The following is a 72089-nucleotide window of genomic DNA, read 5'->3' on the forward strand; positions in this document are numbered from 1 at the left end:
GTTAACAGTGTGCACATTGCTGTACAATGAATTTTGCAGGCATAATGAGTTCCTGCCCCATAGACCTTACAATTTAATTTTGGTGCCAAGCTAAGGGCACAGGGAGATAAAGTGACTCGACTTAGGTCAGAAGGAGTTGAATCCGGTATTTCAACCAGGCTCTCTTTCTTCAGAGAAAAAATGGATTCTTCAATTAATGTAATTGGTTTTGAATCAGTACCTATAGTTACTAAGTCACTGTCACAGTGAGATTATGGCAGGCTGTATAAGGTCACACATAAAAATATATAACAGATGATATATATTTATCACTGGGACGAGTCTTAGATATAATAAAGTATATTTATTCCTTTGGATAGGTGAACACACGAATAATACAGTTATGAACAAGAAGTACACTTACTTTGGGGTTGGAGAATGAGAAGTATGGAGCATAGCAATTCTCTCGCAATCAGGTAGCATTCAGATGATAAATTGAAGACCAAGGATACAGGGTGGACATCAGTTTATAAACCTTTTGTGCCCTATCCTTAACATTGAGTACCGTGGATTGGCTTTCAATTAACTCCAGCCAGTGGTTAACGTAGGAACACTTTTTGACCCATGCCCCCGGCTAGGTGGTATATGCGCAGTAGAGCTCGGGGGTCCCATTTCTATAACCCCTCCTCTGTATCAGGAATGCCAGCTAGTCTACCAAATGGAGTATTCTTTTCTTGGGGTTGAGGAGGAGCGCAGAATAAGCTCGTGATATGCAAAAAAATATAAATATAGTGCAGATGGTAATTCACTGCTACAAAAATTATAAAAAACGTAAGAAATGAACTCACAAAAATCGTGTTAAATCACTGCATGTCAGAGATCCTTCTCTCTCTGACTGGAGCCCTTTGTGTAACTGGAGTCTGTATACCTCTCAATGAAGTGGATGATATGCAAATAAAGAAAACCACAAATAGTGCATATAGTATAAACTATACATATGTATTAAACACAGATATTAAGGAAACTCACATTTTCCATAATTAAGATGGGTAGTGGACAGAACCGCTGATAGAAGGTTGGTAAAAAGTAAGCTGCTGCTCGGTGCTTCACTTTCCCCTCACAGTGTAGTTCCGTATCAGTCAGTGCCGTCGCGTCACTTCCGGTTTCGCGTCACGGGTGCGGGCGGGAGGCCAGAATGGGAGCAATCTCAGCAGTAGTTTGCCAGTCCTTCCAGGCGCAGGATCTCTCCAAACTCTAACTCTACGCGTTTCGCAACAGCTTCGTCAGGAGTACAATTGTATGGGTGTGCTCTAGTATAATATATAGGCCCATCAATTAATGTAGAAAAAATCGTGATTTCATTAAAAAATTAAAAATTAACCCCACATCCTGGGATTTGGAACGGTCCCACCAGAGGAAGTTGAGCTGCTGTTGTACACTGTATTTCATTTTATTTATCACTTTATGGTGTAAGGTTTATTGTGTGTACTTAAGGTGTGTCACTTATCACACTGATTGATATACTGTTTAGGAAGCGCCCAGTCCATCCACTTCCCCCACTCCCCCACCCACTATTACCAAATGGAGTACCTGGCAGGAAATCCTTTGTTGTGAGGTGCGAAATGGAACACTTGAAGACTGCTCTGGTTTGAGTAGTCTCCACCCTCATGCAAACAGTGGAGGTGACAAAATCCTTTGAAACATACTCAGGCCCTAGAAATTGGGTCGCCTTTCTGGCCATATGCTACCCTGGTATGCAAAGGAATTTCCTCTGAGTTTTACCCATATCTCGGAATACAGTATGTTGGATAAAACATGAACATATTAAAATATCCAGTTCCTTTGGTCCAGCAGGTCCAAAATTCCCAGTTCTCAATGCCGGAACTGGGACTCCCTATGGTCCAATTTGCGACCTGCTACAACCTGGGAAACCGGAGATACACAAATACACTTAAAACCGTTTTACATTTTAATACACAAATCTCCGCTGTAAATTAAATCACGGTTTTTCACTAAATCCCAATTGAAAACAACGGGCTTCGCCGCCATAGACTTTCAATGGCAAACCGCCGCTGTTGGCGGCTATGGGAATCCCCGCCATAGACTTTCAACGGGGCGATGCCACCGTTGAAGTCAATGGGAGTTTTCCGCCGTAGCCGGTCAATGGGGTTTGGCCGCCATTGGAGTCTATGGGAAAAATCCCGAACCTTCAAGGGGGCCCATACTCCGTCGGGTTGGTCCAAGAGGGTCAAGGGTGGTTCTGCAGCGATGCCGGAGCAGTGGCTACAGACACCCCAAACCCTGACTCTCTGGGCCCTCCGGAACCGGAGCTATGGAATACCAAAATTCAGCATTTGACACTTAGCCGTTTTCCTGAGCTGTTTCTGCCGCCTCCATTGGAACCTATGGCGCGGCCCGCTCTTCTCGGTTCGACCCTTATCGGGGGTCCAGGATACGGGGACCCGGTTGTGGTCGAGTGGGGGGAGGTCTAGGAACTAGGGACAGAATTTTTTTTATTCCTAGGGGCCCTAGAACTGTTTATTCCCACGCCACTTGTCGTTGAACTTGACTTGTAAGTGATCAAAGCTCTCCTATTGAAAATGTATCCGCTTTGCGGTTAAGCGGTTTGGACGGCAGCCAACTCGTTCCTGGAAAGCTCTCTCGAGGATTTCTCCATTGAAGTCAATGAGCCCATGTATTTATGCATTCATTCACCATAGGGGCTTTGGACCTCGCGCTATGTGTGAGCGCTGAGGGGGTTAATTTTTAATTTAATTTTAGCGCGAGGTCCAAAGCCCCTATGGTGAATGAATGCATAAATACATAACTAAGTAATCTTTATTAAACTATTAAAAAATAAGGTATTTTAATTCAGAACATATTTGTGTAAGTGAAAATGTTTACAAAATAATATATACACACTAAAATGTTCCTATATACTATTTCCTAAAAATACACTAGCTGTGTATAGAAGTAGAGAGGTATATGGAGGAAGGAGAAAGAGGATAGACATAATTAGTAATCATGGTACAAGGTTAAATAACTTGATATCATAAAAGGACCTGAATGTCATATACAATAAATTATGTGAAGGAAAAAAGGACACATCCTTAGTAAAATGTACCCATAGATTGCATAAGTTTCCATTTATTTTTAAAGGACAGTTTAGATCAGGGGGGCGCAAACTTTTTTCCCTGCGCCCCCCTGCCGGCTGTCCCCTCACTCCCGCGCCCCCCCCAACCCCAATTTACCCGCGCTCCGGCGTAATGACGTCACGTTGCCATAGCAACTCGACGTCACATGACCTCGCAGCGTCATTTTGACGCCGCGTTGCCATGGCGACGCAGGGAGGAAGCTGCCGGAGCCACGGTAAGTTAGGTTTACAGAGGCCCTGCAGCTCCCCCGGCACTTAATTTAAGTGCCTTCGGGAAGCGCGCGGGGCCTCTGTAAACCCCGCGCCCCCCGTCGGCAGTGTCGCGCCCCCCCTGGGGGTCGCGCCCCACAGTTTGCGCACCGCTGGTTTAGATGATTGATAAAAAATATTATAAAATATATTAGGTATATAATATAAAATATAAGATAAAATGTATACTATGTATTTAAAAACTAATAGTTTGCTGTATAGTATTTAGACTAGAAAAGCACCAATATCAATATCTACATTGAGACCTAGGGGGGACATGGTTTGCATTTTGTGAATCCAGTAGGTTTCTCTTCTGGCCAGACTGTTTAGCCTATTGCCCCCCCGCCAGTGTTTGGTGACTTGTTCGATACCCATGTAAGATAAGTGTTTCGGATTGGAATTATGAAAGTGCAAAAAGTGTTTGGATAGGTTATGGCTGATGAGACCTTTTTTGATGTTGCCCACATGTTCCAATATGCGGGTACGTATTGGTCTTGACGTACGACCGATATACTGTAACCCGCATGGGCATTGCAATAGGTATATTACATAATCTGATTTACAGTTTATATAGCTTTCAACAGTAAAGGTCTCCCCTGTTGTTTTCGAGGTGAATTTAAACTTGTCCTTTCCTTTGTATTTGCATGCCGTGCATGAATAACAGCCATAAAAACCTATTGGTTTATCCAACCAAGTCCTAGCACTATCTTCTTGTCTGGTTTTAAATGTGGTTGGTGCCAGTTTATTTTTGAGGTTTGGTGCTCTCTTAAAAAGGATTGTTGGTTTCTCAGGAATATGGCCCCTAAGGACAGGGTCATTTTTTAAAATATGCCAGTGCTTGCAGATCATTTTTTTTAATATCACTGGCATCTTTGTTGTAAGGTGTAAGGAATGACATACTGTAATTTATTTTATTGTTAGTGGTTGCATCTTTGGTTTTATCTAATAATAGTTCTTCTCTTGGGACAAGATTTACTCTTCCCAAATTTTTAGAACCCCCCCATGAACTCGGTGCAAATCTCGTCTCCTGGCACAGATTTATTGATGACGTGATACTAATCTGGAAAGGGAGTGAGGAAGAGTTATTGAATTTCTTCGGGGCCTTAGAAAATAATGACCGCAATATCTCTTTTACCCACAAATGGAGCAAATGTGAGGTAGAGTTTTTAGATTTAGTCATTTTTATAGAAAATAGCGAGTTGAAAACAAAGACCTTTTTCAAAAAGGTTGACAGCAACAACTTTATATTAGAAAATAGCTGTCACAATCCTCAATGGATAAAAAACATCCCCTACGGGCAACTACGAAGAATTAAAAGAAACTGTAGTGAAGAAGCAATGTACCAAGAACAGTCAAAGATCCTCCTCAACAGATTTAGAGATAGAAAATATGACGAGCACGTTTTAAAGAAAGCTGTTGATAGAGTAAATCTTGTCCCAAGAGAAGAACTATTATTAGATAAAACCAAAGATGCAACCACTAACAATAAAATAAATTACAGTATGTCATTCCTTACACCAGGGGAGCGCAAACTTTTTGTGCTGCGCCCCCCTGTCTCTCTGCCCCCGGCTCTCGCGCCCCCCTGCCTTCCTTCAGGCGCGTCAGATGACGCTGCGTGTGACGTCAGGTCACATGGTGCCGCGGCGTTGCCATGGCGACGCAACACAGACGGCTGAATCCCGGTAAGTAAACAGTTGCAGGGGCCTCACGCGATCCCCCGGCATTTAATTTAAATGCCTGGGGGAAGAGTGCGGGGCCTCTGCAACTGCCCGCGCCCCCCCAGCACAATCTCCCGCCCCCCCTGGGGGTCGCGCCCCCCACTTTGCGCACCGCTGCCTTACACCTTACAACAAAGATGCCAGTGATATTAAAAAAATGATCTGCAAGCACTGGCATATTTTAAAAAATGACCCTGTCCTTAGGGGCCATATTCCTGAGAAACCAACAATCCTTTTTAAGAGAGCACCAAACCTCAAAAATAAACTGGCACCAACCACATTTAAAACCAGACAAGAAGATAGTGCTAGGAACTTGGTTGGATAAACCAATAGGTTTTTATGGCTGTTATTCATGCACGGCATGCAAATACAAAGGAAAGGACAAGTTTAAATTCACCTCGAAAACAACAGGGGAGACCTTTACTGTTGAAAGCTATATAAACTGTAAATCAGATTATGTAATATACCTATTGCAATGCCCATGCGGGTTACAGTATATCGGTCGTACGTCAAGACCAATACGTACCCGCATATTGGAACATGTGGGTAACATCAAAAAAGGTCTCATCAGCCATAACCTATCCAAACACTTTTTGCACTTTCATAATTCCAATCCGAAACACTTATCTTACATGGGTATCGAACAAGTCACCAAACACTGGCGGGGGGGCAATAGGCTAAACAGTCTGGCCAGAAGAGAAACCTACTGGATTCACAAAATGACGCTGCGAGGTCATGTGACGTCACGTTGCTATGGCAACGTGACGTCATTACGCATGAGCGCGGGTAAGTTGGGGTTGGGGGGGGCGCGGGAGTGAGGGGACAGCCGGCAGGGGGGCGCAGGGAAAAAAGTTTGCGCCCCCCTGATCTAAACTGTCCTTTAAAAATAAATGGAAACTTATGCAATCTATGGGTACATTTTACTAAGGATGTGTCCTTTTTTCCTTCACATAATTTATTGTATATGACATTCAGGTCCTTTTATGATATCAAGTTATTTAACCTTGTACCATGATTACTAATTATGTCTATCCTCTTTCTCCTTCCTCCATATACCTCTCTACTTCTATACACAGCTAGTGTATTTTTAGGAAATAGTATATAGGAACATTTTAGTGTGTATATATTATTTTGTAAACATTTTCACTTACACAAATATGTTCTGAATTAAAATACCTTATTTTTTAATAGTTTAATAAAGATTACTTAGTCATGTATTTATGCATTCATTCACCATAGGGGCTTTGGACCTCGCGCTATGTGTGAGCGCTGAGGGGGTTAATTTTTAATTTTTTAATGAAATCACGATTTTTTCTACATTAATTGATGGGCCTATATATTATACTAGAGCACACCCATACAATTGTACTCCTGACGAAGCTGTTGCGAAACGCGTAGAGTTAGAGTTTGGAGAGATCCTGCGCCTGGAAGGACTGGCAAACTACTGCTGAGATTGCTCCCATTCTGGCCTCCCGCCCGCACCCGTGACGCGAAACCGGAAGTGACGCGACGGCACTGACTGATACGGAACTACACTGTGAGGGGAAAGTGAAGCACCGAGCAGCAGCTTACTTTTTACCAACCTTCTATCGGCGGTTCTCTCCACTACCCATCTTAATTATGGAAAATGTGAGTTTCCTTAATATCTGTGTTTAATACATATGTATAGTTTATACTATATGCACTATTTGTGGTTTTCTTTATTTGCATATCATCCACTTCATTGAGAGGTATACAGACTCCAGTTACACAAAGGGCTCCAATCAGAGAGAGAAGGATCTCTGACATGCAGTGATTTAACACGATTTTTGTGAGTTCATTTCTTACGTTTTTTATCATTTTTGTAGCAGTGAATTACCATCTGCACTATATATATTTATATTTTTTTGCATATCACGAGCTTATTCTGCGCTCCTCCTCAACCCCAAGAAAAGAATACTCCACATCCTGGGATTTGGAACGGTCCCACCAGAGGAAGTTGAGCTGCTGTTGTACACTGTATTTCATTTTATTTATCACTTTATGGTGTAAGGTTTATTGTGTGTACTTAAGGTGTGTCACTTATCACACTGATTGATATACTGTTTAGGAAGCGCCCAGTCCATCCACTTCCCCCACTCCCCCACCCACTATTACCAAATGGAGTACCTGGCAGGAAATCCTTTGTTGTGAGGTGCGAAATGGAACACTTGAAGACTGCTCTGGTTTGAGTAGTCTCCACCCTCATGCAAACAGTGGAGGTGACAAAATCCTTTGAAACATACTCAGGCCCTAGAAATTGGGTCGCCTTTCTGGCCATATGCTACCCTGGTATGCAAAGGAATTTCCTCTGAGTTTTACCCATATCTCGGAATACAGTATGTTGGATAAAACATGAACATATTAAAATATCCAGTTCCTTTGGTCCAGCAGGTCCAAAATTCCCAGTTCTCAATGCCGGAACTGGGACTCCCTATGGTCCAATTTGCGACCTGCTACGACCTGGGAAACCGGAGATACACAAATACACTTAAAACCGTTTTACATTTTAATACACAAATCTCCGCTGTAAATTAAATCACGGTTTTTCACTAAATCCCAATTGAAAACAACGGGCTTCGCCGCCATAGACTTTCAATGGCAAACCGCCGCCGTTGGCGGCTATGGGAATCCCCGCCATAGACTTTCAACGGGGCGATGCCACCGTTGAAGTCAATGGGAGTTTTCCGCCGTAGCCGGTCAATGGGGTTTGGCCGCCATTGGAGTCTATGGGAAAAATCCCGAACCTTCAAGGGGGCCCATACTCCGTCAGGTTGGTCCAAGAGGGTCAAGGATGGTTCTGCAGCGATGCCGGAGCAGTGGCTACAGACACCCCAAGCCCTGACTCTCTGGGCCCTCCGGAACCGGAGCTATGGAATACCAAAATTCAGCATTTGACACTTAGCCGTTTTCCTGAGCTGTTTCTGCCGCCGCCATTGGAACCTATGGCGCGGCCCGCTCTTCTCGGTTCGACCCTTATCGGGGGTCCAGGATACGAGGACCCGGTTGTGGTCGAGTGGGGGGAGGTCTAGGAACTAGGGACAGAATTTTTTTTATTCCTAGGGGCCCTAGAACTGTTTATTCCCACGCCACTTGTCGTTGAACTTGACTTGTAAGTGATCAAAGCTCTCCTATTGAAAATGTATCTGCTTTGCGGTTAAGCGGTTTGGACGGCAGCCAACTCGTTCCTGGAAAGCTCTCTCGAGGATTTCTCCATTGAAGTCAATGAGCCCATTGACGTTCAATGGGAAACCGCCGCTCTCCCTCTCGGACGCCATCTGCTGGTCTTCTCAGGAACAGGACTCCACAGCAAGATTCACCATTAGAAAGCATTGAGCCCTAATGGCGGCCTATGGGAACCTGCAAAATGGTGCCTGAAAAGGCGGGAAAATTACACAAAGGGCTATAATCACTATACAACTATTAACCCGTGTGCTCCCGGATGGATCCCAGTGTGTGTGGGCTGCAGACCAGATGTTACAATAAAACAGGGGAAACAGGGAAATACACATTTACAGGTTATAACGGGTTGAATCACAGTTCTGGGTCTCAGCCCAGTTAACCCCTTGTCTCCCTGGTGAGGTCAGGGGATGGCCAAATGGGGTGTAACCCCTTTAATCCCGGGCCACCCCCTTTCTCCCTCTACACCTCCCCTTCTTAATGGGTGACCTGTGGCCCACTGGCCCTAACGGGGAGTGGGGCACTGCTGGCACCATTAATGAACTCAGTCTCAGAGGGATAGTCCTGGCGTGAAAGTCCATCAGCATTGCTGTTTTCACTGCCCTTTTTGTGTTGAATGGTAAATTCAAATTCTTGCAAAGCCAAGCTCCATCTCAGCAACTTGGCATTCTCCCCTGATACCCTCTGTAGCCAACTCAGGGGATTGTGGTCTGTGATGACCGTGAAAGCCCTCCCATATACATAGGGCTGAAGCTTCTTGAGTGCCCACACAATGGCCAAGCACTCCTTCTCAATGGTGGCATATGCCACTTCCCTGGGAAACAGTTTGCGACTTAGATACACCACAGGGTGCTCTTTGCCGTCGTCCCCCACCTGGCTCAATACAGCCCCCACATCAAAGTCCGAGGCATCAGTTTGTATAAGAAAATGCTTGGTATAGTCTGGAGCAGCCAGTATAGGGGCTCCAGCAAGCGCAGTTTTCAGGGCCTGGAAAGCAGTTTCACAGGCAGGAGTCCAGGTAATAAGCACAGGCAGTTGCTCCTTGGTCAGATCAGTCAGGGGTTTGGCCAGGGCGCTGTACTGTGGGACAAATTTCCTATAGTACCCTGCGGTGCACAAAAATGCCATGACCTGTTTCTTGATTTTTGGAACAGGCCACTCAACTATGGCTTCTACCTTGGCTGGCTCTGGCTTGAGATGCCCTCCACCCACCCTGTGCCCTAAGTACAGGACTTCGGCCATCCCTACCATACACTTAGTGGGTTTTAAGGTAAGCCCAGCCTCCCTGATCCTACCCAGCACCGCAGACACATGTCCTAAGTGGGATTCCCAGGAATTACTAAAGACAGCAATGTCATCTAAGTAAGCCCTGGCATAGCTCTGCATCCCTTCCAATAACCTATTGACCAGGCGTTGGAAGGTAGCCGGGGCATTCTTCATCCCAAATGGCATCACTAAGAACTCATAGAGGCCACTTGGAGTGATGAATGCTGACTTCTCCCTAGCCTCCAGGGTCAGTGGGATTTGCCAATAGCCTTTGCTCAAATCCATGGTGGTCAGATACTTTGCCCCCCGCGAGTTCATCTAGTAACTCATCCATGTGGGGCATGGGGTAAGCATCTGACACCGTCCCAGCGTTGAGCAACCGGTAGTCCACACAAAACCTGGTGGTTTTGTCCTTCTTAGGCACTAGGACTACTGGACTTGCCCAAAGGCTCTGGGACGGAGTAATTACCCATAGGGTCAGCATCTCCTCAATCTCTCTCTCCATACTGGTCTTGACCTCTGCTGACACTCTATAAGCATGCTTATGCAGAGGCTGCAGGTCCCCTGTGTGTACTGGGTGTTTGGTGAGATGTGTGGTCCCTGGCATGTCAGTGAAGAGGGCGCTATACTGAGCTAGCATGTCCCTGGCTTCTCCCTTCTGCCTAGCACTCAACTGTGCCCCTATCTCTACCTGCTCTACAGTGTTTCCCTGCCTTGCCTCCCCTAGGAGATCAGGCAGAGCATTACTCGCCGGATCCTCCAGCAGTGGGCTACAAATGGCCAGAACTGCTCCCATACTCGGTGTTCTGTATTCTTTCAACATGTTGATGTGGTATGTCTTGTGCCTCTCAGGCGCTACCGGTACAACATAGTTGCACTCATTCACCTTTCGGATGACCGAGTACGGTCCCAACCAGGCAGCCATCAGCTTGTTCTCCCGAGTGGGTTTGAGAACAAGCACCTGCTGTCCTGGGATGAATTCTCTGCTATGGGCCTGCTGGTCATACCATCGCTTCTGCTTGGTCTGAGCAGCCCTGAGGTGGTCCTGGGCCACCCCCATGAGCATCTCTAACCGGTCTCTGAGATCTACTACATACTGGATCACTGAAGCATCAGTAGCAGTAGCCTCCCCTTCCCATCCCTCACAGAATAGGTCCAGAGGTCCACGTACCCTGCGGCCATATAGTAGCTCGAAGGGGGAGAAGCCTGTAGATTCTTGCGGTACCTCTCGGTAGGCAAACAGCAAGTGTTGCAGGTGAATCTCCCAGTCTTTCCCCTCCGCCGCTATAAAGGTCCGAAGCATCTGCTTCAGGGTCCCGTTAAACCTCTCACATAATCCGTTTGTCTGGGGATGGTAGGGGGTAGTGCGCCGGTGCTGTACACCGCAGGCATCCCAGAGACAATGTAACAGTTCACTCATGAACTGCGACCCCTGGTCGGTTAGGATCTCACTAGGGAAACCTACCCTAGCAAAAATGTTCAGCAAAGCTGCTGCCACTGTCTTGGCACTTATGGTGCCAAGCGCTACTGCCTCAGGGTACCGGGTGGCAAAGTCCACCACCGTGAGGATGTAGCGCTTCCCTGACCTGCTAGGAATCATGAGGGATCCTATCAGGTCCATCGCTACCTTCTGGAAGGGTTCCCCTATTATCGGTAGGGGTCTCAGGGGTGCCTTCACACGGTCGCCCGCCTTACCTACTCGCTGGCAGAAATTGCTCGCATCTCGGGATGCCCCCGGCCAGTAGTAACGCTGCAATAACCGGGCTCGCGTCCTGGTGACCCCCTGATGTCCCGCAAACGGAATAGAGTGAGCTACCCGTAACAGTTGCTGTCGGTACCCCTGGGGCACTACTAGCTGTCGCTTACCGGTCAATCCCTCCTCTATCCCCGGGTTCCCTTCTTCTCTGTATAGGAATCCCTTATGCCATAGGCAGCGCTCAGTGCCCTCCCCTGCCTGAGATTCGGACGCCCGAAGTCTCACGCCGGCCAATGTAGGGTCTGTCTTCACTGCCTCCCTAAACTGGGCTCCTAAGTCTGGCCACCCCCCAGTCATGTCATTGTCAGGGGAAGGGGACAAGGTAAGGGGGAACAGTAAGTCAGCCTGTGGTTGCAACTGATCCTGGCTTACCTCCCCGGGCTCCTCTGCGCCCTCCGCTAACATTGGTCCCAAAGGCTGGGGGACTGGAGCGGCCGCCGCCGGCATTGCCGCGGTCTGGCTCCGGGTAACCGCCGCTACTGCAGCGGGCTGGGGCACACGGTCGTAGGTGCAGGTCATCGGTCCCAGGTCGTTGCCCAAAAGAATTTTAGCATCCAAACCGGGTAAAACTCCCACCTCCCGCAAACCCTTGCCCACCCCCCAATCCAAAAAGATTCGGGCCACCTGCAGGAAACGTGGCTCTCCGTCGGCCACAGTGATCTGCATCCCAGGGCCTGGGATCAATTCCTCTGGCCGGACCATATCAGGTCGGACCAGGGTCACTGCGGCTCCTGAATCCAGCAAGCCGACTGCTTGCCGGTCACCGACTGTGACCGGGGTAAGATGTTGCTCCGGCCGTCCGTCTGCTGCAGGTCTGCGCCAAGATGTCCTCCGCTCCTGCCTGTAGGCACCGATGAAACATGGGACGTCTCGCTGGGAGTTGTTTCCATGACTGGTCCTGGTTCTTTGGTGGAAGCCACCCGCACGCGGGCTACCGGCTTCGCAGCTGGGGTGCATTGCCCTCGATAGGGTCCGTTGGAACGCAGGGGTTCCGGGCAATCTGGTCTGAGGTGACCAGTGCTGTTGCAATTGTAGCACCGGCGCTCATGCCGGAGCTCTCCCGCCTTCTTTGACCCGCTGCCCGCAGGCGGCTTTTGGGTCCACTGGGGGGTACTCACAGCTTTCTTGGCCGGCACCGGTGGGGTTACCGCTTTGGCTGGTACCTTGGCGGTCATCTGGGACCGGCTGACCACATAGTCATCGGCCATCCTCGCCGCCTCGGTGTAGGTCTTGGGCTTTTTATCATACACAAAAGCCCTCACCGCCGGCGGGCACTGCTGCATGAGCTGCTCCTGAAAGATGAGGTCCAGCAGGCATTGGTAAGTCCTGGCCTCAGAGCCCTCCACCCAGTGTAGCCCGTACAAAGCCATGCGGGTCACATAAGTGACATAGGTCTCCTGAGGGTGCCTCTCCTCCAGCCGGAACTTACCCCGGTAAGCTTCAGGGGTAAAACCGTGCTGAAACAGCAAAAGTTCTTTCAGGTGGTCATAGTCATCAGCAAACTCATCTGTAAGCGCCATCAAGGTCTGCTTAGCCAAGCCGGAGAGTAGCGGGTCCAGGCGTGCAACCCTATGCTGGGGAAGCACCCCGTACCGCCGGCACTGCGTTTCAAAGTTCCTTAGAAACATGTTGATCCGATCAGTGCCTTCCACGTACTTGGTGAGACTGTGCTTGTCCAGTTGGAGTTCATCTTTGCGGGGTTGGACCGGGGGGCAATAAGCGGGCCTGTTCACTGCCATTGAGAGAAACTTTAGCCGCTCCTCCGCTGTCCCTTGGTCTCCCCACGTGGTGATCAGTGCCAACATTTTGGGGGTAAACGGACTGGTGGCCGCAGCCATCAGTGCCCCTCTTGTCGCACTTGTCCTGGGAGGTGCACTTGTTCCCTCCCCGGGATCCTGCCGCTCCGGCACTGGGTTCAGTCCCTGATCTCCGGGCGGCTTTACAAGGGCGAGCTGAGTCGTATCCTGAGACTCTGCAAGCTCGGCTTCATGTGCTGTGATTGCGGCAATCATGTCCTCGACCTCCTGGTCCACATATTCCAGTCCATAGGCATGGCACTTGTCCTTTAGCTGATTTCTAGGTTTCAGGTAATAGGCGTTCTCCGCTTCACTCATGGTTCTGGGTCGCAGCAGGTGAGGTGGCGTGACAACTTCCGTTACTTGTTGCACTAACGTGTGTTCAATATCTTTAGACCCAGGAACTCGCAATTACCATGAAGTTCCTGCTAGATCACAGTACCCCGCAGAATACTGTAATCTAGGTCCAGTTCAATCCTGCCGCTGCCACCAGTTAATTTATACTAGCCTGTCACGGTGAGATTATGGCAGGCTGTATAAGGTCACACATAAATATATATAACAGATGATATATATTTATCACTGGGTCTGAACTGGGACGAGTCTTAGATATAATAAAGTATATTTATTCCTTTAGATAGGTGAACACACGAATAATACAGTAACAAACAAGAAGTACACTTACTTTGGGGTTGGGGAATGAGAAGTATGGAGCATAGCAATTCTCTCTCAATCAGGTAGCATTCAGATGATAAATTGAAGACCAAGGATACAGGGTGGACATCAGTTTATAAACATTTTGTGCCCTATCCTTAACATTGAGTACCGTGGATTGGCTTTCAATTAACTCCAGCCAGTGGTTAACGTGGGAACACTTTTTGACCCATGCCCCCGGCTAGGTGGTATATGCGCAGTAGAGCTCGGGGGTCCCATTTCTATAACCCCTCCTCTGTATCAGGAATGCCAGCTAGTCTACCAAATGGAGTACCTGGCAGGAAATCCTTTGTTGTGAGGTGTGAAATGGAACACTTGAAGACTGCTCTGGTTTGAGTAGTCTCCACCCTCATGCAAACAGTGGAGGTGACAAAATCCTTTGAAACATACTCAGGCCCTAGACATTGGGTCGCCTTTCTGGCCATATGCTACCCTGGTATGCAAAGGAATTTCCTCTGAGTTTTACCCATATCTCGGAATACAGTATGTTGGATAAAACATGAACATATTAAAATATCCGGTTCCTTTGGGTCCAGCAGGTCCAAACTTCCCAGTTCTCAATGCCGGAACTGGGACTCCCTATGGTCCAATTTGCGACCTGCTACGACCTGGGAAACCGGAGATACACAAATACACTTAAAACCGTTTTACATTTTAATACACAAATCTCCGCTGTAAATGAAATCACGGTTTTTCACTAAATCCCCATTGAAAACAACGGGCTTCGCCGCCATAGACTTTCAATGGCAAACCGCTGCCGTTGGCGGCTATGGGAATCCCCGCCATAGACTTTCAACGGGGCGATGCCGCCGTGGAAGTCATTGGGAGTTTTCCGCCGTAGCCGGTCAATGGGATTTGGCCGCCATTGGAGTCTATGGGAAAAATCCCGAACCTTCAAGGGGGTCCATACTCCGTCGGGTTGGTCCATGAGGGTCAAGGATGGTTCTGCAGCGATGCCGGAGCAGTGGCTACAGACACCCCAAACCCTGACTCTCTGGGCCCTCCGGAACCGGAGCTATGGAATACCAAAATTCAGCATTTGACACTTAGCCGTTTTCCTGAGCTGTTTCTGTCGCCGCCATTGGAACCTATGGCGCGGCCCGCTCTTCTCGGTTCGACCCTTATCGGGGGTCCAGGATACGAGGACCCGGTTGTGGTCGAGTGGGGGGAGGTCTAGGAACTAGGGACAGAAAGAATTTTATTCCTAGGGGCCCTAGAACTGTTTATTCCCACGCCACTTGTCGTTGAACTTGACTTGTAAGTGATCAAAGCTCTCCTATTAAAAATGTACCCGCTTTGCGGTTAAGCGGTTTGGACGGCAGCCAACTCGTTGCTGGAAAGCTCTCTCGAGGATTTCTCCATTGAAGTCAATGAACCCATTGACTTTCAATGGGAAACCGCCGCTCTCCCTCTCGGACGCCATCTGCTGGTCTTCTCAGGAACAGGACTCCACAGCAAGATTCACCATTAGAAAGCATTGAGCCCTAATGGCGGCCTATGGGAACCTGCAGGGAACCTGCAAAATGGTGCCTGAAAAGGCGGGAAAATTACACAAAGGGCTATAATCACTATACAACTATTAACCCTTGTGCTCCCGGATGGATCCCAGTGTGTGTGGGCTGCAGACCAGATGTTACAATAAAACAGGGGAAACAGGGAAATACACATTTACAGGTTATAACGGGTTGAATCACAGTTCTGGGTCTCAGCCCAGTTAACCCCTTGTCTCCCTGGTGAGGTCAGGGGATGGCCAAATGGGGTGTAACCCCTTTAATCCCGGGCCACCCCCTTTCTCCCTCTACAGTCACTCCTTCAGCCACTCATTGGAAGCTGACTCTACCTGTCTATCACCCTGTCTCCATACTGCGTCCAAACTACTTGAACGCCTTGTATTCTCTCGCTTTCTCCATTTTCTTGAGTCCTATTCTTTGCTAGACCCTGTACAATATGGTTTCCACACTGCTCACTCCACTGAAACAGCCCTCACCAAAAGAACTAATGACATTCATGCTGCCAAAGACCATCATCGTCATCCTTTATTTTTTAAGTAAATACCGTCCTCCACTTAAGGGGGCATCACAATACTTTACAGTCAGTTTGACAACAACTACAAATTAAATCCAATTATTTTGTTACGCAAGAGACAGACATTGCATTAAATGAAGAAAGTTAATACACATTCGGTTTGCATATATTTAAGTATTTAAGGGACAGTCAGAGATATGATTATGGGCATAAGTAACATTTACAGACAGGATTACAATTGTGTTAGAAGAGGTAGGACAGACATTCAATGTGTTAAAATAGGCCCTGCCACATGGATCTTCCAGTCAGGCAGGGTAAGTAGACACTGGATACAGGGGATGAGAGGGTTGGTGAGTTTCAGAGGCAATACAGCAGATGAAACATTACCGAACGGCAGCAAACGGTGGACACCCTTTGGTTGCTCTTCGGCTGCCACCAAATGCTGTCTGTCTTTGGGGTAATGCAGATGTAGACTGAAGTGGTTCTGAATTAATTTTGCTGGGCTTTAAAATTCCTCTGTCAAGTCATAAACACTACAGGAGGTGGGGTTGACGAAACACATTGCAGCACAAAATCTCAGGTGTTAACCCTTAGCACGCTGGTTCTGTGCAGTTGGGAATCCTTTCAGACGTTCGCCATTGGGGCGACGCAGGTTTATTACACCCTGCTTATATTACTCAACCACTCTACAACTTTTGGTACTTTGGACCACCTTCTTCTCCTTCACATTCTCCATACTCTTGGTAACCATAACAAAACTCTATCCTGGCCTTTGTCTTATTTCAACTTTTTTTCTAACACACTACTCACCAAGAAACTTAGTACTAGAGTGCGTGTAGGAACATAGGGAGGCCACCCATCCCAGACCTACAACCCGTAACCTACCGAAAGAAAACATATAGGGGAACGACGAGGAAGACCAACAAAGGACTGGAATCACGAAATGGTGTAGGAAAGCTGCCACGGTATTAGGGTCTGTTTGCTTTATTTAAAAATGAAGGTTTGCAATTACTTTCTGAATGGAAGCAAAGCATCCTGATTTCTTAAAGCAACAGAGAACTTATTCCACAGTCTTGGAGCGTTTCTTGAAAAAGCTCTCCCTAGAGCTACATTGACCTTAAACCGAGGCTCAATCAGTTGAGGGGCGACGGCAGATCTAAGGGCCCAATTGGTGGTGTTACTGATTAGGCAGTTCTTACCTCTCCCATCGTACTTTCAGTGTCTTCACTAACACCTGCTCCTCCTTTGTTGATTTCTCTGTGGTAGTACCCACAGGTCTGTCCTGGGACCTCTTCTCTTTTCTTTCTACACAACCTATTTATGTTCAAATATCACCTATATGCGGACGAATTTACTTTCAACCCCTGACCTTACACGTACTGTACAGACCAAAGTCTATGAATGTCTCTCCACTATATTATCCTGGATAACCCAACGCCGACTCAAACGTAACATGTTTAAGACGAAGCTCCTCAAACTTCCACCCAAGCCTGACCGTACTGCCTTTCTCCATTACTATTGGCAGCACTATCATACACCCAGTATCACAAGCATGCTGCCTAGATGTCACATTTGACTCCTCCCTCACATTCCATTCTCACATTCACAATGTAGCAAAAACATTTCTCATTAACTGCCCTTCCCCTCAATATCCAACAAGCACTCTCTCTCCCCACCTTTAAAGCCTATTACCAATACCAATTAATAAATCATATGGGTAGCTCCAAAGTACTACAGGCATACCTTGGTTTAAGGACACTCACTTTAAGTACACTCGCGAGTAAGGACATATTTTTAATAGCGACATACCTGTGTCCGTACGCTCGCTTCGCGAGTACGGACACTTATTCTGCCCTACAGACCGCCGTAATAGTGACGCGCTGATTCCCCTCGCCCAATACGAAAACGGCAGCTCGCGCATGCGCCTGTCAGCACATCCTGAACACCAATACCGGCTCCCTACCTGTACCGAAGCATCGTTGAGTGGGAAAAGGGTAGTGCTTCACTTTAAGTACATTTTCGCTTTACATACATGCTCTGGACCCATTGCGTACGTTAATGCGGGGTATACCTGTAGTCACTTGACAAGTACTATACATCTCATATGCACTTACAATGACCTATTGCATACCCATTAAACATAACACCCTCCTACTGTCTCTGTACGTTCTCCCTACTTACCACTTCGATTGTAAGCTCTTCGGGACAGGGACTCCTTTTCGTAATGTTTACTTTTATGTTTACATTGCTTATTCCCATTATGTCTCATATTACTTTGTCACTCATCATCACCATCATCATCATCTATTTTTGAGTAAAAACACGCCTCCACTTAAAGGGGGCATTACAATACTTTACAGTTAAACACATTAAAATGCAATTGTTTCGTTAGACACTCACGTGTATTACTGCTGTGACGCGCTATGCACTTTGATGGGGCTATACAAATAAAGATATACATACAGGGAGCACACTTTACAGGCACCCCGCTTCAGCTTAATGATATGGTAGGTGTTGGTGCTTGCTGGGGCAAAATGTATAGACAACCAGAGAGAAAAGAACCCCAGTGTAAGCACTCTATCACCTTGTGAGATGATTGCTATGTTTTAACATCTCACAAGGTGATAGAGTGCTTTCACTGGGTTCTTTTCTCTCTGGTTGTATAAAGATATAAATACATGCATTAGCTTGAAGAGGCCAAAATATGACATGTTTTTGTATACACAAACAATAGCACAATTACATTTTTTTTAAATGCCCTCCATTAATGGCACAGGAACAAATCAAGATTTGTATTTAGATCAGTGTCAATTGCTTTCAGTCTGTCTGTCTATCTATCTATCCATCCAACCAACCATCCACCCATTTCAATGTCTTGTATAGCGCATACACACAGCGAACCCTGCTCCGATGTGCTTTGATGGTCCCACAATGTTCCCACAATGGTGGGAAGAAGACAACTGCAGGGTTAATGTTGCTACTTGGTTTCAAACAAAATATTTGTCCTTCCTTAGTAACATTTAGATATAAAACAGGGTCAAGCATGAACGGCATTTTGGCACAATAATAAACATTTGCGGGTCTGTTTTTCATGCTGTATCTGCAAATTATGTTTTTTTTAGGATTACAGGATAACAAAGGAAGACACAAAAGAAGAAAGGCATGGCAAGAGCAGAAAAAGCCAATGGGAGATACTGAGGGTAGATGAGTGGCTCAGCACTATTGAGTGTACAAAAGTAACAGAATCACTGCTTTTTTCGATCTTAAAATCTCCCTTTCCTAGCACTCTATGAATATTGGTGAGTCATTAAAAAGCAGTAATACGGCATCTTATTTCAAAACATTTGATTCTGTTATACTTTTTGGTCAGAAATACTTTTAATGTAAATCCCCATTTCTGTTTCTAAAAATTGCATATGTGTAAAAAAAAAAAAGTTTCCATCTGTACCCCCATGTGCCATTGCACATTGGTCACAGCTGCTAAGTGGAGTTGTATGTCTGTAAAAAAAAAGAGTGGTGATATTCTTTTGGAAAATATAAAATCTCACATCAGTCACAGCCTCTGAGTCACTGCCCTCTCAGCCTGTCCACTGCCCTCTTTAGGGCATCTTTCATTTCTTTGTTTCGAAGGCTGTAAATCATAGGGTTCAGAAGAGGAACCACCACAGAATAAAAGACAGAAACCACTTTATCTACTGAGGAGGAGTTCTTGGCCTTAGGACGGACATACATGAAGATGACTGTGCCAAAGAATATGCCAACGACCGCAATGTGAGAGGCGCAGGTGGAGAAAGCTTTCTGGCGGCCAAGGGAGGAAGGTATCCGCAGAATGGTGACTACCACGGAGAGGTAGGACAAGAAAGTGAAGAAGAAGCAGCCAAGGATGACTGTCCAAGCCACTGCTGAGAAGATAATCTCGTTAAGCCAGGTGTCTGTGCAGGATAATTGCAGTAGTGGGCTGAAGTCACAGAAGAAGTGATTAATGGTGTTTGGACCACAAAACACCAGTTGTGACATCATAGCGGCCGGCAGGGAAATGGATAGGCAGCCTGCAAGCCAGGAACCAGCTGCCAGCTTCCTGCAGATGGATCCAGTCATGAGGTTGGCATAGCGCAAGGGATGGCAGATAGCCACGTACCGGTCATATGCCATGACGGCCAAAAGAAAATGTTGGCTGGCTCCAAGGAAGAAGAGAAAATAGAATTGGGTGATGCACCCAATTGAAGAGATGGTTTTGTTTCCAGTCCCCAGGTCTCTTAGCATCCTGGGGACAGTAACTGTGGTGTACCAAATCTCTAGGAAGGAGAAGTTCCCAATGAAGAAGTACATGGGTTTGTGAAGGGATCTCTGTGATGTAACCAATGAGATGATGAGGAGGTTGGAGGCCACAGTCATTGAATAAATGGTCAGGAAGAGGATGAAAAGAAACAGGTGAGTTTCCTTGCCTAGAGTGAAACCCAAGAGGATGAAACTGCTCACAGAGCTGTGGTTGCTGCTGATCATGGTGAAGGCATCTTGGGGTGAAATACATGAGAGGGAAAATGAAGAGAGTAAGAAAGGAAGTGTAAAGAGGAAAATAAAGATGGTCTTTAGGCATCTAAAGCATGGTATCTAAGTGGACAGAGGCAGGGAGAAAACAGTGGATTATTAGGGAAAGGATAGCTATAATTACAAAATAAAATAGGAACGGAGAAATACAGACAAAGAAAGGGATGAGATAAAGATTCACAGATGTGTGGAAGCCATTATCAGTCACTATCTTTATTATCAATTGAAGACAGCCAATGTATCAGTTTTGCATCTATTCCTAACAGAAAAGAAGATAGCTTGAGACAATGACAGAGGGTGAAGAAGGAGAGAGATGGAGATTGGGGAAAGTGGTGACAAAGCCTTTAGAAAGAGGTCCCTGTAGAGAGAGATAGGGAGAAATATAACAGTCATACAAAGACAGTGGCAGTAAAATACAATGATATGTAGAAACTGAAGAAGAGAACACAGACAGAGAAAAATAAAATGAAGACAGGAAGAGGGGGAAAGTATAGAAAGAGAGGGATAGGAATCAGAAATGATAGGGGTACTAAAACAGTGACACCCACTTACCTGGCTGGCTGAGATGTATCACCTCTCACACATGACACAATGTTCCTCATATTGTTACCCTCACTTTATATCCTGTGTGAGCATCTCTGGGACCACTGACTGTGCATGCAGCTTTCACCAAGGGACAGTGGAAGAAATTGGAGGTAATTCTCCATAGGGCACAGCAAATCGTGGCCTCTCTCCACACAATGTATTAACCCTCTCATTGGGGGAGAAAGGAGTATCACATGCATGGGAAATCTCATGTAATCCAGCATCGCTGACCCACACCCTGTGCATGTAATTTATTGGGGTTTGGAAACGGAATCAGGATAGAGGTGTACTTTCCCACAAAGATGAATAATGGCAGTGATCTGTTTAATGAGTTGTATTAGGGTCATTAGTACTTTAACAATAAAAGCAATACCATTATTTCATTTTTGGAAGTTGTCTTTAAAATGGGAATTGAGACTTCGGAGTTCTCTTAGATGCAAATGTAGTACATATTAGTATTACAATTGTAACCCTCCCTGCCCGGCTCCTAAGGAGTTTACATCAAGTGTCTCTTTAATTGGCTTACTCAGTGCTGTTTACCTTGTCAGGGTGCTGGATTCGCGCAGGCTGGTCGTTGGTAAGGCGATGATGGGCGCCTTCATACAAACGGCAGCTTGATTAATCATCGTTGATAAAGTCTCAATCACAACATATACGTTACATCTAATTGGTGTTCACTGTTTGTGCTGTCTGTATCCTTTTTCCCTAGCGGCCACCAATCTCGTCCGAATTAAGTGCTAAGGCTTGACTCTTTATGAGTTACCTAATTGATCCTTCTGCTGTGTAGCTTGGGTAGGGCTCAGTCTCCTATGAGCCCCTGCCAGGCCTTGTACTACTCTCTCTGCTGCCAGTATCCTCATCTCGGGTACTGAATGCCATATCATGGCCTTCTTGGTGAGAGTCAACTATGGACCCCCTGATTGGGCTGATCCAGCTATGACTTGGGGCTGCGACATGGGGAACTCCTTCGAGCCATAGTCTTCTTTCAAGTGAACAACGAGAGTAGTGTGGAGCCATTTCGGTGGACGCTATCTAAGTAGGCACGGTCCCTAACTATAAAACAACAAATGGGATTCTTACCCTATATCCTAGACTCACCTATATTCTGAATTTCTATACACTATTCACAATGAGGCCCCTCCCCTGCGACTCCTTTTGGGACCTGACCTTCCAGAAACCTCTCCCCCACGCCCGCCAAGAGGGTGGGACAAAGGGCACTGGCGTCCCGGGCCCCGTGTGTCAGGGGGGCCTGGCCGCCCGGGCCCCCTGTGCGGCCAGGCGCCAGTTAATTTAAAAAAAAAAAAAAAACACTCTGTGCCGGGTCTCCCTATCGGCAGCACCGTAAGTCAGCAGTTGGGTAAGCTTCTGGAGCGCCAGCGTGAGAGGGAGGCCTGGCGCATGCAGGCGCAGCCTCGTGGAAATGGTGCCTGCCGCCGGGCCCCCGCAGCATAGCGCCCTCCCCCCGCAGCACCGTCACCCCTCCCCGCAGCACCATCACCCCCCCGCAGCACCGTCACCCCCCCCCACAGCACCGTCACCCCCCACCCCCATGACCACCACCCCCCGGAGCGCTGCGGGCCCCCGTAGTGCCGCCAGGCTGCTCCCGCCCCCGCAGCAGTCACCACAATTGCGCCCCCCCCCAGCACCGCCGGGCCCCCGCAATGCCGCCAGGCTGCTACCGCCCCCCCCCCCCCAGCACCGCCATCCCCCGCGGCCGGCCCCCCTCCCGCAGTACTGCCAGCCACCGGCCCTGCCCCCCGCAGAACCACCCCCCTGCAGCAACGGGCTCCACCGTCCCCCCCTCCCCCAGTACCGCCAGTCACTGCCCCCTCCCCCCCCAACAACCAGCCCACTGCAGCCACCGGCACACCACCCCCCCAGCCACCAAGCCTGACCTGAGACCATCCCCCAGGTAAGTCTGATTTTTATATATTTTTTTTTGGGGGGGGGGGGGGTTGGGGTATTTTTTATATGTATTGGGGGGTTGGGGTATTTTTTATGTGTATTGGGGGGTTGGGGTATTTTTTATATGTATGGGGGGGGTTGGGGTATTTTATATATGTATGGGGGGGTATTTTATATATGTATGGGGGGGTATTTTATATATGTATTGGGGGGGTTGGGGTATTTTATATATGTATTGGGGGGGTTGGGGTATTTTATATATGTATTGGGGGGGTTGGGGTATTTTATATATGTATGGGGGGGGTTGGGGTATTTTATATATGTATTGGGGGGTTGGGGTATTTTATATATGTATGGGGGGGTTGGGGTATTTTATATATGTATTGGGGGGGTTGGGGTAGTTTATATATGTATTGGGGGGGGTTGGGGTATTTTATATATGTATTGAGTGGGCTGGGGTATTTTATATATGTATTGGGAGGGTCTCTCATATTTAAGCACTGTGTCCAGTATTTTTGGACAAGCCACCTGGCAACTCTAGCCGCCGTTTCCCCCCACCCCCTAGCCATCCTGCAGCCACCGGCGCCCCCCCCCCCCCCAGTAGCAGCCACCGGCGCCTCCCCCCCAGTAGCAGCCACCGGCGCCCCCCTCAGCAGCAGCCACGGCCCCCCATTCACAAGGTAAGTCTGATTTTTATTTGTATTGGGGGTGTATTTTTTATATGTATTGGGTGGTTAAGTAAAAGTTGCGCAGTAAAAATATTTTTTTCGTGGTCGGTGCGCTATGGATTGGGGGAGGGGGGGGGCCTGCTCCTTCCATTTGTCCTGGGCCCCATGATTTATGTTGGCGGCCCTGCTCTCCCCTACTATATATATCCATCACTAGCACTAGGCAGAAGTGGGTGGAGCTATGATTCTGCCTAGTCACCCAGCACCATGTGATGGGGAAAGAGACATTACTATGTGTGGGCCCACACAGTTAACCCCCTAAAGCCATAGTAATCCCAAAGGGGGGTTACACAGTCAAATCGAGATTATAATATGATCGGCATGTCCAAGATACAGTTTAATATGAGAGGCCACTGAAAAGTATGATTCTAATCCAGTATTGCGGCCCCCAGAAGGATCTTCTTCAGGGAGCTCCTGCGATACACATGTACTGATGCAGCGGCCGTTATTCGAACACATCACGGCGCCATTTTTGAGTTCTCTGCTGTTCCTCACGCAGAATAATCGCGGCCAATCGCCCCAGGCTCCCGCGCTTTTCGCCGATGTTTTGTTTGTGTAACAGGTATTCCCTCACCCAATCGCAGATTATAGAATGGGTGCGGAGAACATACAGTGTTACCTGCGTGTGGTGCTTTATCTGTTGGCTCACAGGAGGGCTGAGCTTCCGACCAAGGGGAACCTGGGGCAATTATGATACTATGAGTAACCACTTACTCGGTGCAGCGCCTCCACCTGCGATGGCTCCCACCAGAGGGGAAGTAGTTCCTCGCAGGACAAATACAATAATCACATACGCTGTATGTATAATAACCAATACCTTTTACTAACATGCAAAGCAAACATGTAACATCAATACCACAATAACAGGTGTCCCTCTCTAGAGGAGACACTAACTGCGGCGTCGCGCAGGATGCTTCCGCAACACCAAGTGATCCCACCCAGTGTCCATGGAATCCCCACCCAATGTCCCGCACTCTTGCAGAGAGAGAGAGAATATGGGTGACTGCGCAGTCACTATTAAACTAAGGGCCCGTTGGTGCACTTGTGGATTTGATAGTACCTGCCCGAGCACTCCGGTGCTCGGATCTCCAACTGGCTTCACAAAGGATCCGGCGACCGAAGAACACCGGAACCACCTCCAGGGCGATCCCACCCGGAGGACTGCCACAGCCGCAACGAAGAACTGCGCCCACTCGCTGCACGGTGGCGCAGCATCCGCTGTGTCCCTATATGGTTCCTTCTGAACTACAGTGACACGCTCTGTACTATAGGCCGTCCCTACAACACAGCAACCTGTAATGGCTTTGGGGAAACTCCTAGGGCCTACGGGGTAGCCTATCTTATGCAGGGGTCCCTGACCCCCTGCACCCGCACTACCTCCTCCCGTACTACCCGAGTCCCTTCTGCCTCACTATTACTTAACTGATCCCAGCGCCTGCAGCAACAAGCTGTGACCCACTGGATGCTGGCAGCCAACGTGCTGCGCAACACTGTGCCTGCCTGTCAGACCTCACGGCACTGACAGCCGTGACTCTGACAAGACAGCACACTGATACTAAGGGCAGCGTCCCTATCTCGGGCCGTCCCTATTCAATTACCCACTAACCTGGTGGGGAGTTGGGGCCTACCTGGGATGTGGGTACCTATCTGGGTGCAGGAGCTGCACTCACTCCCTGCACCCTTCCTTCCCTCAAAGCTCCCCAGCTCCAACTGCCTGTCATGCTGCAAGCCCGCAAAATTGTATCTACTTGCCTGCCTGGAGATCCTAAGCCTTATTGGCTCCCTGGCATCACGTGGGGCGCGCAGAGGCTCATGGGACTCGTAGTCCCTACCTAGAGCCTCCCCTGGTAGGCTAGGACTTCGCGGGCTTTCTCTGTCCTGTCCTGCGCAAGCTATCTGGGGCTGCCTCAACCTTTTCTGGGCTGTTCTCCCTCTCGCGCTACTTCTCCCTGGCTCTCGGGGCTTCCTTGCGCATGCGCGATCACTGCGCATGCGCGAGTATCCGGGCAATGGCGGCGCCCTTACCGCCCGGCTCCGGGAGCGCCGGGAGACTGGTGACGTGATCGCGGCCTTGACAACCGGCCGCACGCGTCCCCGGCAACCCCCGAGCCGAACCCTGACCGCCCTCACCTCCCAGATCGCCTGACGGGGCCACCAGTGGACTCGGCGGCACCCGCGATCGGCAGCTGGGTGCAGGGGGGGCTGACACTCTGGGGAGACCTGGCTACATCTGAATTTCATGGATTCTGTTTCTTTGTTTGCAATAAAATGGATGAATTGTAATGTGGACAGTACTGTGCTACTGTGTCAATTTCATGTTTTTAATAGCCAGAACACTAAAATTCGTTTTTCTGCACTCGCATCTTAGTGCAGGGAGGCTGGAATTCATCCCGCGGTTTCAAATCGGGATTCCGATGTACATGACGCGTGAAGTGTTCGAATAACGGCCGCTGCATCAGTAGTATGTATGTTGCACCAACAAAGAAAGACACAATGGTCACATTCTAAATATAAAGTCTAAGCGTTCCATTTATACATCAGGTAAACAGATGATTGTTAATACAATACACATATGAAAATGACCATGTGCTAAAATTGAATGCCCAGAAATGCTAAATAATGCATTTGGGGCACAAAACGCCAAAGGCAAAATACAGGATTAATGGCACTATAATGTCAACTGATACATACCTAAGGGACCTAGGAGTTATTATTTCAGCAGACGTAAAAGTAGACGAGCAATGCAACAAAGCAATACGGAAAGTCAGCAGGATGTACGGTTCTATAGGGAGAGTTATTATCAGCAGAAAGAGAGGCGTGGTGATGCCACTTTGTAGACCATTGGTGAGACCTCATCTAGGGGGGAAAGCCACAGAAGTGGGCTACGTTTTTAGCGTAATGCTATCGCCATTTTATGTACCGTTATCCATAACGCGTATCCCCAAAGGTCCATAGCGTTGCGATGTACTCGGATTTACCTGGAAAATAGCAAATCGATACATTTTTCTGGACATTTGGCTCACATGGTAACACTACAATATTTAAGACCTTCCAAAAGCTGGCGTTGCCTACATCCAGACCCTGATTATCAGTGCGTTATTTCTGCGCATTACATACAAGGTGAAAATGGCAGGTCTTAAGTGGGACCCACATGAGCGTGCGACTTAACCCTTTCATTACATGTGTAATAACATAAATATGGTTGAACATAATGGCAGAAACACATTAGCAGATGCATGTGATATTGTGGGGTTTTTTGGGGAATAAACTATACTATGTTTTTTTAATGATTCAAGGGAATGTAGGAAATGTTTGTGTGACCTACTATTGTATGTAATATGTAGTGTATTAAGTATGAGTGTACAATAATGAATCTACATATGAGAATATGAATTTCCAAGAGACAGAAGTTGGCAAAATAAAATGTAATCACACCAGTAGATTTTCTTTTAACAATATACTGTACATAAACAAACAAAAAAAGGACAATATCTACAAACAGCAACATCATTAATATAAACACATTTTTACATTCTGCTCCTCTTTTTTGGTGGTGTGTTGCCTGGCTCACTGGGCAAACGGGGGAGTTCTCTGCCATGCCTCAATGTGTGCACATGCTGTGTGGATGGAGTGGGCACGTCAATGGATGGTGGAAGAGGTGGCGTTTCCACCACTAAGGAAATCCCTAATGAGGGTCAGAAATCCATTGAGGCACCGGGGGTGGTTACCAATGAGGGACACGAATGGCTTCCAGGCCCTGCTGGATTGCCCAGGTGAGACCATTTATTGAGCAGGCAGTCTGTCCCATGCTGTTTAGAACAGCACTGGTGTGCTGGTGCATGGTGTGCATCATCACATGTTGCGAGTGCTTGTAGACAGCAGGCTTAGCAATAGTGCTCAAAGTCATGAAGTAGCTGCAAAGGCAAACAAGATCTTATCTTGTATTAAACGGGCAATGGATGGAAGAGAAACATAATTATGCCCCTTTATAAAGCATTAGTAAGACCACACCTTGAATATGGAGTACAGTTTTGGGCACCACTCCTAAGAAAAGACATTATGGAACTAGAGAGAGTGCAGAGAAGAGCCACCAAATTAATAAAGGGGATGGACAATGTAACTTATGAGGAATGGCTAGCTATATTAGATTATTTACATTAGAAAAGAGGCGTCTAAGAGGGGATTTGATAACTTTATACAAATATATTCGGGGACTGTAAAAGGACTATTGAACTATTCATCCCAAGGGCAGTACAAAGGACTCAGGGTCATCCCTTAAGGTTGGAGGAAAGGAGATTTCACCAGCAACAAAGGAAAGGGTTCTTTACAGTAAGGTTAGTTCAAATGTGGAATTCATTACCCATGGAGACTGTGATGACAGATACAATAGATTTGTTCAAAAAATGGTTGGGCATCTTTTTTAGAAAGGAAAAGTATACAGGGATATACCAAATAAGTAAACATGGGAAGGATGTTGATCCAGGGAGTAATCTGATTGCCAATTCTTGGAGTCAGGAAGGAATTTCCCCCCTTATTAGATATCATTCGATGATATTTCACTGGGGTTTTTTGTTTGCATTCCTTTGGATCAATATACTGTAAGTACGGATATAGGACAAAGTATCTGTCGTCTAAATTCCGCATAGGTGTTGAACTTGATGGACGCATGTCTTTTTTCAACCTCATCTACTATGTAACTGTGTATGTAACTATGGTAGCGCAGGGATGCTTGGTTCTGGCGCTCAGCTGCTTTGTCCCGGAGCTGAGATGCTTCCTCTATGTACTGGAAGCTGACCTCCCTCCGTCACGCTGAGGCCCCGATAAGTGCCAGCTGGGTCTCCAGGGTCCTGAAGCCGCATCTAAAGCAGCTCTATCTGGGGCTCCATCACTGTGGATTGAGACAGAGGTGTGCGTCTGGTTGCCACTGGACATGTGCCTGGTGCAGCTACAGATGCAGTTGGGACAGCAGCTGGGGGAGGGGAGGGCAGCTACAGGTGCAGCCTAATATCCCTCCTCACACTCTTACTATCCCCCCCTTTCACTCTTACTATCCCCCTGTTACGCCGGTGCTGCCCGCAAACCAGACCCGTCCCCTTAGCTGAAGGGGGAAGTGGTAATACACACACCCGCAGCAATGGGAGCGTGTCCGGAGTGTGGTATGAAGCGTTGCCAGGCCATGTGTAGTAAGGTAGACAATACTTGCCGGTACCGGTTGTAGAGATAGAGTGAAGGATGCCTCGCCGAAGTCAGGGAGTGAAGAGTGGAGATAGGTCGTTGTCCAAGCAGTGTTCAAGGGGTTACCAGAGTGAGCGTTGTCCAAGGAGTGCCGAGATCGAGAGCCAGAGGGGGTAGTCGTACGAGCCGCGTCAGAACCTGTGAAAACACTGAGAGAATCCTGAAGTACTTCCATACAGAGACTATGTCGAGCAAAGACTGAGAGCAGAGAGGAGCTAGATAAAGCAGGAAGGTCCAATTAGGAATGGAGGCGGGACAGGAAGAGCTACAGGGAGACACTGCAGATTGGTGCAGGCATAACAGGCCAGGTGAGTCTTGTTGGTAACCTGAGTATGCCCGTGCAGTGTGCGGGGGCGGAGCCTGAGGTCCGGGGGACGGGAAGAAGAGTGTGCAGACTGAGCGTGCTCCGTAACTCGTGTACGCGCGTGAACCGAGCCAGTGGATGGTGCAGGTGTGCGTGCAGGTGTGCGTGCAGGTGTGCGTGCAGGAGGGCGTGGGCGCGCCCGACTCTGAGCAGAGGAATCGCCGAGGGGAGTGATCCCGCGATGGCGGCAGGAGCGAGGAGCCGTGGAGGCCGGTAAGGCAGGTTTGTTTTGTGTGTCCAGGGGCTCCCTGCGGGAAGCTCTGTGTGGGGAGCGTGGAGAACGCCGATTCCTGACAGTACCCCCTCTTCAGGAACGGCCTCAGGATGGTCCAAGAACGGTTTCTCTGGAAACTTTCCTGAAGGACTTAAGAAGGGCCGGGGCATGAATGTCCTTTGAAGGTACCCAGGATCTCTCTTCAGGGCCAATGCCCTTCCACTGCACCAAGAACTGGAGCTGACCCCTGGATAGGCGAGAATCCAAAAGAGAGTGAACTTCATATTCCTCGTTATTTTGTACAGTAATGGGATCCGGTTTACGAGTCTGATCCGGAAAGAAGTGACTGGAGATAAATGGTTTTAAGAGGGACACATGAAAGACATTGGGAATCTTCATACTGGGTGGTAGTTGGAGCCGGAATGCCACGGGATTGATTTGTTCGCAAATAGGGAAGGGACCCAGGAACTAAGGTGCCAGTTTAGGAGATGGTAACTTGAGGTGGATATTCTTAGAGGAGAGCCATACCAAATCTCCTGGTTTGTAACTGGGCGTCGAACGACGACGACGATCGGCCTGTAGTTTCGATCTGCGGGAGGAGTTGAGAAGGGTAGACTGAATCCTGGACCATGCGGTTTGGAGGGAAGAAATGCGTTCATCTACGGCTGGTACTCCAGAAGGAATGTTGGGGATGGGAAGACAGGGAGGATGGAACCCATAATTTATAAGGAAGGGTGACTCACGGGTGGACTCGTTTTTGGCACAATTGACGGCATACTCTGCCCAAGAGAGGAGTTGAGCCCAATCATCCTGGAAATCGGATATGAAACATCTCAGGTACTTCTCCAGGGATTGATTGATTCTCTCCGTTTGTCCATTGGACTGAGGATGATAGGCGGAAGAGAAAGAAGAAGAGATGCCCAATCTCTTCGTGAAAGCTCTCCAAAATTTGGATACGAACTGAGAACCTCTGTCAGAAACAATGAACGAAGGGATCCCATGAATCCGGAAAAATCTGCTCCGTAAAGATATCAGCAAGGGCCGGGGGAGGTGGGTAATCCTTTAAGTGGAATGAAATGGGACATCTTCGAGAACCTGTTCACGACCACCAAGATAGTGTTCATTCCTCTGGACATGGGCAACTCCACGATGAAGTCCATCGAAATGTGGGACCAGGGGCAGTCGGGAACAGGAAGGGGTAACAGAAAACCCTGAGGCTTTTGACGGAGAGTCTTGCTTTGAGCGCACGTGGGGCAGGCGCGGGTAAACTCCAGAATATCTTGAGACATCCTTGGCCACCAGAAATTCCGACGAATGAGATCAGTAGTCTTCTTAAAACCTGGATGACCTGCAGATTTAGAGGAGTGACCGCAAGACAGGACCTCTGGAACAAATTTGGAAGGTACAAAGAGTTTGTTGTCGGGAACGACCAAGTCCTTGGGAATGCGTCTCTGGGAGTGCAGAATCTTGTCAACATTCTTGAAAGAAGACGTGGCGAGAATCCTCTCATGCGGAAGGATAGTCTCCAAAGATTCCTCTGGCCTCTCTTCAGAAGAATGTATTCGGGAGAGTGCATCTGCCTTTACGTTCTTGGTCCCGGGGATATAGGAAAGGTGAAAATCGAATCGAGAAAAAATAAGAGCCAAACGAGCCTGTCGTGGACCAAGGCGTCGAGCGTTCTCTATGTAAAGAAGGTTCTTGTGGTCCGTGAGAAGAGTAAACGGATCTTTCGACCCCTCCAGCAGGTGTCTCCACTCTTGAAGAGCCATCTTCACGGCCAGAAGTTCCCTGTTACCCACGTCATAGTTCCTCTCGGCAGACGAGAATTTCTTGGAAAAATATGCACAGGGATGTAACTTATCTTGGGGCGTGGGTCTCTGAGAAAGAACGGGACCAGCGCCGCAATCAGAAGCGTCGACCTCCAGGACGAAGGGAAGTTCAATGTTGGGATGACGGAGAATAGGTGCGGATATAAAGGCTTCCTTGAGTGTCTCGGAGGCGGAGATGGCCTCGGATGACCAAGCAGAAGGATCAGCTCCTTTTTTGGTGAGCGCAGTAAGGGGTGCCACAATGGTGGAAAAACTCCGTATAAACTTACGATAATAATTAGCGAACCCTAAAAAACATTGTATGGCCTTGAGAGAGTTGGGTCTTGGCCATTCAGTGACTGCTTGAAGTTTACCGGAGTCCATCATAAACCCCTCATCGGAAATGATGTACCCCAGGAACGGAGTAGAGGTCTGATGAAAGGTGCACTTCTCCAGTTTGGCGTACAAATGGTGTTCACGGAGACGGGAAAGGACGTAGGAGGTGTGGCGTATATGGTCCTGGAGATCTTTGGAAAAAAATCAGGATATCATCCAAGTATACAATAACAAAAATATTGAGTACCTTACGAAAGACGTCGTTAATGAAATCCTGGAAGACAGCGGGAGCATTACATAAGCCGAAAGGCATTACCAGATATTCGTAGTGTCCGCTACGCGTGTTGAAGGCCGTCTTCCATTCATCCCCCTTCCTGATGCGCACCAGGTTATAGGCACCACGTAGATCCAACTTGGAAAAAATCTTGGCCCCCTGTAATTTATCGAACAGTTCGGTAATAAGGGGAAGGGGGTAACGATTTTTAATAGTGATGTGGTTTAAACCCCTGTAGTCGATGCAAGGCCTCAACGACCCGTCCTTTTTCTTGACGAAGAAAAACCCAGCCCCTGCTGGGGAATTGGAGTGACGAATAAAGCCTTTCTTGAGATTCTCCTGGATATATTCATCCATAGCGTGAGATTCTGGTAACGACAAGGGGTAGGTCTTGGACTTGGGTAGGGAGTAACCTGGAACTAGATCGATCGGACAATTGTAAGTCCTGTGTGGCGGCAAGAGGTCTGACTGTACCTTATTGAAAACGTCCCGGAATTGATGGTAAACGGAAGGTAGAATAACTTTGGGAACAGAGGTATTGGCCAGCAGTTGATGAGTCTCGCCTGAAGGGGGAAGTGGTAATACACGCACCCGCAGCAAAGGGAGCGTGTCCGGAGTGTGGTATGAAGCGTTGCCAGGCCAGGTGTAGTAAGGTAGACAATACTTGCCGGTACAGGTTGTAGAGATAGAGTGAAGGATGCCTCGCCGAAGTCAGGGAGTGGAGAGTGGAGATAGGTCGTTGTCCAAGCCGTGTTCAAGGGGTTACCAGAGTGAGCGTTGTCCAAGGAGTGCCGAGATCGAGAGCCAGAGGGGGTAGTCGTACGAGCCGTGTCAGAACCTGTGAAAACACTGAGAGAATCCTGAAGTACTTCTATACAGAGACTATGTCGAGCAAAGACTGAGAGCAGAGAGGAGCTAGATAAAGCAGGAAGGTCCAATTAGGAACGGAGGCGGGACAGGAAGAGCTACAGGGAGACACTGCAGATTGGTGCAGGCATAACAGGCCAGGTGAGTCTTGTTGGTAACCTGAGTATGCCCATGCAGTGTGCGGGGGCGGACCCTGAGGTCCGGGGGACGGGAAGAAGAGTGTGCAGACTGAGCGTGCTCCGTAACTCGTGTACGCGCGTGAACCGAGCCAGTGGATGGTGCAGGTGTGCGTGCAGGAAGGCGTGGGTGCACCCGGCGCTGAGCAGAGGAATTGCCGAGGGGAGTGATCCCGCGACGGCGGCAGGAGCGAGGAGCCGTGGAATCCGGTAAGGCAGGTTTGTTTTGTGTGTCCAGGGGCTCCCTGCGGGAAGGGGGTGCTCTGTGTGGGGAGCGTGGAGAACGCCGATTCCTGACACCCCCCTCACACTGTTAATATCCCCCTCACACTCTTAGGCTGAGTCCATGGTATCGGAGACCGCGCAGAGGCGTCTGTGTGGGGTGTGGTCAGATTGCCTTAAGGCATTAATCGTGCCCTTAGACCGCGTGGGCGCAAGTGAGCGGAGGCAGGAGGGTGCGCGCGTTGCACAAGAAATCAGTTGAAACTGATTTCTTGGAGCGACACGCAGGTCACGTGAATGGTTCGCCCAATGAGGGCGAACCAGCTCCGTGACGCCCCTAGGCACACCCCCACAGCACGTCTACCTTGGACAGTAAAAGCATCAGCTTCACGTGGGTGATGTCACAGCCTCCACATGTCTTTGCGCAGGCGAAGGCATCATGGCCCGGGCCTTAATATCCCTCCCCTCACTCTTAGGCTAAGGGCCCGCTCCCTCAGTCAGCACGCCCGCACTGCAGACAGGCGGGGCGCTGACAGACACAGACCGCGATAGGGAGGGAGCGGGAGCCGGAGCGGGAGGTGGGCGAGAGTGGGAGGGGGGGGCATGACTTGAGCGGGGGGGCGTGGCTTGAGCAGAGGGACCCGCTACTCCCCCCACCCTCCCTCCACGGGCTCGGGCTGCAGGAGGGAGCTGCTGCGGGCTGCTGTAAGGTAAGCAGCTCCCTCCCCCTTCTGCCACAATACACACACACTACCTTGAGTAGGAAGCTGCCTGATGACAGCTCCCGCTCCCGCCCCCGCCGCTGATTGGCTTATCAGCGCACCACGTGACGCGTCACCGCTCGGGATCACAATTTTCTTGAATCCCCTGGCGGATGACGCGTCACAGTACGTAGTGAGCCGTCAGCGAGGGGGGACTGGGACCGGCTCGGGAAAATTCCCCTGCTGGTGGGGAACGCTCGCGTGGCCGTCCGCGCTGCCGGGCGCAGCGGGTCCCAGCCCTTACTATCCACCCTCACACTGTTAATATCCCCCTCACACTCTTAATATCCCTCCCCTCACACTCTTACTATCCCCCCTCACACTCTTACTATCCCCCTGTAACGCTTGCGCTCACCACGAACAAGGCGGGACCCCGGTACTGAGGTGGGAAAGTGTAACACTGCGCACCCACAGCAGCGGGGGCACGCCTGGAAAGTGGATTGTCAACGTAGCCGGGTCTGGGTTGGAGAGATTGGGTTAGTCCAGATACTTGTCGAGGTCATGGGGCGGAGCTAGCAGCGTAGTCGTTATCCGTTGTGCCGTGGTCAGGGGTTGAAGCCGGTGGTATAGAGTGTCCGATAGCCGTGATCAGGGGTTGGAGAAGTGCGGGTAGTCAGAGGCAAGCCGGGGTCATTATCCAGAGAGGGTCCAATAGTCAAGCCGGGTCGGAACACGTGAGATCAACGGGAAGCAAGAAAACAGCAAGGCACAAGGCAGGGCAAAACAGAACGCAGGAACACAAGGCTGAAACAGGTTATGCTCAGCGATGAGTGACTGAGCATGCAGGGTTTAAGTAGCACGGCTGGAGCAATTAGTGCGAGAGGCGTAGCGGAGACGCGGCCCCTGCGGGAGCAGGGTTTGGACCGAGGATGCAGGAGACAGGTGAGCAGAGTTAGCAGTATCAGGAATCTTGCCACGCAGCTGAGGAGCGGTACACGATCGTCGCGTGAGTGACGCGTGACGCGAGCGGGGGGCGCAACCAAGCTCCGTGGTGTTTGCAGAAAGCCTCCGTGTGTGCGCGCGCTCTGTAAGCGGTGCGGAGGCGTGTGGAGCAATAGGTAAGGAGGGAACACGTCGCAGGGGACGTGTTCCCCGATTCCTTACACCCCCATAACACTCTTAATATCCCCTCACACTTTTAATATCCCCCCTCATACACTTAATATCCCCCCTACACACGCTTAATAACCACCCCTCATACTCTTAATATCCCCCCCTTCACACGCTTTATATCCCCCCCTCAAACTCAAAACCCCCCACCCCCCTCACTCACACTCTTAATATTCCCTCTCTCACGCACTCTTACCGGGTGAGGCGGGATCCATATGAATCAGATTATGAAACCGGGTGAGGCAGGATGAGGAGAGATCTGGTTGGGGAGAGGCCTGTGCAGGTTTTGGGAGGGGCCTGTGCTGGTATGGGGAGGGGCCTTTGCTGCCTCTTCCATGCTGTTCCTGCACCTGACTGCAACAGGATCCCACACAAAGGCTAAGCCAGCACTCCTATTGGCCCGGCAAGTCTCACGAGAGTTCCTGCTGCAGTCAGGTGTGGGATCAGCATGGAAGAGACAGCACAGGCCCCTCCCCCACACCAGCTTTCCCCTCATGATTTGGTACCGTCTATCCTGGTCTTTGGGGGTCTGTAGGCCGCACCGAAGGGCCCAGAGGACCTTCTGTATGACAGCCCTGGGTTAACCCTTCCTGCAACCCCCCCAGGAGACATAACCACTCAGCCCAGGGCAACTACCCCCTTCATCCACCTACCCTATCCCCTCTATTTTAACAGATTTTCCTTTTTTTTGTGCCATTGGGGAAGGATTATTTTGCATGTTTTTTTGTTTTTATTTTTCTTGTCCATCGGGTAGGGATTGTTTATTGGTTTTATTTTTATGATTGGGCATCAACCCTTTATTGGATTAATGTGCGGGTGCCCCTGAGGATGAGGAGGATGGCCTTCATCGTGGCAGGGGTAATAACATTTATTTATTTAGGGTGTTCATTGATTGGCTATGTGGCTATCTAGGTCCCTGTTGAGGGTTTAGGTAGCCACAGTGCCCATCAATGGATTTAATGGATTAGTACAGGGGTGGGCAACCTATTTTTCAATGTAGCCTCAGGAATGGCGAATGAGAAGTGAAAATAGCCACGCCATGTAAAAATTGACGTATGCACAAATTTGCACCATTTCATATTCTATTTCGTAAAACATTCTGGGAGAGGTTTGGGGATTGAGCGCCCTCCCAGCTTTTTTTACGAAATAGATTATGAAATGGTGCAAATTCGTGCATACAGTACGTGGAATAAAATATAGAAACAAATGACATAACGGTAAGATAATTTATAAATAACATACCAGCAGTCATACAGGGCGAGCTATACTGATTTTAATGCTTTTCTCACTGCAGGTACAGTGGCTCGCGGGGGCAGGGCTCTTCCTCGCCGGCTACGGGATCCTCAGAGGGTCAAAATACTCTGCGCGTTTCGCCTTCTGTATCTTAACGGCTTCCTCAGGGGTTGTAATACAGAAGGAGAAACGCGTAGGGTATTTTAACCCTCTGAGGATCCCTTAGCCGGTGAGGAAGAGCCCTGCCCCCCGCGAGCCACCATGCCTGCAGCGAGCGCAGATGCGGAAGTGCTAACGACGGCGCCATTAACCACGAGGATCGGAGGATCCGAGCTAGAGGCACAGGGATGTACATCAAAATGACTCCCCACTCCTGCTGCCCATTTCGTCATATAAAAAGTCTGTCACGAACAGAGACTACCGAGGATCTTTGAATCACCAGACAGAACACAGAGATTGAACAAATCAGAGTTTATTTAGCCGGAGCTAAAAGTAAAATCCCACAATACATACAGTGAAAGCACAACGATACAGTACCAACACAGAGGGACAATGGGGAACATCTATTCTGACTTGGTGTAAGGTTCTGCCATAGTGAGCTTACTCCTTGGGTCCTCTTAGTGCGGGAACAAAAAGTGTTTCTTTAGGCGCCAGCAACACAATCTGTACAAAAGTCCATAAAAGTATAACAATGCAGTCCTGGCACACAGGGACAACAGGGAACATGCTTTCTTTCACCCTTTATATATCTTACCTAAGTGTTATTGTGGCGAGCACGACCGTTACATTTGTATACTGTATTTTGCTGGTTCTTTGTTGCTTTTCTTCTATGTCTTGTCTTTTGTGTGTATGTATATATATATATATATATATATATATATATATATATATATATATATATATATATATATTCAGTTTCCGTTTATTCTCAAAACATCATAAGAATGGTAGCAGTTGCTCGTCCCTTATACTCTTTTGTCTGTCAATGCCAGAAATAAAGGACAGGTTTTTGAACACTTTTTCCCTTGTGGATGCTTCAGACTCAAATCCGGAAAGTCCTCCTCATGGCTTCCTTCACTTCCTTGTTCCTCAGGCTGTAAATAAGTGGGTTGAGCAAAGGAGTCAGCGCTGAGTAGAAGACAGATACCACCTTGTCCCCATGGAAGGACCTCCTTGCTGAGGGCCTCACGTACATGAAAATAACCGTTCCATAGTATATAAAAACCACAAGGAAGTGAGAGGCGCAGGTAGTGAAAGCATTGCGCAGCTCGGATGCTGAAGAAGTGGCAAGAACAGTTATCATGATATGGATGTAAGACGCCATGATGAGGGTGAAGCATCCAAGGCTTACAAGCCCAGCAAGGAAGAAGAAGATGATCTCACTCAGTTTGGCTCCGTGGCATGAAATTTTGACTAGTGGTGAGAAGTCACAGAAAACGTGGTCAATTTCTTGAGAGCCGCAGAAAGACAATCTGGTTACAGGGATGATAACAATTACCATAGCAATGGCGCTGACTATCCACGCTCCGGCTGCAAGGACTTTACAGAATGTATCACTCATGATGATCAGGTAGCGCAAGGGGTTGCAGATGGCAATATAGCGGTCAAAAGACATTATGGCCAGGAGAAAGTTCTCAGTGGATCCAAAGAAGAAGAAAAAGTAGAACTGTGTCAAACACCCCACAGCAGAGATGGTCTTCCTACGACTGAGGAAGTCGACTAGCATTTTGGGGACGGTAACAGAGATATAACAAATCTCCAGGAACGAGAAGTTGCTAAGGAAAAAATACATGGGCTTGTGGAGATGCCGGTTGGTCCTCACAATGCTGATGATGAGGACATTGGTGGTGATGGAAAGGAGGTAGATGAGGAGAAACACGACAAAGAGGACAGCTTGCCCATGGTGGCCTAGAGCGAATCCTTGTAGGATGAATTCATTCACAATGGTAATGTTATCTGTCTCCATGAGGACATTGGTGGTCATGGAAATGAGGTAGATGAGGAGAAATACAACAAAGAAGACAGCTTTTTCCTGGTGGTCTAGAGGGAATCCTTGTAGAATTAATTCATTCACAATGGTAATGTTATCTGTCTCCATTCAAATTTTCAGAAGAACAGTTGCTGGATACGAGATTTGTGACCAAACAGCATCTTGTGATCATAGACTATGATCTCTAGGATATCCAGGCTCCCTCTCTTGTTCTTGAAGTGGAATAACCTTTGGAGGATTGCGTTTTCCAGTTTAGAGAAGGATAGTCGATATCTCTACATCTATATATCTATATATAAAGAGAGAGAGAGAGAGAGAGAGAGAGAGAGAGAGAGAGAGAGAGAGAGAGAGAGTATGTTATATATTAAACACACTATCTTACATAAAAACTTTGCCATTACAGTTTTTCTTAATTGGGGTGTAACCTGCTTTTAAGTTTGACTGAATTACCTAGTGGTTTACAGAGCGGTACTAGTAATATAATGTATTCTTGTATATGGGAAGGGCTTGGGGAAATCTTGTGGTGTTCATATGCTGCAGTGCACATTCTGAATGTTGTTCTGCGCCCAATAAAGGTTATTCTGCCAGGCTGAGGTTTACATAAATAGGAAGATGAGGAAGTTGAGGTTTACATAAAGACTCACCTGTGAGCTGTGCAGTCAGTGAGCCTTTATCTGGACAGATATGTTAACAGGCTGCACTATAAAGATGACAATGACTGTGCCCCTAGATCTCTGCTCTGGGCATTATATTCTCCTCTTCTATCACCCTGACAGTCAGAGAGGAAATGGTCAGGAAGAGGAATACAAGAAACATGTGAGTTTCCTGGGCTAGAAGGAAACCCAAGTGAGGAAACTGCTCACAGGGCGGTGGTTGGTGGTCATGGTAGCTTGGCATCTTGGGGTGAAAGACCTGTGGGGAAATGTAGAGAATAACTGTAAGAAAGTGTATGTGAAAAAGAATAGGTATAAGTGCTATTCTTCTAGCAAAAAATTGTGAGGGGAGGAAATTATTCTTGGACAAGCGCAATAATATACACGCTTATTCACATTTCAAAATTGTCTTGAATCTATGTTATTATTTTGTAAATGATAATTATTACATTCTATTGTTTTAAAAACATCTACATCATTATTTTTTAGATTATCACAATAATGCTATAAAATTTACCACGTGGTCTGTGAAGAAAGGTACAGGAACTGCGTCCCCCCCGTGTCCCCCCTGGAAAAAAGCCCTGGGTATAAGAAACAAAATCAAATCTGACAGGGACAGGTGAAGCCAAAGAAAGGGAAGGGGTAAGGAGGTAGAGTCATACGTTTGTGATAACCATTAGCAATCACTATCTTTATTATCAACTGAAGACATCCACTGTATAAATGGTTAAAGGCTTTTGCACCGTAGTGAATCTACTCCAGACAGAAATGGAGTAGTGACAAGCTCCACCGAAAGACAAAGATAGGAAGAAATAATCCACTGATAGAGATAAACTACTGTATTGTACTGTAACACAAACATAGAATTGAGTAAATGTGAGCCCCAGATAGGGAGACAGTGTTAGTAAAATACAATGATATGTAGGAACATAAGAAGAAAACACAGGGAGAGAAAAATACAATGAAGAAACAAAGAAGTGAAAGGATAGAAAGAGATGAATAGAAAATAGTAATGATAGGGGTACAGAAACAGTGACACCCTCTTACCTGCTGGCTGAGATGTATCACCTCTCACACATGGCACAATGTTCCTCATATTGTTACCCTCACTTTATATCCTGTGTGAGCATCTCTGGGGCCACTGACTGTTCATGCAGCTTTCACCAAGGGACAGTGAAAGCAGTTTGAGAGAATTCCCCATAGGACACAGCAAATCATTGTATCAGCACAGTGAATGAGGAGTTATGAAGACATTACATGTCATATGCATGGGCTGACCCACACTGCATGCAATGTATTGGGATTTGGAGCATAATCATGACAGAGGGGTATTCTTAAGGATTCTTTCCCACAATGGGGATTAGTGGCAGTGATCTGTTTATTGAGGAATATCATGGTCTTTAGTACCTTCAATAATAGAAGCAATATAACGTGATTTCATTTTTGAGAGTTGTCTTTGGAATGGGATTTGAGACTTGGGAGTCTCTTAGATGCACACGTGTTGCATCTCAGTTTTACAGTCAAATAGAGACATAATATAACAAGCATGCCATATAACAGCTTTAATAGGAAAGGCAACTGAAAAGCATAATTCTAGTCCAACGTTTCGATCCGGGGAAGGATCTTCCTTAGGGAGCACCTGCGATACACATGTACTGTGTATGTTTCACCAGTAAAGAAATACACAATGGTCAGATTCTAAATATAAAGACCTTCCATTTATACGTGAGGTGTTTAATAATACAATACATATATGAAAATGACAATGCAGTGTCATGTACTGTATCAGAACACATAAATACAAGTTTCTGTGGTCTGTCAAAGCTATAAACAGAAATAGTGCTGTGTCCAGTGGCAGCAGAAAGTATGCCCAAAAAGATAACTCTGAGTACATAGCCAATATTATGTACTCACATATATACAGTGCTGTGAATTCTGGGATGTGATAGAAGTGTGTGATGTCTCCTGTTTTTTTTAGGAAAGCTGAAATACCCCCACTATGAATCAGAACATGAACATCATCATCGAGCCTAACATCAAAGCCGACAGAATGTTTTTCAACAAAAAAAAATTAATCTGACATATATATTTATTTTAGTCACTGTTGATTTTTGAATAGAAGGTGTTACTAGTCCCTTAAACTCTGACCATTTTTAAACACTGCTTCCCTTGTGGCTACTTTGGACCGATATCCTGAAAGTCCTCCTTGTGGCTTCCTTAAAGTCTGTATCTCAGACTATAGATAATTGTGTTGAGCAAAGGAGTCAGCGCTGAGTAGAAGACAGATACCACCTTGTCGACAGAAAGGAACATTTTGCTGAGGGCCTCAAATACATAAAAATACCCGTTCCATAGTATATAAAAACTCCAATGAAGGGTGAGGTGCAGGTAGTGAAAGCATTGCGCAGCTCAGATGCTGAAGAAGCAGCAAGAACAGTAAACATGAAATTGACGTAGGACACCATGATAAGGGGGAAGACTCCTAGGACACCAGCCCAACAAGGAAGAAGAAGATAATCTCATTTAAATTGGTGGCAGGACATTTTGACTAGTGGTAAGAGGTCACAAAAAACTTTCCTGGGAGCCACAAAAGATCTGATTAAAGGGATGATAACTACCACAGAAATGGCATTTATTCTCAACACTCCGACTGCAAGCACTTTACAGGGGTAGCAGATGGTAACATAATGGTTGAAAGACATTATGGCCAGGAGATAGTTCTCAGTAGAGCCAAAGAAGAACTGTATGAACCATTTCAAGGCAGAGATGGACTCCCTAAGACTAAGGAAGTCATCTAGCATTTTGTGGACAATAACAGAGATGTAACACATCTCCAAGAAGAAGAAGTTGCAAAGGAAATACATCGGCTTCTGGAGATGTCAGTTGGCCCAAACAATGCACATAATGAGGATATTGGTGGAGATGGAAAGGAGGTAGATGAGGAGAAATAGGAGAGCTTGCTCCTGGCACCCGAGAGGGAATTCTCTATGGAGGAACACATCGACGATGGGGACATTCTGCATCTCTATTCACTTTTTAAACAGAAGTCCTGCTGGACAAGAGATATGTGACCAAATAGGATTGTGTGTACAATAGCTTATGATCTGTAGGATATGCAGGTTCCCTTTCTTTATTATAGAAGTGGGGAAAAACCGTGGAAGAATGATTTTTGCAGACTAAAGAAGGACAGTAAGGGATAACGGGTATTTTTATATAGAGAAAAAATATCTTAAATAGAGATATATGTTATTTCAGTCCATGCTCATCTCCTCAAATTCCTCTTCGAGCTTCCCATCAAGTTCCCTATCTTTCTTACATTAAAGGTTCTGCAATTATCGGCATCTTCCCATATATTCCAGAAGGTGGGAGTGGCTAAGCCTTTGCTGAGTTTCTTTGCAACATAATATGGGAAAGGGCACCATACCTTGCAACAACTTTTACCTGCAACAGTTAACCTTTTAGGAGCCTTAAAGCTGCAGGCCAAGCAATATCCTACATGTGTGTGTTTTTTAAATAAATCAGTTCTGTACTATGAGAAAATACTTGTAGATTTTTTTTTAAACCATTCTGGATGACCTTTTTAATGTATTATAATGTAACAATAATTTTTTGTTACTATAGCAACCATTTACAAAGTCACATCCCCTTCCTCTTCTGAAACAGGCTCTGGCACACCCCTTTTGGAGCCCTGCCCTCTCTCTAGCAATGCACAAATTGTATGTAGTGACTGCCTGGTCACATGATCTTCCCAGAAACAAACATACAAAAAGATTCCCCCTTGAATGCACTCGGGTAGATCGGTGAGTAATGATAAGTTTAAAATCCTTTTAATCAATTATAAAATAGTACTTGGATAGAGGGGTATGGTACAGAAAATCCAAGGCCACCCCCTAATGACATACCAAACAAAAACTTCCAATTAATATAGAAATGGAAGGTAGCTGAAGGGATCTCAGCATCAAATTACATCGGCATGGATGCCAGGATATATCTTGTACAGGTCCAACAGAATTAAGTGCTAATCTCTCAATTGGGATGCACTTATATCTAAAAATCACCAGTCTCTATAAGAGAGGCTGCTGATACTAAATCTGAAGGACATAAATACCCAGACACTCACACAAGGTGCCGAATCAGGTTGACTCAAATAGTAAGTATGCCAACCCTGATATAACGATGCATATCAATATATTGATGCAAAAAAAGAGCGCAACGGGGAAACCGTGTACATTAAAAATATATCTCTATGTAAAAGAGAGTAACTAAAAACTCACATATAAAATATAATAAACCGGCATGGGTGCGTCCATAGTCCGAATCTCAGATCCGATATTGATGCAGTTCAGGAACAAGAGATGCTGGTCCCACGACTCCCCCCACAGCTGCCGCGCCACCAGGTCCCGAAACCCTTGAGATGCTCCCAAACACTACTGTACTGGTTCTAACGGCCTGACGTCACAATGTACTCTTACGCTACCCTCTACGTCTTATCACGCTCCATCAACCCCGTGACATATTAGTGTTACACTCAGATAGAGATTTTAATATGACCAGCATGTCCAAGGTAACAGCTTTAATATGAAAGGCCACTAAAAAGTATCATTCTAGTTCAGCGTTGCGGTCCCTGCAGGAACTATCTCAGGGAGCTCCAGCGATACATACTACACGTGTGTGTTTCACCAACAAAGAAACACACAATGGTCAGATTGTCCTGGAACAGGATTGTATATTTTCACTGTCCTCACACTGCCACCAGCCCTCCCCAGGGAAGCTGCATGTTTCCCCCCTGTTCTAGCAGCCTATGCTGTTGTGTAAACTGCAACATTATTGTAACAATAATCCCCCTTTACACAAGCCACTAGTTGGTTGCCCTGGCAACCTCCCCGTCCTCATAGTGGAGGTTGGTTTGGCCCTGTTCCCCTGCCTTTTTCTGTTTATTAGAATGGCCCTTGGCCTGTTCCTGTCTGACAGGAAGGTGTGCTTTCTTTTCTAGCAAGCAGCCTAAGTGAGTACACTCTTCCTCCATTCCTCCCTCTGTAAGGGAAATCCTTTTTTACCTTCCCCTCAGAGAAGCACTCTCACACAGCAGATCACCTTCCTATCATCAGGTCATTCTCCTGACAAGAGAAATCTGCCACTACTATCCTTATACAGTACAAGAACTTTTATATTTCTGTTGACTTCCCCAATCAAGTTGAAGAAAATAGAAAACATTTGTGTGCTTTAAAAGGGGACGAGGTCAGCTACATGGACTTACTCACATGCTACATATGAGCCTGGGTCCAGAATACAGAATACAGATTCTAAATATAAAGACCAAGAGTTCCATGTTTACATCAGATGTTTATTAATACAATACACATATGACAGTGACCGTGCTGTGCAATTTACGGCGTATTTTTTACACGTAAATACAAGTTGTGTTGCTCTGTCAAAGTTAGAAACAGATAAATATAGCGCTGTGTTCAATGGCAGCACTAAATATGTCCAAAAGACAACTGTAAGTATAATGCCAATTACTGTATATGTACTGTACACATAGAACAATGCTGCTGCAAGGCCGCTCCACTTCTGCTGCTACACTACGCAAACCCTTAGGCTGAGTCCCCAGTCTTCACTGTGGCACGCGCGCCCGGCGCGGGGGGGGGGGGGGGGCGTCGCGTGCACAGCGCTACACCTCGATCTGCGGTCTGGGGGGAGAGGGAAGGTTTGCGACGGGAGGGGGCGTGGCTGTGGGTTTGCAGGGGCGTGGTCATGACATCCCGCGGCTGGTTCGCCCTTATTGGCTGGCCACGCCCCCGTCGCAGATGTCGAGGTCAAATTCTCCTGCCTCCCTGAAAACCTGTCGCGCACCGCTGGGGAAAGGTGCGCGACAAGGTAGGGACTGGGACCGGCCGGACTGGGGGGGGGCGGGGCTTGATAGCACAGCGCACGCTGAGCCGTGCGCTGTGGCGGTGATTGGGACCGCAGCCTTACACTGATTTCCCATATCCTCTAGAATCAAATGTAAAAGCGCAGCTCTGACTTACAAAGCTCTCAATGACGCTCCCCCACCTTACATCTCAGTCCTCATCCCCAAATATATACCTAAACACCCTCAACGTTCGGCCCACGACATCCTTATTACCTCCTCTCACTCTCGCCTCCAAGTCTTCTCCCGTGCTGCCCCCTCTCTCTGGAATTCCCCACCACGCACCGCCAGACTCTGCCCCAGCTCCCAAACATTTGTTAACTCCCTTTAAAACTCACCTTTTCAAGGAAGTCTATATGGCATACAGCCCTACCATCCACCACCCCCCTCCAACCCCATTGGGACCAGCTGTGCGGCTGGACCCATCTCCACCCTATGTAACACCCCCTAACATCCCCACCCTCAAACCTTAATGGGATCAGCTGTCGGGCTGAGGCATACTCCATCATGATGTATACTCCATCCCACAACGAGCAGACAGTTTACCTTCTTGTTTCAACATTGTCTCTCCTTCCCTCTATATTGTAAGCTCTCAGGAGCAGAGCCCTCATTACCTCTATATTGTAAGCTCTCAGGAGCAGAGCCCTCATTACCTCTATACAGGCATACCCCGCATTAACGTACGCAATGGGACCGGAGCATGTATGTAAAGCGAAAATGTACTTAAAGTGAAGCACTCCCTTTTCCCCACTTATCGATGCATGTACTGTACTGCAATCGTCATATACGTGCATAACTGATGTAAATAAGGCATTTGTACCAGGCTCTATAGTCTCCCCGCTTGCGCACAGCTTCTGTACAGGTAGGGAGCCGGTATTGCTGTTCAGGACGTGCTGACAGGCGCATGCGCGAGCTGCTGTTTTCCTATTGAGCGATATGTACTTACTTGCGAGTGTACTTAAAGTGAGTGTCCTTAAAGCGGGGTATGCCTGTATTGTAAGCTCTCAGGAGCAGAGCCCTCATTACCTCTATATTGTAAGCTCTCAGGAGCTTAGTATCTGTTTGTGCATGTTTGTCCTTATTTGTATTTGTATCTAACTCTATTTATGTCATTATCAAATCTCTGTACCCCCCCCATTGTACCGCGCTGCAGAATATGCTGGCGACTTACAAACAAACAATAATAATAATAATACATATACAGTGCTGTAAATACTGAAGTGGAATAGAATTGTGTTACGTCTCTCTTTTTATTTGAAAAGATGAAAAAAATCCGTATTGCCAGTGTTCGACAAACCCGGTCGCCCACTCACCCCTGGCGAGTGGAAATTGGCTGGTGGCCAGATAGATTTCCCCTGCTATGCAAAAAAAAAAAATCCCCTGCTCAAAAATAAATAAATACATCTCTCTAACTGATTGGCTGATTGGCTGATTGGCTGATTGGCTGATTGGCTGATTGGCTGATTGGCGGTGACGCGGGATGGAGCTGCCAGAACTTTTTTTTTTTGGCGCTGAGCAGTCAAGCTGCCCTTCCGATCTCTGCACGGTAAGTGTAAAAGTGTGTATGTGTGTTGCTGCTCGCGCGGTCCCTGCCTCCTGCCCGGTGTCCCTGCCTCTTGCCCCCCGTGGCTGGTGGTAACGGTGGTATTCCTTCCCCGGAGCTCCCTTGGCTGCCCGAGCGGGGCGGGAGAATGGCGGAGGGGGGAGGGGGGAGCGGGTGGCAGTGCGAGGCAGTGGAGGTGGTAGCGGGGGTATTCCTTCCCCCCCGGTCCCCGGCGCTCCCTTGGCTGCCTGCGCGGGGTGGGAGAATGGCGGGGCGGGGGGGGGGGGGGGGGAAGGGGGGGAATGGCGCGGTGGTGCGGAGTGGGAGAATGGCGGGGGGGGGGAGCTGGAGATTGGCGCGGTGGTGCTCCTTCCTTCCCGGTCCCCGGCGCTCCCTTGTCTGAGTGTGTGTATGGAGAGTGTGTGTGTGTGTATGTATGGGAGAGAGAGAGTGTGTGTGTGTGTATGGGAGAGAGAGTGCGTGTGTATGGGAGAGAGTGTATGTGTGTGTGTGTGCAGGACACCAGAAGTATCCTCCTCCCACCCAGTCACACCCCCTCCTAACCCTGTCACCCCCCTCCCACCCAGTCACCCCCCCTCCCACCCAGTCACCCCCCCTCAATCCCAGTCACTCCCCCTCCCTCCCAGTCACCCTCCCTCCCAGTCACCCTCCCTCCCAGTCACCCCCCACCTAGTCACCCCCCCACCCAGTCACCCCCCAACCCTCCACCCAGTCACCCCCAACCCAGTCAACCTCCCAAACCCCCCACCCAGTCACCCGCCCACCGCCCCCACCCAGTCAAGTCACCACCCCTCCCTCCAAGTCATCCCTCTCTCTCCCTGTGTGTGTGTCTCTCTCTCTGTCTCTCTCTCTCTGTGTCGCTCTCTCTCTCTCTGTGTCGCTCTCTCTCTCTCTGTCGCTCTCTCTCTCTGTGTCGCTCTCTCTCTGTGTCGCTCTCTCTGTGTCGCACTCTCTCTGTCGCTCTCTCTCTGTGTCGCTCTCTCTTTGTGTCGCTCTCTCTCTCTGTCGCTCTCTCTCTCTCTGTGTCGCTCTCTCTCTCGCTGTGTCGCTCTCTCTCTCTCTGTGTCGCTCACTCTCTCTCTGTGTCACTCTCTCTCTGTGTCGCTTTCTCTCTCTCTCTGTCGCTCTCTCTGTGTCGCTCTCTCTGTGTCGCTCTCTCTCTGTCGCTCTCTCTCTGTCGCTCTCTCTGTGTCGCTCTCTCTCTCTCTGTGTCGCTCTCTCTCTCCCTGTGTCGCTCTCTCTCTCTCTGTGTCGCTTTCTCTCTCTGTGTCGCTCTCTCTCTCTCTGTGTCACTCTCTCTCTGTGTCGCTTTCTCTCTCTCTGTGTCGCTCTCTCTCTCTGTGTCGCTCTCTCTCTCTCTCACACACACACACACACACAAACACACAAACACACACACACAAACACACACACACACACACACACACATATACAAGGACTAATTGTAGTATAATGTAATACAATAAATAAACTTATGTCAAAAACGAATGTTGTTCTTACTAGGAATTTATTCAATTTATTTTATTTGATTTTTTTAAAGCGGGGCTGGGGGCGGGAGTAGGGCGGGGCTGGGGGCGGGACTAGGGCAGGGCTCTAGGCGAGACTAGGGCGGGGTTGGGGGCGGGAGTAGGGTGGGGTTGGGGGCGATACTAAGTGACGGGTAGATTTTTTTGCTCGGCGAGTAGGTTTTTGGGTGATTTGTAGACCACTGCGTATTGTAATTACTTTTCCCCCCGCAATGAAAATGATTTGTTAGAGAATCTTATCGTAAGTAGTGTATATTGGTGCTTCACCATAGATAGCTCATAAATGATATATATCATATTGGATCCAAGTTCAAGGACATGTAGAATAATCCATCCATAACATCCCAGGGTGAAAAACCAGAGGCCTGGTGGTGCCCACGCGTGTACCCCAAAATAGGTCTCCTATAATGGTATATACCACCCTGGGGGAAATATATCAGTCAGTCCAGCACTGGGAGGTAATAGTATGAGGGGCATAAGCCCTTTACCTTCCTTGGTGGTGTCCTTGAAGGGTGGTTCCGATCCAGCGTGCAATCCTCTCAGGGTACATACAAGCAGCAAGGGTGTAGAGGAGCACAGCAACGTTTCCTGGCAGCATACCAGCTAGTGGACCGCCAAAATCAGGGTAACTCCAGACAGGGAATAGTATTAAAAGGATACTTTAATGGTCAGTATATAGACAGCAATGGTGTCTATATACTGACCATTAAAGTATCCTTTTAATACTATTCCCTGTCTGGAGTTACCCTGATTTTGGCGGTCCACTAGCTGGTATGCTGCCAGGAAACGTTGCTGTGCTCCTCTACACCCTTGCTGCTAGAATCTTATCGTAGCCTACAGAATTCCTTTCCACAAAGAACCTTCCTAAACAAATGGATCTGATATATATTTTTCAGTCCCTGTTTATTCTTGAAGCATCGTAAGAATAGGTGTTACTTAAGTAATAATCCCAGAAGAACAGGGCATTACTGGCCAATTGTGAGGTCCGGGGGAATATCGCCCTCTAAAGGGGTTCCTCCCGTGACTGTACTCACCCCCGCTCCTGCTGTGCCTCCACGCCGCCGCGGGTGGGATCTCCCCTCTCCTCCGCTTCCCGCGGCGGCTGCTGACCTCGCGCATGCGCGCGCACGGCAGGGGACCTTTGTGTCCTCCCTCGGGGGTAGTTCCTGCCCCCAGCTAAGGCCGCGCGCGTCTCTCCCGCGCGGCGCACACGCCTGATGCGCGTGCACCGCTCACAAGCTGCACATCCAACACAGCTGTGGAAAGTCTCCCTACCAATCCCTATCTTCCCTGGGGCCGCACCCTCGTTACTCCCCCTCTCCCTATTGGTCCTTCCTCCTACTTATACCTTGCTCAGCCATTCATTCTTTGGCTGAGCATGGCTTTGTATGACCTGTGTTAACCATGGTCGTGCCTGCCTCAGTTCCTGTCTCTTTGTCTCCTTAGTGATCCTTTGCGTACCGAACCGGCCTGGCTGTGGATCCGCTCTGGTCTTCTACCCCTGGTCTGAATCCTGACCTCCTGGACACCCCGACCCCTTTACCTCGGTTTGCGGATTCCGACCTACCTCCCGGCTCTGTACCCCAGGCTCTCGGTACCACCTATCTTCTGGAATCTCCCTTCTCGTCTGGCGAGTATCTTACTTTATCTTATACTCCCAGACGGTTCCAGATGCCTATTTTCCACTTTCCAGGCGTGTCCCCGTAGCTGTGGGTGCAGTTTGTTGCCCATCTTACCTCAGTTTCGGGGTCCCTCCTTGTCCGTGGTGAGCACAGCGTAACATTATGCTCAGCCCCACAGACATGGACCCCGAAGAGGTCGAGCAACCAAGCCCTATGAAGCGACTTCTCCAGCTAGAGGCACAGCTTGCAACCATGACGCAGGAGCTCTCTAGACTCTCCTCGTTGCAGCCTTCCCCAGGCTCCTCTGCCATGGCAGCTGCGGCGTTTCCCTCCCCGGGCCTTCCCGTGGCTGTGAATCCTCGTCTCCCGGCTCCCAACCGCTATGCAGGGAATCCCCACGAGTGCAGAGGGTTTCTAAATCAGTGCGAGATGCAATTTGAACTATCTCCCTTGCGCTTCCCCACTGCACGTTCAAAGGTGGCCTATATTATGTCTCTCTTGAACGGAAAGGCCCTAGCCTGGGCATCCCCCATCTGGGAGCGGGATCCTGCCATGACGCATGACTTTTCTCGCTTTCTTCGGGAATTCAGGCAAGTATTCGATACGCCTGGTCGTCAAATTACTGCAGATTCTTCTCTCTTCCATATTTCCCAGGGTACTCGTCCTGTCGCCGAGTATGCTATGGACTTCCGGACCATCGCAGCGGAGACCTCCTGGAATGATGGCTCACTGTCAGCAGCCTTTTGGCAGGGTCTGTCGGATGACATCAAGGACCAGCTGGCCACTATGGAGAGACCCACCAGATTGGAGGATCTCATTGCGGTCTGCATCCGCGTGGACCAGCGGCTACGAGAGAGGAGACTTGAACGCACTCTTCCTCGTACCAACTCCTCCCGATCTTCCAGCCGTAGTCTCGTCCATCACGTCCCCCAACCCATGGATGAGCCCGAACCGATGCAGCTCGGAGGTCATCGTCTATCCGCGTCTGAGAGACAGCGCCGATGAGATGGTGGACTGTGCCATTACTGCGGTCATCCCGGTCATCTGCTGGATAGCTGTCCTCTGCGACCGGGAAACGGCAGGACCCAATAAGGTATGAGAGGGTCTCATTGGGTATAATCGCTTCTCCTCTTTTTTCTTCTAAGGTACTTCCCAATCGTATAATGCTGCCTATTTCTCTGGCCTGGAATAACTCCCTGATCCCCGCCTCTGCATGTATAGATTCTGGGTCTCAGGGGAACTTTATTGATCAGAGTTTTGCCTATAGGAATGGGATTCCCTTTCGATCTAAGGCTGTTCCAGTTGGTCTGGAGGCCATAGATGGGCGTCCACTCCAAACAGCCTTTATTTCTCTGGAGACTTGTTCTCTATCCCTCTCTACGGAGGACGGTCACCAAGAGAAGATTAACTTGGACGTGATCCACACTCCATCGGTAGATGTAATTCTGGGACTCCCCTGGTTGCAACTTCATAACCCACAATTCGATTGGATTGGTAAGGAGCCCATACAATGGACCCCCCTGTGCCTTAAGACCTGTCTTCCCCCTAAACGGATGTTAGCCGGAGTGGAATTACCCGGAGTATAAGACTTCCCTTCCAACGGTCTACTGGGACCTGGCGGACGTTTTTGATAAGGTACGTTCTGAAGTGTTACCTCCCCATAGAGATTTTGACTGTCCCATTGAGCTCCTTCCCGGTGCTACCTTACTCAAGAGCCGTTCTTACCCCCTATCCATACCCGAGATCAAGGCCATAACCGAGTATAGGGAAAAGGGAGACCAAAAAGCGCACCAGCACAAACGGAGCAGGAAGAACCCAAGACAAAAAAATGATTAAAAGGGCACTTTAATGTGGCAAAAGACCCATCCAATGCATTTCGAACGTCGCGTTCGAAATGCATTGGATGGGTCTTTTGCCACATTAAAGTGCCCTTTTAATCATTTTTTTGTCTTGGGTTCTTCCTGCTCCGTTTGTGCTGGTGCGCTTTTTGGTCTCCCTTTTCCCTGTATTGCATTGAGTAGCTGCACAGCCTGCCTGCCTGCCCTACCAGGATGTGAGTATTTGCATATTTTTCAGGGGAACCTGCCAATGAGACTGATGGTGAGTGGGTTGCACCACACACCACCTGTCTTCAGGAGGATAGTACCCATTATATGACACAATAGGTACTATATCAATTGTTAGTACCCTGGTACAGTGGTCTGGCTTATTATCATTTTGAGATATACCTGCATTTGAGCGCTTCAACTATTTTCCACATAACCGAGTATATCCAGGATAACTTGAGGAAAGGTTTTATCCGCAACTCTTCATCTCCAGCTGGAGCTGGATTTTTTTTTTGTTAAGCAAAAGGATGGTTCCTTGCGCCCCTGTATTGACTACAGAGGTCTTAACAAAATTACGATCAAGAACCGTTACCGCCTGCCACTTATTTCCAAACTCTTCGATCGTTTACAGGGGGCAACAATTTTTTCCAAGCTTGATCTCCGCGGAGCCTATAACCTTGTCCGCATCCGTCAGGGCAACGAATGGAAGACCGCCTTTAACACCCGGGATGGGCATAATGAATATCTAGTCATGCCTTTCGGCCTGTGTAATGCCCCGGCGGTCTTCCAGGAGTTTGTCAACGAGATCTTCCGTGATCTCCTCGACAGCTTTGTTATAGTATACCTTGACGATATCCTTATTTTTTCCAAATCCCTTTCTGACCACATTCAACACACCAAATTAGTCCTGTCCCACCTTCGGGAGAACAACCTCTATGCTAAGCTAGAGAAATGTTCTTTTCATCTTTCTTCCATTCCCTTTCTTGGATATATTATTTCTAGCACCGGCTTCACTATGGACCCAGTCAAACTCAAGGCTGTCTTAGAATGGCCACAACCCACTTCCCTGAAAGCCATACAGCGATTCTTGGGATTTGCGAATTACTATCGTAAATTCATCAAGAATTTTTCTTCTACCGTGGCTCCCATTACTGCCCTCACCAAAAAGGGAGCTAACATAGCAGTCTGGTCTCCTGTAGCTCTCCAAGCTTTCGACTCCCTCAAAAAATCTTTTGCTTCTGCTCCTATTTTGCGTCACCCTGATCCCGGGCTTCCTTTTACCCTAGAGTTAGACGCATCCGACGTCGGTGCTGGCGCCATTCTCTCTCAGAGACAGTCCCCACAGGCCAAACATCATCCCTGTGGGTTCTTTTCAAAAAAAAATTCTTCGGCAGAACGGAACTATGACGTCGGAAACAGAGAGCTCTTGGCTATTAAACTCGCCCTTCAGGAATGGAGACATCTTCTGGAGGGAACAGAGACCCCCATTTCGATCTTTACTGATCATAAAAACTTACTTTACATTGAGAGTGCACGTCGCCTTGGGGCACGTCAGGCTCGATGGTCTCTTTTTTTTCTCGAGATTTAATTATCTCATATCGTACATTCCTGGTTCAAAGAATCAAAAGGCAGACGCACTTTCACGTCAATTCCTGTTTGAGGACAATTCCGAGGTTATCTCCGAAACAATCTTACCCTCTAAATATATTGTTTCGGCCAATTCTTTTGATATCCTGGATCAGGTTATGGCAGCACAGTCTAATCTCCCGAGGGGCCTTAAGGTGCCGGTCGGCCGTCTGTATGCAGCTCCACGCTTCCTTTAGAAGATTCTTGAGTGGGGTCATTATTCTAGGTCAGCCGGTCATCCAGGCATTAGCAGGACTTCTGATCTCATTGGTCGTACCTTTTGGTGGCCAACCATGTTGCAGGACATTTCAGAATACGTAAAAACTTGTCCAGTCTGCGCCCAGGTTAAGACCGCTCATAAAAAGCTGTACGGCCTTTTACAACCCCTCCCTATACCAGAACGTCCATGGAGTCATCTGTCCATGGACTTTGTGGTGGAACTTCCAAACTCTAAAGGGATGAACACCATTTTGGTTGTCGTGGATCGTTTTTCCAAGCAGGCCCATTTCATTCCGCTCAAAGGCCTACCCAATTCCCCTACCCTGGCAGACATTTTTGTTAAAGAGATATTCCGCATTCATGGAGTTCCTCTTTCCATCGTATCTGATCGAGGTACACAATTTGTCTCAAAATTTTGGCAACCCTTCGCTCGCAGGATGGATATCACCCTCCATTTTTCCTCAGGGTATCATCCCCAAACTAATGGGCAAACCGAGAGAACGAACCAGACTCTGGAGCAATACCTCCGATGCTTCATCGCAGACAGCCAAGACAATTGGGTAGATTTACTTCCGTGGGCAGAGTTCTCCCATAACTCTTTAAAGAATAGCTCCACGTTGAAATCCCCTTTTTTCATTAATTATGGTTTTCACCCGGGTCAGCTGCCCATCACCTCAGTTCCTTCCGGGGTTCCAGCGACCGATGACCGAATCAAGGATCTTCAGGAATCCTGGAAAAGGATCCAAGAAGCTTTGAGAAACGCAACCCATAGACAAAAGACACAGGCAGATCGTCACCGTCGTCAGGCACCAGTTTTCAAACCAGGGGATAAGGTCTGTCTCTCCTCCAAGAACATTAGACTGAAGACTCCAAGCCACAAGCTGGCTCCCAGGTTCTTGGGTCCATTCCCAGTAATAGAACGAATCAATCCTGTGGCTTATCGTCTGGAACTTCCTCCATCCATGAGTATACCCTCCGTGTTCCACGTGTCACTGCTGAAACCTGTGTCCCAGAGTTCACGGTTCCATAGGACACCGTTTGACCCTAAACCAATCATAGTTCAGGGGCAGGAAGAGTTTGAAATCCAGTCTATTCTGGATTCCAGGAGGACGAGGGGTTCGGTACAATACCTGGTTCCGTGGAAGGGCTTGGGCCCAGAGAAAAGATCTTGGGTACCCTACCATCAAATACATGCCCCCAGACTGTTAAGACTCTTTCACTCCAAATTTCCTCAAAAACCATATTGGAGTCGTCCTGAGGCCGCTCCTCAATGGGGGGGTACTGTGTGGGTACTGGGTTCCTCCCGCGACTGTACTCACCCCCGCTCCTGCTGTGCCTCCACGTCGCCGCGGGCGGGATCTCCCCTCTCCTCCGCTTCCCGCGGCGGCTGCTGACCTCGCGCATGCGCGCGCACGGCAGGGGACCTTTGCATCCTCCCTCGGGGGGAGTTCCCGCCCCCAGCTGAGGCCGCGTGCGTCTCTCCCGTGCGGCACACACGCCTGATGCGCGTGCACCGCTCACAAGCTGCACATCCAACACAGCTGTGGTAAGTCTCCCTACCAATCCCTATCTTCCCTGGGGCCGCTCCCTCGTTACTCCCCCTCTCCCTATTGGTCCTTCCTCCTACTTATACCTTGCTCAGCCATTCATTCTTTGGCTGAGCATGGCTTTGTATGACCTGTGTTAACCATGGTCGTGCCTGCCTCAGTTCCTGTCTCTTTGTCTCCTTAGTGATCCTTTGCGTACCGAACCGGCCTGGCTGTGGATCCGCTCTGGTCTTCTACCCCTGGTCTGAATCCTGACCTCCTGGACACCCCGACCCCTTTACCTCAGTTTGCGGATTCCGACCTACCTCCCGGCTCTGGACCCCAGGCTCTCGGTACCACCTATCTTCTGGAATCTCCCTTCTTGTCTGGCGAGTATCTTACTTTATCTTATACTCCCAGACGGTTCCAGATGCCTATTTTCCACTTTCCAGGCGTGTCCCCGTAGCTGTGGGTGCAGTTTGTTACCCATCTCACCTCAGTTTCGGGGTCCCTCCTTGTCCGTGGTGAGCACAGCGTAACACCAATAATGCCCTGGCTGGAAAAGTTGAAGGCCCGAGGCGAAGCCGAGGGACTTTAACCCAGCCAGGGCATTATTGGCCAGTAATGCCATGTTCTTTGGGGATTATTACTATTATAGGCTAAATGTAGGCTTATTTTTAATTTTTTTACATTTTTCATAAAAAAAGATACACTTTTGTAATCATATTGATTTTTATCAGCATGATTGTTTACATTCTTATGCTTTTACTGCAAGTTTAATAAAAGGAAATTGTACATACACATCCCCCTCTATACACACACACACACACACGCACGCGCACGCGCACGCACACACACGCACACACACGCACACACACGCACACACACGCACACACACGCACACACACAATCTGCAACCCCCTCTCTATATACACAAACACACTCTGCAGTCCCCCCTACACACTGTGCAGCCCCCCTCCTCCACACACACAAAACACACGGCAGGCCTCCTCCACCCTCTACACTCACAAAACAGACACAGCATCCCCCCCTCTACACCCACAAACACACAAAACACAGAAACACACTGCAGACACACACACACACACACACACACACACACACACAAACACACATACTGCACCCTCTACACCCACAAAACACACTGCAGACACACACAAACAAAACAGACTGCTGCCCCCTCTACATCCATAAAACACACACCAGCAGCCCCCCTCTACACCCACTGCAGCGTTCATGTAAACCCACACACTGCAGACAGACACACACACACACAAAACACTCTGCACCCCTCCACCACCGACAAAACACACATTGCAGCCCCCCTCTGCACCTACAAAACACACACTGCAGAGATACACACAAATCAACAAAACAGTCTCTGCCACCTCTACATCCACAAAACACAGCCCCCTCCCTACACCCACTGCGGCCCCCTGTAAATCCACACACTGCAGATACACACACACACACCAACAAAACACTCTGCACCCCTCCTCCACCCACAAAACACACACTGAAGACACACACACTGCAGCTCCCCCTCTACACAAACAAAACACACACAGCAGAAACACACCAACAATTCTCTGCTGCCCCCTCTACACCCACAAAACACACACCAACAGAAGACACACACACACACACACACAAATAAAACACTCTGCTGGCCCCTTTACACCCACGAAACACACACCAACAGAAGATACCCACACACCAATAAAACACATTACTGACTCCCTTTACACCCACAAAACACACAACAGACACACAAACCTTTCCCCTCACTCTCCTGTGTGGAGCTCTCTGCAGGCAGGGTGGGGGAGGAGTCAATGCCTTGCTGGTGCCTTCTGTCCAATCACCTCCCCCGTCTAAGAGCAAATTTCACTCTTTGTGTATGAAAACTGAAAGCTGATTGGCTGAAAAACTTGGCAGGGTGCCAAAAATTCCGGGCCATTACTGATTGGATAATGCCTGGAATTTTAACCAATCAGAGAGCAGGGATTTCAATAATGCCCGGAATTTACCAGCTTTAGCCTTTAATAGTCCATATACACTGTCTTTTGTTGTCACGGGTGCTCACCACAAACCAGGACTGGACTGCGAGGCTGAGGTGGGGATATGAAAACACCGACCTAGGCCGCAAAGCCGGGTCCGGGTTGCGCAGCTCGTTGTTGTGGCAGGCCGGGTCCGGGCAGGAGAGGGTTGGATCGTAGGAGGTACTTGCCGTATCAGGGTTGGAGAAGTTGAGAGAAGTCAGAGTCCGAAGCCAGGGTCGTGGGCAAGAGAGAGTAGAAGTACGATGAGAGAGCCGAGTCCAAGGGTGCCAGAGGTTAGGAGTTCGGATACAATGCTGGGATCTAAGTATAAGGAGACAAGACTAATGCAACGAAGTGGCTTGTAGCAAGCACAACTAAGAACTAACTATGCTCAGCAATCAGCCTAGGGCTGATTGAACTAAATACCAGTGAGGAGCCAATGGGGATGGTAGGAGGTGAGGTCACAGGTAAGTGTACCGCTGATAGGCCGGGGCTGGGTGCAGGGCAGGTGCTGAGGATTCCAAGCGATTGGTAAATGCAGCTATATATAAGCATTCGCGCGTGCATGCGCATGCGTGCGCCCGCGACAGGGACTCAGCGCTGGAGTGGCTGCCAGGAGGTGCTGGTGTGCATGGCAGTCCAGCTCGGTGGCGCATGCAACCTGGGCAGCTGGAACGTGAGTCACTGCCGATCGGGAGGCGGCAATCCGGGCGCGGCATTCACGCGTCCCCGCGACGGGAATTGACGGCATGCGAGGAGTGCGGGGAGAGAGAGGCAACTCAGAAGGTAAGGGACGCAGCGCCCTTACATTTGTCTATTTTTAACAAAACATATTTTACTTATCAATGGAACGAAATGCAGGACAGTTTTTGAACACTGTTTCCCTTGTGGATGCTATGGACTGATATCCTGAAAGTCCTCCTTATGGCTTCCTTCACTTCCTTGTTCCTCAGGCTGTAGATAAGTGGGTTGAGCAAAGGAGTCAGCGCTGAGTAGAAGACAGATACCACCTTGTCCCCATGGAAGGATCTCGTTGCTGAGGGCCTCACGTACATGAAAATAACCGTTCCATAGTATATAAAAACCACAAGGAAGTGAGAGGTGCAGGTAGTTAAAGCATTGCGTAGCTCAGAGGCTGAAGAAGTGGCAAGAACAGTTATCATGATATGGACATAAGACGCCATGATGAGGGTGAAGCATCCTAGGATCACTAGCCCAGCAAGGAAGAAGAAGATAATCTCACTCAGTTTGGCACCGTGGCATGAAATTTTTACTAATGGTGAAAAGTCACAGAAAACGTGGTCAATTTCTTGGGAGCCACAAAAAGACAATCTGGTTACAGGGATGATAACAATTACCATAGCAATGGCGCTGACTATCCACGCTCCGGCTGCAAGAACTTTACAGAATGTATCACTCATGATGATCAGGTAGCGCAAGGGGTTGCAGATGGCAATATAGCGGTCAAAAGACATTATGGCCAGGAGAAAGTTCTCAGTGGATCCAAAGAAGAAGAAGAAGTAGAATTGTGTCAAACACCCCACAGCAGAGATGGTCTTCCTACTACTGAGGAAGTCGACTAGCATTTTGGGGACGGTAACAGAGATATACCAGATCTCCAGGAAGGAGAAGTTGCTAAGGAAAAAATACATGGGCTTGTGGAGACGCCGGTTGGCCCTCACAATGCTGATGATGAGGACATTGGTAGTAATGGAAAGGAGGTAGATGAGGAGAAACACAACGAAGAGGACAGATTTCTCCTGGTGGCCAAGAGGGAATCCTTGTAGGATGAATTCATTCACTATGGTAATGTTATCTGTCTCCATAAAGTTTTCACAAGAACAGTTGCTGGAAAAGAGACTTTTGACCAAATAGGATCGGGAGTAGTATGGACTATGATCTCTAGGATATCCAGACTCCCGCTCTTGATTCTTGAAGTGGAATAACCTTTGTAGGATTCAGTTTTCCAGTCTAGAAAAAGATAATATGTTTAAATTTGTCTTTTTATATAGATATGTATAGAGTTATGTTATATATTAAACACACCAACTTACATAAAAACATTGAATTTACAGTTTCTTAATTGGGGTGTAACCTGCTTTTAAGCTTTACTGAATTACCTAGTGGTTTACAGAGCGGTACTAGTAATATAATGTATTTTTGTATATGGGAAGTGTAGAGGGAGAAAGGGGGTGGCCCGGTATTAAAGGGGTTGCACCCCATATGGCCATCCCCTGACCTCACCAGAGAGACAAGGGGTTAACTGGACTGCGGTCCAGGGATGAGGTTTGCACCTTGTTGTACCTTGAAAATGTATGTTCCCCTGTTCCCATGTTTCATTATAAGCATGTATTTTAATGTTTTAAAGTGCATTTCTGTATCTCCAGTTCTGGAGGTCGCAGAGAGTTCATATTTGGCCAATATGTGGAGTCACTGTAGGCATTAAAAACTGGCAAAGGTCGACCCACTGAGCCCACCAGAATGGAACTTATTAATATGTGTAGATAATAAAGTGTATATGTATTTTATTTTGGATCTGTTCTGAAAATGCAGACGCCATTTGCTAGGCTAATAAGTCATGAAGGGCAGACGGCTGAGTAGCCTAAGCACGGTGATCAAAAAGTAACTGCCTTGATTGTTACCCAATGTCTAGGGATTAAGTATTAGTCAATCAACAAACTCTGCCAGTCTAATTGTTACCTGAGGGCATGGGTTAGTCTGTTAGTCTGTGTCTCCACATTAGAGAGTGGATATAGATAATTGTTCACCAATAGGCTGTGTTCAATGTTAAGAATAGGGTTGCACAGGTATATAAACTGTGTCAACCCTACAGTTTTTAGTTGTGCTGGAGTTGTGCTTCTGATACCATCTTGAATGTCACTGGATTGCTGGAGTTATGCTTCTGATTCCATCTTGAATGTCACTGGACTGCTGGAGAATTGCTAGTGGATACTTCTCCATCCCCCAACCCTAAGTAAGTGTTACCTTCTTGTCTGTTAATTGTACTATATTGCTGTGTTCACCTTATTTAAGGAATAAATTATATTTTATTATATCTAAGCCTCGTTTAGTTCAACCCAGATATTTGGTGTTCATTATATCTTGTCATAAACTACCGTGACAGGAAGGGCTTGGGGAAATCTTGTCTTATCTGGACAGATATGTTAACAGGCTGCATTATAAAGATGACAATGACTGTGCCCCTAGATCTCTGCTCTGGGCATTATATTCTCCTCTTTTATCACCCTGACAGTCAGAGAGGAAATGGTCAGGAAGAGGAATACAAGAAACATGTGAGTTTCCTGGGCTAGAAGCAAACCCAAGTGAGCAAACTGCCACAGGGCGGTGGTTGGTGGTCATGGTATCTTGGCATCTTGGGGTGAAAGACCTGTGGGAAAATGTAAAGAATAATTGTAAGAAAGTGTATGGGAAGAGGAAAAGAAAGACGTATCTAGGCACCTAAGTGGACGGATGCAGGTAAAAAATATTAAAATGGGGGCGTGGCCAGGAGGTTAAAGGGTCTGGTCGCAGACTGCTTGGCTCCGCAGATCGTAGGGGGAAAAAGCCGATCCAGACACCCCAAAGACCATGGACAAACACCTAAAGAGGTACAGACACGGGCACAGAGGACACTGGGCACCTCCAGAATAGATTCTAAACCCAAGATCGGGAGCTGTTGAACTGTCCGCGGCGCGCAGGTTCTCTCTTGCCTTCCAGGAGATCTAAGGCCTCGGCCAGGATGGTGCTGAGTGGGCGGGCGCGCTTACGCTGGCCGCGATGAAACACATTGCGGCAATGTGTGTGGCCAGCCTGAGCATGCGCCTGAGCATGCGTGGTGCTTACCTGCTTGCCGAAGCAAGCAAAATTGAATTTGGCTCGTGCATCACGTGAGCGGTTTGCCCAATGAGGGGGAACCAGTTCCGTGACGTCATGGCCGCGCCCCCTGAATCGCTCCCCCCCCCCCCCTGCGCGCACCTAGCCAGCCACAAATCTCCCAGCGGAGCAGGGAGCGTGACATCACACCGCATGAGTGTCAGCGCGCCCACTACCTGCCTGGCCACAGCCTAAGATGGCCGCCGGACTTGGGTTAAACAAACGGATCGGAGATCCACTAACAAGAGGAAGATAGGGGGGAGCCCTGAAATTTGCCGTGGCTGACGGGAACCTAAAACCCCATAGCAAGCGGAGGGGTAGCCGGGCCCCCCTTTCACGGCTGCTCCGGTTATACTCGCATTGGGCCGGGAGTGCGAGATGGCGCCGAGCCGCATGTAAAGCGCCAAGCTTCCCTGATGGACGTGCCACAACGGGTCTAGAGCGGGTTTTCCCCCGTGGGATCTAAGGTCCTCACTGCCTCCAGTGAGAGGAGGGGGCCCAGGCCAGATGGGAGATCCCTTTTTTGAGAGGAAGGGCGCGCTTGGGAGGACGTGGGACGGGCCTACTAAAAGGAGGTTGGTGGCCATCTTGGGAACTTTAACACAGCTGTGGGAGGGCTGCTTCAATAACAAGAGATGAACGCGGGCCATGTGACAGTGAATCTGCCCTTGTGTACCCCAGCAGAGAGGGGCCCTCTGGTGTATAGCAGGGAGAGTGATATATGCAGAGCAAGAGAAGCTCCAAAAACCTGCACCTAGAGGGGTGAACATCTGCAGAATTGAGCCCTCATAGGTGAGACAAATATTTCTCCCTCCCCACTGCTACATTCTTCCCTCTGGCCTAACACCTGTTTTAGCACTCACCGTGCCCCGTGTACCCCCCAAAATAGCCCTGGAGAGAGGAGGAGGGATGGAGACACCAGGAAACCAGGATCTCAATTCAAAATAGGTAGAAAGCCAGTGCATCAGAAAAAAACAAGTCCTGTTTGGCATAATAAACTGAGGTTTAGGATAAACTCCTTCAAGGTAAGCATATAGTATAACGAAGCCCTAATAGGGTTAGGGGACTAGTACCTAATGCCAGCGGCACCATAAATAAATAGTACAGACCAACGTCCCATATATCAGAGAAAAAAGGGGTACAGCGGCCCACAAAGTGAACTCACTCAGTTTCTCCTGGAGTATCCAATCTCAGAATCTTCATAGGCATAGTGCAATCTCCCAGGTGATGGCAGGAACAAGTAGAAAAATAAGGCAGTGCACTGCCCAAAGTAACAGAAGGAGGCTCAAAACTTGGTGGACCCCTGCTGTGGCCTAGGGGGGACCTTTTTGTCCACTTTTTATGTAATAAATCTATTTTTTGTTGCTTAAAACCGTGAGCCTCCTGTTACTTTGGGCAGTGCACTGCCTTATTTTTCTACTTTCTCAATTCAAAATAAGTGAAAAGTCTGCAAACAATGCCGAGTGAGCACAATGCCTCAGTAATGAGGGGGCTTAATTCAACTTAAAAACACGCATCACTCATACAAACTCAGCTTCATTTATAAATAAAAGCTCACCGACCAATAACACTCATGCCATCCAGCAAACAACAAAAAAAAGTGGCGGCCCCGCGGGAGGCCTCCCCTTTCTATAAAAAAAACTTAATACGGGGACTAAAGATCAAGAAGCGTCTATCACAGGTGAAGACCCAGAACCAGACTCCGAGGTGGAAGCCGATACCCCATTCACTCGTAGAGACATGCTGGCATTTGTTCAAGATATAAAAAGTTATTTTCGCTCAGAGACAGAGAGTATTCACCGCAGCCTCAAGGACGAAATTGCGTCCATAGGAGACCATATTGTGGACTTGGAGGAGAAGGTAGATACCAACGCCCTTGCCCCAAGCCCAAGAAATCCACAAAAAAATAATCTTTGAGAAACTTGAAGACACGGAGAACCGGTCAAGACGTAATAATTTACGGATCAGAGGAGTACCGGAAGAAGTAGACAATGCCCAACTAGATACATATCTTACCTGGCTTTTCACGTCTCTCCTACCAGAAGCATCGCTGGATAAACTTCAGATGGACAGAGCTCACAGGCTTCCCAGACCTAAAAATCTTGATCCAGCAAAGCCATGGGACGTGATCACTCGTCTACATTATTTCCGTTCTAAAGAATAAATATTGAGAGTTGACCGATCTACCCCAAAGATTCAACTAGAGAATGTCCAACTTCTAATTTTCTCTCACTTGGCCCAAATCACGCTGAACAAACGGTGAATGTATGCGCAGATCACCAACACATTGCAAAATAATACAATTCACTATCGCTAGGGATTCCCATGCAAGCTATTCTTTACTTACCAGGAAACAATGTACATCTTTCTCTCCCCAGAGGAAGGCGAGGAAAAATTGAGATCACTGGGTTTACTTGAGCCAGAAAAACCAGAGGCTCCCCAGCAGGATCGTCTCTCACCCAAACCGGGCATGGGAAAAAACTCCAACTTCAATGCGAACGAAAATTAAGCCTATCTGAAAAACCAGATCTGACTACACATTAGGAATTTGCCTACGTTGACACTGCCGGTTGCGACGTGTTCCGGTCATAAGTTACAAGTGGATATGTTGTCTACTCCAGATCTGCTTCTCAAAGTTAAACAAAGGTCTTGGGTTACCTGGAGATTCTATGCCAGAGTGAACACTTTGAAAGATCAGAGCTGACTGCACATCAAGAAAACTGAATGTCCTAAATGTCCTGAATATAGGTTACAGGTTGATATCAGAGCTGACAGCATATAATTAAACCTTAGACCATATTAAACCTAAGACAGTATCTCAAGCCGAGAGGTGCTTTGGACAAAAGATACAAGTTCATATGTTGCTCATTCTTGAATTGTTTCTTTAAAGTTCAGTGGTTAATCTTATGTTATATATCAGGTATTAAATGTTAAGTTCTATGTATACATTTTATTCTGTTTTCTCCTGATATGTTAAATATAGGTCTTGAGATATCTGAACACTGTCCACTGGCTTGAACTACCTAATGTCTCAAAAAATGAGAAAAGAAAAGGTGATGTAAATAATTACAATGTTTGATTCTCCCCATCCCCCCTGTTTTGAGGTGTATGACCACCTATACAATGCACACCGTATTCTATGGTGTATTATTTTTGTTTCTCCTTTGAAAAAGATTTCCCCCTGGAGAAAGGAGCACTGCGGCGTCAGGCCGCTAGGTCGCTGAAAGCCTCTCCCACCCCCCCATCCATTAGTTTCGCATCACAGGATTTATTTTGGTTGGTCCCCCAAACAAAGTTTGGAAACCGGGGTCCTCTGTATATCCCACCCGACCTTGTTTATCCTTTCCCTATGTCCAGTTTTACAAGCATTGTAACAACTTGTGTATCTCTTGGTATATATGTTTTTGCACCAAAATGTTAACGAAGTTTGATACAATGATTTTTCTGATGCGAACATATTATCACTCTGTTCACCTATATCATATACCACTGAAATATTACTATGCCAATTAATATAATTTCCCAAAATACCAAGGGATTAAACACACCCGCGAAAAAGGCGAATAGCTCTTTCAGAGGCTAGGAGGAGATATAATTATGCTACAAGAAACCCATTTGAAAAAAGGAGACCAATCATTGTTATTTATTAATGATTATCCCTTAATTTATCATTCATCATCCCCTACGAAAAAAATGGCGTGGCCACACTTTTCCACAAAAATTTAAATTTCAAAGTAGACAAAATCAGAACAGATCTCGCTGAAAGAATTTTAGTTATCACAGGCTCACTGAACTCTACCTATCTAACAGTATTCAACATCTATGCCCCTAATGAGAACCAAGAGTTTTTCTTTCAGGAGTTAACAAATGTATATAATATATTCTGTCCAGAATGGTCTTCTAGTCCTAGCAGGTGACTTAAACGCAGTAATGGACCCAAATTTAGATAGATTTCCCCGTCCCCGACTATCACAAAAGGTAGCTCCTTCTGCTCAAGGTCTTGTTTCCATGACCAAAGAATTGATGCATGTAGATTCCTGGAGATTAATGAACGCTAAGGTTAAAGACTTTTCTTTTTTTCTTCCATCCCCACAATAGTTATTCACGAATACACTATATTCTGCTTGACCAACAAATTAGCGACAATATCTCCTCAGCAACAATTGTCCCCTCTGCTTGGTCAGACCATTCCACAATTATGACTAAGCTGGACGGTCTTACCACCAAAAATAAAACAAGATCTTGGTCTCTAAACCAATCTTTATTGATGAATCCAAGTAATCTCCAAGTAATGGAAGAGGAGCTGGCCCAATATTTTGACAAATAATACCCCAGAGGTCTCCTCTTTCACCCTTTGGGAGGCACATAAATCAGTGATTAGGGGCAAACTGATTGTGCTGGTTTCCCGGAAAAAACAAAACAAATTTAAACATTTACGCAAAAATGAACAGAACTAGAATCTATCCATAATATACACGTTTATTCACATTTCAAAATTGTCTCGAATTTATGCTATTATTTTGTAAATGATAATTATTAAATTCTAATGTTTTATAAAACATATCAACATAATTTTTTTTTAGATTATCACAATAATGCTATAAAATTTACCAAGTGGTTAATGAAGAAAGGTACAGGAACTGCGTTCCCCCCGTGTCCCCCCTGGAAAAAAGCCCTGGGTATAAGAAAAAAAAATCCGAATCGAACAGGGAGAGGTGACACCAAAGAAAGGGAAGGGGTAAGGAGGTAGAGTCAAACGTTTGTGATAACCATTAGCAACCACTATCTTTATTATCAACTGAAAACATCCACTGTATACATTATTAAAGGATTTCGCACCGTAGTGAATCTACTCCAGACAGAAATGGAGATAGATTGAGACAAGGACATGGGTGAAAGAATGAGAGAGAGACAGAGTATGTGTGTGTGTGTGAGAGAGAGAAAGAGAGAGAGTAGTGACAAGCTCCTCCGAAAGACAAAGATAGGAAGACATAATCCACTGATAGAGATAAACTACTGTATTGTACTGTAACACAAACATAGAATTGAGTAAATGTGAGCCCCAGATAGAGAGACAGTGTTAGTAAAATACAATGATATGTAGGAACATAAGAAGAAAACACAGGGAGAGAAAAATACAATGAAGAAACAAAGAAGTGAAAGGATAGAAAGAGATGAATAGAAAATAGTAATGATAGGGGTACAGAAACAGTAACACCCTCTTACCTGCTGGCTGAGATGTATCACCTCTCACACATGTCACTATGTTCCTCATATTGTTACCCTCACTTTATATCCTGTGTGAGCATCTCTGGGACCACTGACTGTTCATGCAGCTTTCACCAAGGGACAGTGAAAGCAGTTTGAGAGAATTCCCCATAGGACACAGCAAATCATTGTATCAGCACAGTGAATGAGGAGTTATGAAGACATTACATGTCATATGCATGGGTTGACCCACACTGCATGCAATGTATTGGGATTTGGAGCATAATCATGACAGAGGGGTATTCTTAAGGATTCTTTCCCACAATGGGGATTAGTGGCAGTGATCTGTTTATTGAGGAATATCATGGTCATTAGTACCTTCAATAATAGAAGCAATATAACGTGATTTCATTTTAAAGTTGTCTTTGGAATGGGATTTGAGACTTGGGAGTCTCTTAGATGCACACGTGTTGCATCTCAGTTTTACAGTCAAATAGAGACCATAATATAACTAGCATGCCATATAACAGCTTTAATAGGAAAGGCAACTGAAAAGCATAATTCTAGTCCAACGGTTCGATCCAGGGAAGGTTCTTCCTTAGGGACCACCTGCGATGCACATGTACTTTGGCCAAAATATTTTAAGCCTACCACCACGTCACGGTAACCCCATTTCAGTAGGTCCTACACTACTGATGTTCTGTTCCCTGTAGGGAATGCCTGGCTGCATTTCCCTTAGCCTTAGTTGTTCCTGTGTTACAAACATAGCTGGCTTTTTAGCCTGTTGCCTTGGCAACTACCCCCCTTTTTACTCCTGTGAGTTGGCCTGCCCTTCCTCCCCTTGCTATTTGGTTCAGGCCCTGTTCTATTTCCCCTAGGATTATGTCATATCCCACCTCTTTCACTTTTGGTCTCCCTGCAGCTAGTCCTCACTCTGATTCCCTGCTAAAGTTATTGTTATTTACCTATCCCCACTGCCATTATTTTTCCTATTCCTTCTCATTACATGTTCCCATACCACAGTGTGTTCCCCTAGTACTTTTTGCCCCCTTTTATTTCTGTCTTGTTCCCCCCAATAAACATCTCAGAAAATAGAAGCCTCCCCTTTATATGGTACTAACTGATATACCCGGCGTTGCCCGGGATGTAAATCCGTAATAGGTAGTATTATTTATAAATCGTGGAACAATAGGTGACTATTTGTTGTAAAGGTTGGGTAATAATGTTGAAAAGAAAGATGGAAGAAAATGTAATACGATGTTGTATAAAAATGGTTTATTGTAAACACACCACAGTCACAGAAAAAAGAATAGGTGCAGAACAGCGCTAATGATATAACAAATGATTACAATATATATAGGCAGCCAGGTGAATAACTGGTGGTACAACCAGTCAGAGTGACAAAACAAAAAAAGGGGTAACCGGCGCCAAAGGGGTAAATGACAAACCAATTATGGTGTAAAGTCCAAATGCAGTCCTTGAGATGATTGAATATGATGATTCTCACCTCAACAGGATATATGTGGAAAAAAGAGAAAAGAAAAACAGATAATGGTGCAGTAAATCAACACTGGGGGGGTGGACAAAGACTGACAACATGAGACATACAAGACATACAAACGTAAAACACTAGCACAGCCTTTATATTAATAAAAAGCAAATTTATTTAAGTGTGGAAGGTGCATGAACCGCATCCGGAGGGGTAAAATTACAACCCTACTCACAAGATGCTGGAAAGGTTAAGGCAACGAACTGGATGCATGCAGCTTGGCTCTCAAGATGGCGACCGGAGCACTCTGCTTGGCGTCCACACGTGACCGGGATGGAAGGCAGGTGACTCAGATGACGGGGCCTCTAGGCGGACGTGACGTCTCCTCCGCTGTAGTCCCACCACAGGCTCACTTTCTCCAATCCTCCTCAGCAACCGCGATATCGCTGCAAATCGGTTGTAGCACTTTGAAGACTGCAGATTTCTCCTCTTGGGACTGCAGACTTCACCACGATCTGGAAACACTCTAAAAACTCGAAACTTCCCGACGCGTTTCGTACGCATGCGCGTACTTCTTCATGCACCTTCCACACTTAAATAAATTTGCTTTTTATTAATATAAAGGCCGTGCTAGTGTTTTACGTTTGTATGTCTTGTATGTCTCATGTTGTCAGTCTTTGTCCACCCCCCCAGTGTTGATTTACTGCACCATTATCTGTTTTTCTTTCCTCTTTTTTCCACATATATCCTGTTGAGGTGAGAATCATCATATTCCATCATCTCAAGGACTGCATTTGGACTTTACACCATAATTGGTTTGTCATTTACCCCTTTGGCGCCGGTTACCCCTTTTTTTGTTTTTTTAAACACACCACAGTACAATGAATATTTTGGTGACATAAGTGATGTGAAAATGTGAGGCGTGTATCCTGCTAGGGTGTGAGCTTGTGTGAGGCGGCAGGTGGGTGTTCAGTACGGGTGGCGCGTGGGTAGTGAGTGCTGGCTGTGGGTCGGGGTCCTGCTAGGGTGTGAGGCGGCGGGTGTGTGGCGAGTGCGGGTGACAGCTGGTCAGTGATATTGTTGCGTAGGGGCAGGATGCGGCAGGTGTGTGTCGAGTGTGTGGGGTGGGTGAGAGGCGGCGGGTGTGTGTCGAGTGTGGCGGGTGTCTGTTGAGTGCGTGCGGCGGCTGTGTGGCGCAGGGGTGTGAGCGGTGGGCGGGTGAAAGGCAGAAGTGCGGGTGGGCGATAGGCAGAGGCGGGAGGGCGGACGAAAGGCGTTGAAGAAGGGGAGGTGAGGTCGGAGGGGTGGTGAGGGGGGGTGGTGGTGGGGGGTGGTGAGGGGAGGTGAGGGGGGGCTGAGGGGAGGTGAAGGGGGGAGGAGGGGAGGTCGGAGGGGAGGTGAGGAGGATGGGTGGTGAGGGAGGGTGGTGGGGGATGGTGTGGGAGGTGAAGGGGGGGCGGAGGGGAGGTGAAGGGGGGGTGGAGGGGAGGTGAAGGGGGTGGAGGGGAGGTGAAGGGGGGAGGTGGAGGGGGGTGGAGGGGGGGTGGAGGGGAGGTGGAGGGGATGTGGAAGGGAGGGGAAGTGGAGTGAGGGGAGGTGAAGGAGGGTGAGGGGAGGTGAAGGGGGGTGAGGGGAGGTGAAGGGGGTGAGGGGAGGTGAAGGGGGGTGAGGGGAGGTGAAGGGGGGTGAGAGGAGGTGAAGGGGAGTGAGGGGAGGTGAAGGGGGGTGAGGGGAGGTGAAGGGGGGTGAGGGGAGGTGAAGGGGGGTGAGGGGCGGTGAAGGCCGCTCCCTCACCCGTCCGGCAGCTCCCTCACCCGTCCGGCAGCTCCCTCACCCGTCCGGCAGCTCCCTCACCCATCCGGCAGCTCCCACGTGGATCTGAGGCGGGAGGCAGCGTGTTGTGGCCGCTCCCCCGCTATGTCCCAGGCGCTCGCTCCGCTCCCCCACTGACTGTAGTGTGTGTGTGTCTCCTTCACTCCGCCTCAGGCCAATGAGAGGTGTGCGGGGCGGGCTGGCCAAGGGAGCAATCTCATTGGCCTGGCCCAAGGTCCAATGAGATTGCCGCTAGGGACACGGGGAGGGACACAGGGAGACACATACAGACACGGACACATAGGACACTTTCAGAAATATATAGTAAGATAGGTATTGAGTTAAGCTGTCTGCCTCTACTCACTTACCACAGTGAGCCTGGGACAGAACAACTGATATTATACTGTCTTATGTATTTCTTCCACTGCATAGAGAGAAGAAAGGAAACAAAAATGCTGCAGACAAACGCATGGGGTGCGTGACATATCGTGACGTGGTTGTACGCAAAATATTTTGGCCACATTTTTTAACTACATGACCCATATTTATGAAGAAAGGATATAGATAAAATACATAGTGAAGCACTAAATGATTTGCCATTGGATGTAGCTTTGGGGCCTTTTTGTCTCTTATTTTAGTCACTGTTGATTTTTGAATAGGAGGTGTTACTAGTCCCTAATACTCTGTCTTTTGTCTATATTTTGTTGGTAAATGTTTTACTTGTCAATGGCAGGCAATCACAGACAATTTTTGAACACAGCTTCCGTTGTGGATACTTTGGACTAATATTCTGAAAGCCCTCCATGTGGCTTCCTTAATTTCCTTGTTGTTCACAGTATAGATAATTGGGTTCACCAAAGGAGTCAGCGCTGAGTAGAAGACAGATACCACCTTGTCCACATGGAAGGATCTTTTGGCTGAGGGCCTCACATACATGAAAATAACCGTTCCATAGTATATAAATACCACAATAATGTGTGAGGATTAGGTAGTGAAAGCATTGCACAGTTCAGATGCTGAAGAAGTGTCAAGAACAGTTATAATGATATGGATGTAGGACGCCATGATGAGGGTGAAGCATCCTAAGATTACAAACCCAGCACGGAAGAAGATGATGATCTCACATAATTGTGTGGCATGACATTTTGACCAGTGGTAAGAAGTCACAAATACGCGGTAAATTTCCTTGGAGCCGCAAAGAGACAATCTGGCTAAAAAGATGATAACAATTACCAAAGCAATGGTGTTTACTGTCTATACTGCGGCTGCAAGCACTGTGCAGAATATATTACTCATGGTGATCAAGTAACACAATGGGTAGCAGATGGCAACATACTGTAGCAGTCAAAAGGCATTATGGCCAAGAGAAGGTTCTCAGTGAATCCGAAGAAGAAGGAGTAGAACCGTATGAAACAGCCGACGGCAGAGGTGGACTTCCTAGTACTGAGGACGTCAACCAGCATTTTGGGGGCAGGAAGAAGTTGTTAAGAAAGAAGTTGTTAAGAAAAAAATACATGGAATTCTGGAGATGTCCGCTGGCCCCCACAATGCAGATGACCACTGCCATCTACTGCACTTATTCCCTCACCTGCTGACTCTGTAAATCTCCCAACATTCCACTTAGATTGTAAGATCCCCGGGGAAGGGAATTCCTTTCCTATTGTCTGACTTTGTTGCACTTATTGTATTATAATGCCCTGTTATGTTTTTTGCCTCTTTTGTAAAGGGCTGAGTACACTGTGAGCACTATATATATATATATATATATATATATATATATATATATATATATATATATATATATATCTATATATATTCACAAGATTTTATTAAGGATTGTCACAGAACATAAAGTTAAAATACAAAGCACAGAAAGTTTTTTAAAATAAGGCATGGATCCCCTATATATAGCAAAACTTGTTATATCCTCTAACCAGAGGGTCCCATTAGGGACAATACAAAAATCTGAATAAACAGGATAAATGCTCTAAAGTACCTGACAGGGTGGAAACAGTAAAGCTAACAGCAGACAAAAAATGGTGGCTAAGTAACGTGGTTAATACAAAGAACAGCAATACACTTCTATCTCCCTTAAATCTGGGATAAATACAGAGTAATGCAACGTCAATAAGGCTCAATGTAAAACACACATAATGCAGTCAAAAAAGCACACCTTAGTCTGCAGCAGCAAATAAGCAATACGTCACCTCAAGTCAGGTACTCAGCAGTGTCTGGGGAGGAAACAAGGAGCAAAGCTCATAGCAAGTGAACATGTCCCTGAGGAGGGACAAAACAGGGGATCCTGCCTACTAGACCTGCTCCTACGCGTTTCGGCCTGAGCCTTCTACTGGGAGTGGTACTGTAGGCAGGGTAACATGCATCTTAAAAAGGGAACTAATTGGGCCAGTGAGTGGTGCCACCTGATATAATTAATAGATAACATGAGGAATAAAGGGTAAACAGATGGACATAATGAGCTTGCATATGGTGTCATAACCAGAGGGCCAATGGTAGGGGTATGCCGTGTCAACGCCTACCTTAATGAGAGAGGGCAGTGCTGGCAGCTAAATTCCCTAAATTTAGCTGCCAGCACTGCCCTCTCTCATTAAGGTAGGCGTTGACACGGCATACCCCTACCATTGGCCCTCTGGTTATGACACCATATGCAAGCTCATTATGTCCATCTGTTTACCCTTTATTCCTCATGTTATCTATTAATTATATCAGGTGGCACCACTCATTGGCCCAATTAGATCCCTTTTTAAGATGCATGTTACCCTGCCTACAGTACCACTCCAAGTAGAAGGCTCAGGCTGAAACGCGTAGGAGCAGGTCTAGTAGGCAGGATCCCCTGTTTTGTCCCTCCTCAGGGACATGTTCACTTGCTATGAGCTTTGCTCCTTGTTTCCTCCCCAGACACTGCTGAGTACCTGACTTGAGGTGACGTATTGCTTATTTGCTGC

The 72089-nt window shown here is 47.6% G+C and overlaps 3 protein-coding genes across 3 annotated transcripts; all 3 read right to left on the reverse strand.

Moving 5' to 3' along the window:
• Window positions 1-19422: 19422 nt before the first annotated feature.
• On the reverse strand, window positions 19423-20358 carry LOC142465056 (olfactory receptor 287-like). The gene has a single exon (XM_075568943.1). The coding sequence runs from the start codon at window positions 20356-20358 to the stop codon at window positions 19423-19425; it is 936 nt and encodes a 311-aa protein (XP_075425058.1).
• Window positions 20359-37167: 16809 nt separating this feature from the next.
• Window positions 37168-38457, reverse strand: LOC142464521 (olfactory receptor 6Y1-like). Its single transcript, XM_075567900.1, has one exon. It carries the CDS (start codon window positions 38317-38319, stop codon window positions 37264-37266), a length of 1056 nt encoding a protein of 351 aa, XP_075424015.1. The 5' UTR covers window positions 38320-38457; the 3' UTR covers window positions 37168-37263.
• A 19129-nt stretch (window positions 38458-57586) lies between these two features.
• On the reverse strand, window positions 57587-58570 carry LOC142464582 (olfactory receptor 6Y1-like). Its single transcript, XM_075567953.1, has one exon. It carries the CDS (start codon window positions 58568-58570, stop codon window positions 57587-57589), a length of 984 nt encoding a protein of 327 aa, XP_075424068.1.
• Between the last annotated feature and the right edge of the window lie 13519 nt (window positions 58571-72089).

This window comes from Ascaphus truei, chromosome 13, assembly GCF_040206685.1.
Source record: "Ascaphus truei isolate aAscTru1 chromosome 13, aAscTru1.hap1, whole genome shotgun sequence".
NCBI lineage: Eukaryota > Metazoa > Chordata > Amphibia > Anura > Ascaphidae > Ascaphus > Ascaphus truei.

What these genes read in the sequence shown, in the direction of transcription:
- LOC142464521 (XM_075567900.1), bottom strand. Translation starts at nt 38,319, where the DNA reads ATGGAGACAGATAACATTACCATTGTGAATGAATTAATTCTACAAGGA.
- LOC142464582 (XM_075567953.1), bottom strand. Translation starts at nt 58,570, where the DNA reads ATGGAGACAGATAACATTACCATAGTGAATGAATTCATCCTACAAGGA.
- LOC142465056 (XM_075568943.1), bottom strand. Translation starts at nt 20,358, where the DNA reads ATGATCAGCAGCAACCACAGCTCTGTGAGCAGTTTCATCCTCTTGGGT.